Source organism: Eufriesea mexicana, unplaced genomic scaffold (genome assembly GCF_001483705.2).
Source record: "Eufriesea mexicana isolate 0111107269 unplaced genomic scaffold, ASM148370v2 scaffold221, whole genome shotgun sequence".
Taxonomy (NCBI): Eukaryota; Metazoa; Arthropoda; class Insecta; order Hymenoptera; family Apidae; genus Eufriesea; species Eufriesea mexicana.
This window is the reverse complement of record NW_016908377.1, coordinates 439-70,693: the sequence shown is the minus strand read 5'-3', so window position 1 is coordinate 70,693 and position 70,255 is coordinate 439. Positions and strand designations below refer to the sequence as shown.

General features: G+C 29.7%; 9 protein-coding genes across 9 annotated transcripts in view; 5 read left to right on the top strand and 4 right to left on the bottom strand.

Moving 5' to 3' along the window:
* The window catches only part of RpII140 (RNA polymerase II subunit RpII140), a 4,367-nt gene extending 3,017 nt beyond the window's left edge, over positions 1-1,350 (top strand). Inside the window, exons 3-6 of the mRNA XM_017911464.1 lie at positions 1-137; positions 213-555; positions 642-900; positions 972-1,350. The exon at positions 1-137 is cut by the window's left edge and continues 7 nt beyond it. Coding sequence (XP_017766953.1) covers positions 1-137; positions 213-555; positions 642-900; positions 972-1,257 — 1,025 coding nt within the window. The 3' untranslated portion in view covers positions 1,258-1,350. The remainder of the gene's footprint in view (positions 138-212; positions 556-641; positions 901-971) is intronic.
* Positions 1,351-1,710: 360 nt separating this feature from the next.
* LOC108555676 (E3 ubiquitin-protein ligase TM129) lies at positions 1,711-3,277 on the bottom strand. Its single transcript, XM_017911455.1, has 6 exons — positions 3,076-3,277; positions 2,745-3,003; positions 2,476-2,665; positions 2,129-2,323; positions 1,903-2,051; positions 1,711-1,828 (listed from the first exon to the last, which is right to left on the bottom strand). The coding sequence occupies exons 1-6, from the start codon at positions 3,275-3,277 to the stop codon at positions 1,711-1,713; spliced, it is 1,113 nt and encodes a 370-aa protein (XP_017766944.1).
* A 395-nt stretch (positions 3,278-3,672) lies between these two features.
* Positions 3,673-9,720, top strand: Remo (Remoulade). The gene is made up of 13 exons (XM_017911453.1): positions 3,673-3,682; positions 4,090-4,297; positions 4,388-4,531; positions 4,615-4,686; positions 4,772-4,843; positions 4,979-5,050; positions 5,118-5,201; positions 5,276-5,605; positions 5,678-5,814; positions 5,878-6,714; positions 6,784-7,030; positions 7,094-7,387; positions 7,473-9,720. Exons 1-13 carry the CDS (start codon positions 3,673-3,675, stop codon positions 9,718-9,720), a joined length of 4,755 nt encoding a protein of 1,584 aa, XP_017766942.1.
* Positions 9,721-10,728: 1,008 nt separating this feature from the next.
* On the bottom strand, positions 10,729-11,901 carry Coprox (oxygen-dependent coproporphyrinogen-III oxidase). Its single transcript, XM_017911454.1, has one exon. It carries the CDS (start codon positions 11,899-11,901, stop codon positions 10,744-10,746), a length of 1,158 nt encoding a protein of 385 aa, XP_017766943.1. The 3' UTR covers positions 10,729-10,743.
* A 653-nt stretch (positions 11,902-12,554) lies between these two features.
* On the top strand, positions 12,555-14,144 carry SerRS-m (Seryl-tRNA synthetase, mitochondrial). Its single transcript, XM_017911421.1, has 4 exons — positions 12,555-12,619; positions 12,722-13,449; positions 13,580-13,747; positions 13,826-14,144. Exons 1-4 carry the CDS (start codon positions 12,557-12,559, stop codon positions 14,142-14,144), a joined length of 1,278 nt encoding a protein of 425 aa, XP_017766910.1. The 5' UTR covers positions 12,555-12,556.
* Positions 14,145-15,111: 967 nt separating this feature from the next.
* On the bottom strand, positions 15,112-17,493 carry kra (basic leucine zipper and W2 domain-containing protein kra). Its single transcript, XM_017911456.1, has 7 exons — positions 17,358-17,493; positions 16,759-16,830; positions 16,409-16,689; positions 16,013-16,317; positions 15,669-15,912; positions 15,361-15,580; positions 15,112-15,273 (listed from the first exon to the last, which is right to left on the bottom strand). The coding sequence occupies exons 2-7, from the start codon at positions 16,817-16,819 to the stop codon at positions 15,122-15,124; spliced, it is 1,263 nt and encodes a 420-aa protein (XP_017766945.1). The 5' UTR covers positions 16,820-16,830; positions 17,358-17,493; the 3' UTR covers positions 15,112-15,121.
* A 2,624-nt stretch (positions 17,494-20,117) lies between these two features.
* On the bottom strand, positions 20,118-25,315 carry Ide (Insulin degrading metalloproteinase). Its single transcript, XM_017911452.1, has 14 exons — positions 25,177-25,315; positions 24,834-25,033; positions 24,242-24,742; positions 23,898-24,100; positions 23,570-23,818; positions 22,855-23,247; positions 22,671-22,780; positions 22,293-22,437; positions 22,108-22,218; positions 21,916-22,036; positions 21,516-21,722; positions 20,723-21,015; positions 20,439-20,648; positions 20,118-20,360 (listed from the first exon to the last, which is right to left on the bottom strand). Exons 1-14 carry the CDS (start codon positions 25,230-25,232, stop codon positions 20,118-20,120), a joined length of 3,042 nt encoding a protein of 1,013 aa, XP_017766941.1. The 5' UTR covers positions 25,233-25,315.
* A 991-nt stretch (positions 25,316-26,306) lies between these two features.
* Positions 26,307-28,517, top strand: Smu1 (Smu1 spliceosomal factor). The gene is made up of 8 exons (XM_017911459.1): positions 26,307-26,382; positions 26,461-26,527; positions 26,644-26,787; positions 26,863-26,977; positions 27,106-27,748; positions 27,813-27,914; positions 28,002-28,338; positions 28,419-28,517. Exons 1-8 carry the CDS (start codon positions 26,357-26,359, stop codon positions 28,515-28,517), a joined length of 1,533 nt encoding a protein of 510 aa, XP_017766948.1. The 5' UTR covers positions 26,307-26,356.
* A 26,027-nt stretch (positions 28,518-54,544) lies between these two features.
* On the top strand, positions 54,545-55,381 carry ato (atonal). The gene has a single exon (XM_017911460.1). It carries the CDS (start codon positions 54,545-54,547, stop codon positions 55,379-55,381), a length of 837 nt encoding a protein of 278 aa, XP_017766949.1.
* The last annotated feature ends 14,874 nt before the right edge of the window (positions 55,382-70,255 follow it).

Here is a 70,255-nt window from a genome sequence, read left to right as displayed (position 1 = left end):
GACAAACGTGTCAAGGGATGCGTAATGCTATTTATGATAAGTTAGATGATGATGGTATTATTGCACCTGGAATTCGTGTATCTGGAGATGATGTAGTTATAGGTAAAACCATCACTCTTCCAGAAGCAGACGATGAGGTATGTAATCATATAATAATTATATTAAAGAAATTTATTTATATTATCTTTCTCTTATTTTATTAATATTTACAGTTGGATAGTACAACAAAACGTTTTACAAAACGAGATGCATCAACCTTTTTGCGTAATAGTGAAACTGGCATAGTAGATCAAGTAATGTTAACTTTGAACAGTGAGGGATATAAATTTTGTAAAATAAGGGTACGCAGTGTTCGTATTCCACAAATTGGTGATAAATTTGCTTCACGTCACGGTCAGAAAGGTACTTGTGGAATTCAATATAGGCAAGAAGATATGCCATTTTCATGTGAAGGTCTTACACCAGACATTATAATTAATCCTCATGCTATTCCATCACGTATGACTATTGGTCACTTGATTGAGTGTATACAGGGGAAAGTATCTGCTAATAAAGGTATTGATATGTTTTTATTTTTAATAAAATAAGTACTTGAAATGTAAAAAGTATATTTAAGTTGTTTATAACATATTATTTCACAGGTGAAATTGGTGACGCTACACCATTCAACGACGCTGTAAATGTACAAAAAATTTCTACACTCTTACAAGAATATGGTTATCAACTAAGAGGAAATGAAGTCATGTATAATGGTCATACCGGACGCAAGATAAATGCTCAAGTCTTTTTAGGACCAACTTATTACCAACGTTTAAAACATATGGTAGATGATAAAATTCATAGTAGAGCTCGAGGACCTGTACAAATTTTAGTTAGACAACCTATGGAAGGAAGAGCAAGGTAAATTATTTAACTTTTATACTTTGTTATTATAATTTGCATATTCTTATATCAATATATATAATGTTTAGAGATGGAGGTTTACGGTTTGGTGAAATGGAACGTGATTGTCAAATTTCCCATGGAGCTGCACAATTTTTAAGAGAACGTTTATTTGAAGTCTCAGATCCATATCGGATACATATATGTAACTTTTGTGGTTTAATTGCAATAGCAAATTTAAGGAATAATACATTTGAATGTAAAGGATGTAAAAACAAAACACAAATTTCTCAAATCAGACTACCATACGCGGCGAAATTACTTTTCCAAGAACTTATGGCTATGAATATTGCACCTCGATTAATGGTAGCATAAATATCAATATGTAATGTTTTCATAGTACTAAATATACGTTTTAATATAATGTATCATAATAAGTATACAGTGAAAAATGTGATTTAGCTATTATATTACTCCATTACTTATATTTCTATTTAGTTTAGTATTTTCTTTTTTATTGTACTTTAAATATTGTTACAATGTTCACTCTCCTAACAAACTGAAAAAAATATATAAATAAAAATATTAAATTAATATTAAATTTTCATATTTTTACTTTTCTATTTGAAAGGTCATATTTTGTTATAAAAATTAAGTGATATATTATTTAACAATGTTATAAGTTTATTTCCATACAATTAAAAAAGAAGATGTAATAAGTAATGTACAAAAATTATATATTATAACTATCAAGGGAAATATGTTTATATTTCATAAATATAACAAAGATAATTTAAAAAATGTAATCACATAAAATAATTTTTATATTCAAACAGTTTGTATAAGACATACATCCAAAATACAAAATCTTGCTCTGCATACTGGACAAGTACATTTAGAAGATAACCATGTTTCAGGTGCATTTTCATCTTGTCTTGATGCAAACCTATAATGTAATATTTATTAATATATTTGTATTAAACAAAAATAATATATATGTATTATATGTCAAATGCCAACCATTTTGCCATACAATCTATGCACCACATCGGACGGCAATAACACATCATACAAGCATCAGGGTTTTCACTTCCTATGCCATTACTACATTGTTTATGTAATTTTACATTTGAAGATGCTTGCATACATCCTATACATTGACTTAATTCCTTTACATATATTTATATATAACAATTAGTAAGCACAATAAAAAAAAAGAAATATTAAGTTTATAAAAATAAAATACCTCTGCATATTCATAATATGGATTTTCTTGTATCTGTTCTTTAAAATTATCAATAAATTTATCAAGTAAAGTTTTATGAAATTTAACATTTTGTAATATGGTAATAGGACGAGAGATTTTATCTTGTAGATTCTTAAAATTAAATACATTCAATCTTATGTCGAAAGGCTGTGATCCGGCTCTAGTAGGCTTTACCTACATAGCAATGAAATATGAATTAATTAGTAAAACAATTTTACTTATGGAAAATTCTGTGCAACTTCTTTATAGGAAAGTATTTCACGAAAAACACTAATTTAATATAATAGAATATACATCATAATAAATCTAATGAATGCAAGATATACCTGAATATTAATGAATTGAACTTCTCCTCTTGTCACAGGTGACATTTCATGAGTATCACTTCTATTAACTATTAAAGCTGTATCACTCTGATGAGCAACCATTATTTTATAAGGTAAAACTTTAATTATCCAATTATCAGTGGCTACTATAGATGTTATACTATTTGTAGCAATTATTATTTTATCTATTCTAAAATGTAGTTTTAATAGTTTAGATACCTTTTGAAACAATATATTACACGAATAAGGTTCTAAATTTAATATATAACCTTTGATATTCTACATTAATATCAGAAGCTACTGTAGTCCATGGTATACTATTATTGTTGTTATTGCTATTACAATAAATTGCAAGATTTTGTGGTATAGGATGTGTGCTCCAATTATTCATTGACCATACTAAAATTTTATATAAAGTATATAGAGGCATCAATAAGGTACAAGTAACAAATATTGTCCATAAATTGGCATGATCTAATAATATATTGGTATCTACGTGTCCAAACACGACTAAACCAAAAACATAACCTAATTAAAAGAAAAATTTATTTCAACATAATACAGCAACATTTAGAGCAAGAGAAAAATAAATATAATTACCAAACGGAAGTATAGAATGTATAAATAATGTAATGACACTTCTTCTCATATGATATTGTATAAAAATTTCATTTTCACTACCTAACCAATTTGAAAATATATCTTTTATGGTTACACCGGCTGATACAAATTCTGTAGGTGGATATATAATACAACCTGACATTAAAATGTAAAACAATGTATAGAAGAGAATGGCTGACATCTTTTACAAATATATATTTCCAACTGTATATTTTCACGTTTCTACTCAACCTTAGAAAAATTTTTTTTATATAATTATGTTTAACAATTAATGATTAAACACTTTGGCCCATCAGCATTTAAAATAATATAATAGGTTAGATACAACTATTATGACGAATCCTTATGAAAATTGTTATCTTTTAAAGCAATTTTAATTTTTATAAATATTTTTTAATATGTGAATATATTAAAATGTTTCATGCTTTTTCTTTTTATAATCTGTGTTTTGGAAATAATTTTTATCAAATAATTTTCTATCAAATAAAATAAAAATAATACTTTTATAATATAATACGTGAAAATCAGCCTATAATTAGTTCTATACTTTAGATACAGATATATAGTCGATAGTTTATGACAATTCGTAAGTTGTTCTTTTAGTATCATTATAAACGTATGATTACTAATAAATTTTGCAATTATCAATTGATAAAAATATATGGACTTTAAGGTTGAAACAATATGATAAATATAATTTTTGCCACAGTTGTAAGTATTAAACTCTTTATTTGAAAGTTCATTGTTTATATTTTTATAAAATCATTTTATTCTGTTTTTGTTTTTATACTAAAATGTTTTGAATTATGAATGAAAATTATATATTTAATCGTAACAAAATCTTTTCCGTAATTTTGTTCAAAAGTGTAATGATTGTTATAATATTTTATTTTCAATATTTATATTTAAAATATTTATTTTTTAAGTAATTTATGTAATTATTGTTTGATTAATTTCAATGTTTGTCTATTAATTGAAATTTGTATTCTTTAGGTAAAAATCAGTCTTTATTAAAAATGAGAGCTATTTTATTATTTCTAATTTTAATTCAAACAAGAGGAAAAACAATACAAACATGTCCAAAGTATTGCACATGTAAACTTGGTGCACAAGCAGAATGGCTACGTATTAAATGTAGTAATGAATTACAAAATATTAGGGATATCAATATCGATAGTGTCAGTGTGGAATTAGTACAATTGTAAGATTATTATGTTATTATACATTGTTTTACAATACAATAATATCTACTTCTAATTGTATTTTTTTCGTTATGTTTAATATATTTCAGAGATTTGAGCAAAAATAATATTTATGCTATTGAAGCTAATATATTTAGAAATTTAACAAATTTGAAACGTTTAAACTTATCACATAATGATATAACTTTTATTGGTGAAGATTGCTTTAATGGTCTTGGAAATTTAGAGAGACTGTAAGAATATAAATATTTGCTATTATACAGTATATTTATTATTTAATATAATAATTTTACATATACATTCAATTGTTATTTAGGGATTTAAGTAAAAATCAAATCTCAACTATAGATGCTTATACATTTAGAAAGTTGTCAAATTTGAAAAGGCTGTAAGTTTATAAACTATATAAAATACATTGATGTACATTTTTATATGTGTTCTTTTATCTTATATATTATTTATTTGATTATTAGCGATTTGTCAGGCAACAACATAAATGTGATGAAACCATCATTATTTCATGATTTACTGGCTTTAGAACGCTTGTAAGTGAGTTTCTGGTTTCAATTTTAATTTACTTTTTTTTTTCTATTTATGTTATTGATTTTATATATCTGTACAACTATAATTATATGTATGGGTATTTAAAATGAAGACATTGATTTATAAAAATATTATAGGAAATTAAATGAAAATAGACTAACAACTTTAATGGAAGGTACTTTTTATGGCCTAAAATCTTTAAAACAGTTGTAAGTAAGTTAAATAATATAATACACATGTAAAATAAAATTATTTAAATCTCCATTTATATTTCAGAGATCTATCAAATAACCCATGGAGATGTGATTGTGAATTATATTGGTTCAGTAATTGGATTCATAATAGTTCTATTAAATTAAAGTAATACATTTAATAAATACAAAAATAAAAATTCGATATTATAGTTTATAATAGATGTTTTTTTAATATTTCAGTCCTCCTCCAAAATGTGCATCACCTGTAAATATTAAAGGTGAATTTGTAAAAAAATTGAAGTATTCAGAAAATATTCAGTGTCAATGGTTACCTCCTACAATTGAACTTCGACCAATTCATAATCAAGTGGTATTTTCTGGAGATTCTATAACTTTAAAATGTAGAGCACCTAGTATAACAGAAGATAGAAATGCAAAATTAAGTTGGTTATGGTATCCTAACACTACTTCTGAAACTGTAGATTTAAATGCATTTATAGATCCACAAAAAAATTTACCTAATATTAAAATTGATAATAGATATCTTGCAGATAGTGGCATTGTGGACAGGTATTTTAGCATTTAATACGATAAAAATTAGTGTATTTATGTACATGTATAATGATATTATGATTTTTGTAGTTCACTTACTATTGTTCCAGTCAAAGAAGAACATAATGGTCAGTGGAACTGTTTATTAGTTTCAATAAATGGCAATAGATCAAAAGCAATTAGTGTAATTGTTATTTCTGAAGAAACACGTTATTGTCCTTTAGCAGGTAAGACAAATTGTATATTTCAAATTTATATGTAATAATTAAGTAAATAATTATGTATTTCAGTAACTAAAAATAATAAAGGTATTTATACATGGCCCAAAACTGTAGTAGGATGGAGGGCAGAATTACCATGTGAAGGCAATCATTTATCAGGTTTAATGCAAATGCCATTAAAAGCTTTCTATCAATGTAATATTACAGGATATTGGGAAAATCTAAATACAGAATTGTGTCCTTACATATCACATACAACAAAAAGTTTAGAACAGTTTTCTAAAGTTAATCTTTCACTTACGAAGATTAGTTTGTTAGAAACCGCGAAGAAATTTAAAAATTATACGGGAAATGCCATAAAAATAACTGATCCTGTTGAAATAAATTTCATAACTCGAACTATAGAAAATTATTTAAATTTTTTAGCTGAAGAAAAAGAACTTGGTTCCATGTTAATTGACGTTATTAGTACTCTGATTAATGTACCAAAGATTATTTTGAGAAAAGCTGAAATTTCATTTAAATCATGTACACGATTAATAAAAGCTGTAGAAAAAATTATAGAATTTACGCCATCTATACAATTTTATAAGAAAAATATGGCACTGGAAGAATTTAGAGTGAAACGTGATAGTTTCACAGGATTGATATGTACATGGTACTCCAATAATAATCCAGAAATCCGATTTCTGCAATGTACAACAAATAACAGAACATCTCCTATTAATATAAAAGATAGAATAATCGAAGCATCTATACACTTACCTGCATCTTTATTACAGTATTCACAAGAAGTTGTTGCTCATCAATTAATGATTTCTGTATATAGCAATAATAGATTATTCCCTCAAGTAATTGATAACAATAATATGGATATTGCATCTTGTGTTATTGGAAGCAAACTATGTATGTAATTAAAAATAGATATAAGGAATTAAAAACCAGAATAATATTTAAGTTGAAATTTATTTTCAGATGGTGTATCAGTACATAATTTAACTGAACCAGTATACATTATGTTAAAAGCACCTTTGTACTATTATGCTGGAAAAAAATTATTACCAGTAGTGTGGGATGAGACATTAAATAAATCAGGTGGTTGGACAAGTGATGGTTGCCACTTAAGGAATGTATTAAACAACTTAATAGTATTTCATTGCAATAGATTAGGATATTATGGTCTTCTACAAGATACATCTTCATTTGATTATGATGGTAATAGGTATGTATTTATAAAATTTTGTATATAAATTTATGGATTAATTTTTAATACTTTTGTTTCTAGTATAAGTGGAGCAAAATTCAGATATTCAAATCCAGCAATATATATTGGGAGTATTGCAACAATAACATGTTTAATTATTATGTCTGTTACATACATTATTTGTTACACATCGATTACTATGCCTAAAAAGGCTAAACATTGTGTTATTAATACTTGGTTTGCTATGGCATTATTATCATTCTTTTATAGTATTGGCATTTACCAAACAGAAAATATACCAATTTGTCAAGGTGTTGGTCTTACTCTTCATTATTTGTCTTTATGTTCTCTGTTATGGATGACAGTATTTGCAAGGTAAACAATTTCTTTCATATTTCATAAAAACAATTTCATATGCTTTATACAATGAACAAATATAAAAAAATTAATTTATTTACAGCAATATGTATAAAAAATTATCTAAATCAGATCTTGAAGATATTCCAGATAATGAACTTCAAGATCAACCAATACCAAAACCATTATTGGGACTTTATTTAGTTGGCTGGGGTATAGCTATGATCATTTGTGGAATATCTGGTGCAATAAATCTACGAGAATATGCTGGATATTCATATTGTTTCCTCACATCTGGTCCTGCTCTTGTTGCTCTATTTGTTCCAGCTGGAGTTCTAATTGCATATTTAATAATTTTTCATTTACTCATTAAATGTTCAATTCAAAATGTTGATATGAATGCCCAATTGTCTGAAGGAACACAAGCGACAGAAAATATGGATTTAGAATTATTGGAACCAAATACAAATCTTTCTGTAGGCAGAAATAGTGCACATAGTGCACAAACTGTTTCATCTGATATTGAAGATTCAGAACATTCTCAAATAACTCAATTGAAAGGTCAAATAATAACATTAGTTTTATATTTAATATCATGGATTACTGCAGCAGCAGCTACAACAAAACCATTAAGCGCATATATTTCCTTTGATGAAACTATATTTGCTACTTTATATTCATTTTTTTCCAGTTCGCTTGGTATTTTTGTACTTTTTTTTTATGGTATTGCACGAAATGATGTTAGATCACAATGGTTAAAAATGGGCTGTTGGTTTCAAAAGCGAAAAAATCGATGTTGTCGGACAAGAAGTATTTCTGACGCAAATCCTGTAATAGCAACACAATCTTTGGTGCAAAATTTGGTACCTCCAATGTCTAATTCTCAGGCTACCCAAGTTACATCTGATTCAAATTCCATTAGCTCATCTAGATATACCAATAGATCGCAAACATATAATGCATTTAAAGTTACAGATATCATAACCAGTCAAGAAGTTTCACCTGCTGGTAGAAAAATGACAAATGTAAATTTAGTTGTATTACATAGACAACAGTACAGGTCTGATAATTCTGTAACAACATATATTGAACCAACTTGTGTTGAAATGTTTTATAATCCTCATCAAAGTGGAGTTGCTCGAAAATTCTTCAGAAAACAACGTCGTCATACAAAAAATAATAATCTTGGTCCTCGGAAACAAGGTGATGGCGGTGCTATGAGTGATGCTGGTAGTTGTATCTCTATTCCACGATCTACTACAAAATTAGAAAGTAATATAGACCAAACTATTTTAAGTAGTAGCGCTAAAGTAAATAATACAAATATTCATGTTGAATTAAATCCAATAAATGATATTAAAAACGTTAATATACTCTCAGATAGCGGTGGTAGTGTTTCAGAGGAAAGAAGTGTTCCAGTGCGATTTATTATTGGTCAAGAAGGTCTTTTCCGAAATGTACGCAAAGTTAATAATAATTGTAGACTACATGATTCTGTAAACACAATATCAAACTCTGCAAGAAACAATTGCCAAAAAATAGAACTATTAAGTACAATGTTACATGACTCAGATGTAGACACTAAAACTGATGAAGAAAAAAACCTACAAAGTGTTTCACAGCAATGTAGTTTAGAATATAGCTCCGAGGTAGAATCTACTACTCAACTAACTAGTGAAAAAAGTGATCATAATTTGCCAGAAGTTTATGAAACTGTAGAAACTATCATGGAAGCAAAATTTTTAAAAAATGATTGTCAAAGTATGAATGAATTTCATGAAGTAGAAGAATCACAATCTAATACAACTTTAAAATGGTTAACTCATTCCAATAGTATGCACTGCCTTCCAGTAGACACTGTGAAACCATTAAGAAATAATTATTGTAATTCATTAAATGACATTACATCTCTTACCAGTTTAAAAAAATGTGAATATTTAAAATCATTCACAGATTTAAGTATTACAAGCTCAAATTTATGTGACAAAAGTTCTCTATCTCAAAAATCATTTAATAAAATAGAATTACGTTTTCCTAAAGTAAATAGTGCAACAAATGATAAGTTACATAATTTAGTACAGACAACATACGTTACTCCTACAATAAATACTGAATGTGCCTCTAATACGTGCACTGATGAGTACAGATCTAAACAAAAACTTGTCAATTCTATGATTGATATGACATCACTTATGCATAGGTCTTGTAATATTGTAAAAAGTTTAGATACAAAAAATGAAGTAGAAAATTTAAACAAACAACAAAATATACAACATATTGAAGTCAGTAAAACATATTTAAATAATCCAAATACTTACTTACAAATAGTAAAAAAAGAAACAAGTGTTTAATCTAGTTTTGCTTGTATGAAATATATTTAGAGTGGTAGAGATCCCACTTAATTTTTATAATATTCAAAAAAACACTTAATCTATTCTATTTTATTAATTTATCTACAAAACATAGTTCCTATATATGAAAAAATCATTTTTCTTTTAAAAAATATTTTACCTTTCTTTAATAATCTTACAGTTTTTTATATGTCAAATATTTAAAATTTTTTATTCGTATAAATATCTAAAACATTTATTAATCTGTTTGTTACATATGTATTTATTCAAAGAAAATTGTACATAGTTAATACAAACAAATTCCATATTTTTATGAATTCTACAAACTTTTTTTTTTTTGCTTTGTATATAAATAGTACTATAAAAAAAAGTGCTCAAAAATTACATACTGATAACTGAAATTATCATACCTGTTAACATCTGCTTCCTTCGTATATTTCTTAGATTTAAATATTTTATATTCATTTTAATTTAATTTCTACCAATGATTTTTTGTATAATAAATTTTCATCATTATTTTTATAATTATATATGTAATTTATAAAATATGCTCTAAGACTGAATATTTTACTGAATAAAGTAAGATTATATCAAATTTATTATCATCATCTGTTATACAAATAAAATAACTTTAAACAGTATTTGTAAAGATCAACAATTGTTATATTTAGTTATGTAATATTTATAATAATATTAAAAGGTAATGCACACATGAGCACCTACACTGCTAACAGTTGTATTGTATAAGAATATTACTTTTATATAAGATGTATCAATAACAGGTAAAATTTTTATACATAATTTGTAATTTATACAATATTTAATTCCTTAAATATAAAGTTTATATATGTAACTCCTTCCTTATACTTAAAAAATATATTTAAATGTTTTAAAAGTATGGCTTCATTCTATATCTTAATTTTTTTTAATTAATATTCTGCTTGAACATAAATGAAAAGAAAAAAGAAATAAATTACATTATCTTAAGACAAATGATAATTTCATAAATAAATGTTATCTACATTAGTTTAACCAATCTTTAGGATTTCTTAACACATCAACAAGTACTGCTTCTTTTGTACCAGGTTCTGGTTCATGCATATATTGCCAATTTGCAGCTAAAGGCAAAGACATTAATATACTTTCATATCGTGCACCAGGCGTATATAAACCAAACTTTGTTCCACGGTCATATATTAAGTTAAATTCAACATATCTTCCTCTACGCAATAATTGCCATTGTCTTTCTGTATATCCATATCCATCATTTTTATGTTTTTCAACTAATGGAATGTATGAAGGAATAACAGCTTCTGCACAAGATTTTATGAATTCAAATGCTTTTTCTTGACTAGGCGTATCAATGTCGTCAAAAAAGATACCACCTACTCCTCTACGTTCTCCTCTATGTGTAATAAGAAAATAATCATCACACCATTTTTTATATTTTGGATAATAAGAAGGATCATGTTTATCACATGCAATTTTTAAAGTACTATGAAAATGTTTTACATCATCTTCATTTAAATAATAAGGTGTGAGATCAGTACCACCTCCAAACCACCACTGAATTGAGCCATCTGAATTTTCTACTTCAAAGTAACGATAGTTGAAATGTATTGTTGGTACCATAGGATTACGAGGATGAATTACAGCACTTACACCAGCTGCAAAGAATGGTACAGATCCCTCCTGCATTTCTTTCCCACGTGCTCTCATTTGTTGTACTGCACCTGGTGGTAAAGTACCAGTAACAACAGATACATTTACACCAGCCTTTTCGAAAACAACTCCATCTTGTAAAACACAAGTAATTCCTCCACCACCTTCCTTTCTAGTCCATCTATCAACTTTAAAATGAAAGTCTGAATCTTCTAAAGTTTCCAAAGCTTTACAAAAATCTGCTTGAGTTTTCATTACTAATAATTCCATTTTTTTCCTCATATCACTTTTTCTCTCTAATTCCTTAATATCAGTAATAGGTTGTGCCATAAATTGATTAATATCAAACTCATTGTGAGATGCTAATATTGTAACACCTGTTGTATTATAAATCACAACACTTGCAAATATACCAATACCAATATATTTCAAATTTTTTAATTTATTTTGAACAGTATAATGTTTATGTAAAAAATGATTGAAAAAGGTCCAATTTTTTAGGAATGTTCGTGGAACCATAGTTACCTGCAATTAATATTTTACTTTTTTTATAAATGTAATTTATTATATTACTTATATACAACATGAAATGGAATTACTTTTAATTTTATGTTAATAAATTAATAATTATGAAGGTTAATTTTTTTATTAAATTTAAAAGTATATTATTATAAAAATATTAAAATAAATTATAAATTTATAATACAATAAATGAATTTATTGATATTTTATTTTAATCAAATTTAAAATTATTATAAAGTTACAATTTATAATTTTTGAAAGTATGATACTACATTATACACAAGATATATAATAGTATATTATAATATAAGTAAATTAAAATTTTAACTTACAGATTATCATAAAATATTATTACAAAGTATTGCAATAATATGATATAATTAAAGTCTTAAATTTGAAGAACGACGAATCTCACCAATTTGTAAAATTGTACTGTATATAAAAAAAGAAATTAATTATATTTTTAGAAAGTATAATTATTCGACAATAATTAATTATCTACACAATGTAAATTATTTAAAGTAATTTTAAAACAAAATGAAAATTTATAGGTAGCATATACACTAAGAGTCATATAAATCATAGGTTAATTAATACCAGTGTAATAATACTTAATTCGTGTATTTGCTAGGAATATTATATTGCTTTTAAAATGTGGTTTAAGAGACAATTCAATCACTTTCTTAAATATCATCAACTTTATACAAAAACTTTGGTATGTTATTTTTTATATATTTATATATAATATAAGAAGTATTTATTTTATCTTTTTCCAGTTGTAATCAATTAATTACATATCTATATGTACATTTTACAGTTTAGACAACAATGTGCACAATATAATTTAAACACAATACCACATATTCCAGAACCTGAGTATAATATTGATTTTCTATGTAATCCATCTAATCGAGATATTATTTTTAATAATATATTAATAAGAAAAAGTATTGGAGATATTGATAAAGTTCTTGAACTTTCAAAAAAACCAGAACAAAACGAATCTTTTTTACACGAGTTAAATAAAATACCAAATCAAACAGATCCTACAATATTATCTTATAAAGAGCCAAAGATTTTGAAAGAATGTGGGACTAAGCCACAATTTAATTTTGAGTTACAAAAATTTGTATCATTAGTTACAAAACTAAATGCATTAAAAATGCAATCTTTGGGGCCCTTAATAGGACAACGGGGATACTTACTTCTTGGAGATTTAGCAGAATTAGAAGAAGCATTGGTTCATTATACAGTCAAAAAGTTAATGAAACATGGTTTTAAATTTGTTTCTGTACCTGATATTATTCCTACTGAAGTTATAGAAAGATGTGGATTGTTAAAAGATAGTGAAAGAACTCTTGTATATAATTTAAGTTCTTCTTATGGAGAAAATTACAGTTTATCTGGAACAGCAGAAATGTCCTTAGCTTATAAAGTAATGAATACGATATATGATTCTGAAGATTTACCATTAAAAATTGCTGCTGTGAGTAGGTGTTTTAGAGCAGAAGTATCTAATCTTGAGGAAGAAAGAGGTTTATATAGGTAATGTCATATTATATATGTTTTTGAATATATTTTATTAATATAATGATATATTTAGCAACTATTCCAATATTAATGGTTTAAGAATTATGTAAATATCTGATAAATAATTTTATTTACATATATTAAGGGTTCATCAGTTTACAAAAGTTGAAATGTTTGTATGTTCAAAACAAGAAGAGTCTACAAATCAATTTCAAGAACTTCAAGAAATTCAAGAAGATTTATTTTCTTCTTTAAATTTACATTTTCGAATAATTGATATGCCACCGCATGATTTAGGGTCTCCAGCATACAGGTCTGTAATTTAATATGACATATTGAACTATACAAAGTTTAAGTTTTATAACATTATATTACAAATTTATATATTTAGAAAAGTAGATATAGAAAGTTGGATGCCTGGAAGAAAATTATATGGAGAAATATCTAGCTGTAGCAATTGTACAGATTATCAGTCACGCCGACTTGGTATAAAGTATAAAACGAAAAATGGAGAACTATTACATGTTCATACCTTAAATGGAACTGCATGTGCTATACCTCGCATGTTAATTGCACTTTGTGAATCATATCAAACAAGTCATTCACGTATTAAAATTCCGGAAATTTTAATACCTTACATGAGAGGAAAGACACTTATTTCTAAACAACAAATTGCAAATATGAAACTCCATAAATATAAACAGATTTAATATATAAATCATTAATTAACATTAAGTTATTAAGTAACATTTAAAGATAGAAATAAAAATAATTATTATCTTTGTTGAGTATTTCAATTTCACAACTACATGGAAGAATATTTGTCAACAATTATATTATTAAATACAAAATAAAATATTAGAAATAAACCAAATTATTAAATGCTTCATTATATATTTCATACATTAATTATTGTAGTATTCAATAGTTCTATAATTATCTGTTAAATTTTTTTAACCATAATATGAGAAAGTAAAATTGAAAAAATAAAAAATTAAATTAATATATATATATATATATATATAATGTAAAATTATTTATTTCAATTAGGTAATTGTTAAAAACATTTTATAGTTTTAATTTACTTTTATTATTACAGATTTAGAATATTAATAATAACATTATTATAAATTAATATTATAGGAAATTAAATAGGAGTCATAAAAAATTCGAATATTAAACACCACCTGACAATATATTTTCTAAAAACTAGTACAATATTATCATACAAAGAATGTGGGTTTGAAAATTATACGTACACAGAGATAAAGATCTTTTCTTCATTAACTTGTTATTCTGTATATATTTTATAGCGGTGTTATAAAAATGTAACACAAAATATTTTTTCTTAAAGTAATACAATTTAAAGACACTGTAAATTTACAATTTATCTCCTTCGCTAATCAGATGGTAATATAATGTTTTTTTTATTCTTTAATGATTAAAAAATTGTATGTACTTGTCTCGATATAGTGTGTCTCAGAATGATACAAACTTTATTTTTTTCAAAATTTCCGTTTATCAATACAATCCAATTCAGTTCATATTTTGATCCATTTAAAAAATTTTGGATAAAGTCCAAATATATAATTTTTTGATAATGAAGCTTATATTATTCTGAAATATAAAAATAATATAAAGTTAAAAACAAAGCTGTAAAACCTTGATAAAACATACTTTTGTGTTTTTAATCGTCTTCTTCTCCTGATTCAGATTCTTCTTCTGCATTCTGTAACCATTCAATGAATTTTTTCATTTGATCCAAGAAGAGCATTTTTCCTTTAACAGAATGGCCTTCTTTATACCATTTTAAAATCACTTCCTCCGATATTACATCAACTAAAATGAAATATACCGATTAAAAAGATGGACATGATTAAGAATTATTAGTCTGCATTATGTATGTTGTTAGTATTATAAACGTACTTTTATAAAATAGTAAAACAATTCTCTGGAAGACTTTCATGAAATTCATATTCTCATAACAAAATTCCTGGACCTTGAGAATAAGCGCAAGTTCAGATCTGGCAGTGGTTGTAAAAGCATCAAACAATGGATTGTATACTTTTAAGTGTTTCAGTGCTTGATCAGCTACCAATTCTTCTTTTTTATTCCATTCAGCTTGACCCATCACTACAACCCAAATCTATAAAAAATTATTAATATTTTTATTCAACTTTAGTTTTATAGTGTAATATAATAATAACAATAATTATAAAATTATATAACATTACCAAACCAATAACTTCATGTTCAGGAATACCACTCTTCTGTGCCATTTCTTTGAGATCAAGTATAATGTCTTTCATAGGACGATTATCGGCCAAATCATCCAACAATAGTTGTTGCAAGTCTCGTTTTGCTTCTTGACTTGCTTGAGCTTTATGTAATTTTACAATGTCTGCAAGACCAACAGCTTCAAATACAGATCGAAAATACTCTTCAGTTCGTTTATTAGGCGGTACAAATTCCATTAACCTGTTGATTATTAAAAAAAAAAAAAAGATAACAAGAATAAAACAAAAAATCTGATATAAATATAAAATAGAATTTTATGAAGTACAAAATTTTCCCATACCTTCCTTCAATATTGCCTTTTTTCAATGCAGTCATTAAACTTGGTAAACCTTTTTCTTGTCTCCAAGTGACAAAAACTTCTAATAGAAAGTCTAATGCTAAATTATCTTTAACCAGATGTTCATTAATTAAGACTGATAAAACAGTAGGTGGTACTGAACCATTAGATATCCATAAAGCTGTCATTCTAGCTAATTTTATTCTTTCCTTAGGAGTAAAACCTTTCATAAAAACCAATACTTTTTTCATTTCTTCCTCAAACATTTTTTCCAAGTATTTATAACGTCTCATAAGTTTGATGAAAACCTATAAAATCATTTCCAAGGTCATTGTTAAAGATCATATAATGAAAGCTGAATACATCTTTTTCAAACATATGTAGAATAGAATATATTACTTGTTCAAAATTTCGCATGGATTCCATATCTTCTGGTTGTTCAAAAACACAAGCAGTGGTTTTAACTGGTTTATCACCATCTTGAGCAATAGAACCGCCTGGAACCAAAAGTCCACCAGCTATTAAGATGTCAAATAGGTCCTCTCCATATCGGCGGTAATCTAATTTAGAGCCAGCTGTATCCAAGTACTTTGAAATTGCATCTAAGTCGTTACCAGCCTTTTCCAAACCAAGTAAAATCGCATCTCGAAATCCCATTGGATCATATTTTTCTTTTTCATCTAAAAGACATCTTTGTTATAATTTTCCTTAAATATTATCTAAAACATTTTATATCTTTTAAAACATACCTCTTTTTCTGGTCTTTATGCGTTGACCTGATAATATTGGTTTTTCTATTTTTTGACTCATACAATACCTTTCTGAAAAGGTAAAAATTTCAATACATTTCAAAATTTTTCATTTTTATATAAGTTAAAGAGGTCAATTTATAATATTTATATATGTTTGCTTTTTATTATGTATTATTTTAACATTTTGAAAATTACTTTTATTTTACATTAAATTATTTTAATATTTATTAAAAATATTTGTATTACGAAACTAAAATTTAATAAGGTTAAAAAAGAAACTACAATGTGACCATAATGAGCTGGCATTTGACTTTAAATCTGTTGGCACTTCTTTGACAAATGGCGACTTTCATTAAATATATTCTATTACGTCAAAATTCCTACTTATAAATTATTGTACAATAGAGATTATAAGTAAACAAATTTATGTAAAAAATGCACATTTCGAGTAGTTTATTATTTCTAAGGTTAAGGTCATGCAATGAGACCACGATGGCTGAAATTTATAAAAAAGTTGAGCCTTTTACAACAATCAGGTTATCTTAGAAGCGCTAGAAAATTATTTGAAATTTAATAACGTTTACTTTTTAACTTACTTAGATGCACGTACAACTGTAGAACTACCCCTTTTCAGGTGTATAAGGGCAATACGAAATATCTCAAAGAGGATTTTGAGCAATTGAGATCAGCGAAACCAAAGAGAATCAACTTGAAGAGAAGCCACAATTTATAGGGAATAGATAGGATACTCGAATTTGCATTTCGTAACGCGTTTTTAACGCCATCTAAACAGTTCAAAATACAATACTAAAAGAAAAATTTATAGCGACATCTATTAAATAGTAGAATATAATGATAGTTGTTTCAAGAAACAATATTGTAATATTTATTAGAAAAAGCGGTGTATATATATATATATATATATATATATATCAATAATACCCACTATAAGCTATAATACTTAAAGAGTTTTCCCAGTTCATGTGTAGTCGGATTGAGTACGCTATGAAACAAGCTTCTTACATATTATTTTCTGTTTTAAGAGTAGAGTAGAAAAAAGAAAAGGTCATTTTATATTTATTGATCTTTCTTTAAACTTTATTTTTTATAGTAATAACATATAAAATACAGAAATTTTGAAATTTTTGAAATATCCGAATTGCAAATTTGTTGATAATCTGCATAAACGGAATTTGCTTAGTATATCTCAATTTAATGAAATCTATGACTATATCAATTTATAAACTAGACGATATTAAAGAATTTTTTTTTATTTTAATCATTACTATGTTCGAATCTTGAGTACTACATAAACATATGTCATCCATGTTATTTTTACTTGACCGTTAGTTTTATCTATAGAAAGTGAATCTATGAATAGTTGCATAGTCACCTAATTAATAAAGTCGATATAAAATAACAATCTTTATTGTGAAAGTAACTGTTCAAATTATTATTTGTATTACCCGATGAAATTATATAAAATCAAATGTTTCTATTGTGGATAAAAAAAGAGTTATTTTCCATGACCTTACAAAAATTACTGTTAAAAATTTCTTACAATTTTTCTTAAAATGGGTAACATTGATACTGCTTAATACTAGAACTACCAAACTGATCAAATTGGTTTTACATTTAATAAAAATATACGATTGCTTTTTATAAAATTAATATTGACTACTATTCAAATAAAAGCATAATTACAGTGGGTTCAAGCGATACAGCGTGCTCGTAAAATTAATTGAGTTTAGAAGTTCAAATATTTCGACTTTCGAAACAGAAATATGATACATTTAAAGAGAACAGGTTTCTCGAGAGTGACGTACGATAAAAATTTTAAATAAGTTCTTCTATTGCTGTATATTGCTGATAAAGGTTTATGAAAGGCTAAATTTGTTTTAAATATTTTAAATATTAAATATAATTATTAAATATATTAATTAAATATAATTTACTAATCAGAAAGTGACAGTTAACGAACTAAATTAAAATTTTAAATTAGTCGAATTTTTGTCCAGTTTATTTTTTAATGTTAAATGTCTATAGCTAGAAATTACAGATGCTCTTAAATCGTTCAGCAATTTTAACAATATTCTTGTATTAATCGAAGTCATAGCTTAATGCAATAATTTGTGAATGTGCTATATCGTTTGTGCCTATTAAATATATCCGATCATTTTCATTACATAACTTTAATTAGTGTTATTTATGGATACTATATTTAAATACATATTTAAATCGGCAGTTTTACATTGAAATTGTGCTTCAAGTCAATAGTAAACCACTGATATTTTCAAATGCGATTACAGCCATTCCATTATAGATCCACTTTTGTTTATTAATTTTTTGTTCTTTAGTGTCTTTCGTGCCTCTTAACTTTCTTGATCTGATAGGTAAAGTTAAAATTTAATAATATCTACATGTTATAATTTGTATTAATGACTTCCTTCTATTGCATTCTAAATCTTTGAGTAATAGTTGCTCTATTTAGAGTGCTTCTTATTATTATAACATAATGCTTAGTTTCTAGTTTTTAGGTAGAATATATGAACTAGTATTTGTATCTATTAAATTATAGATTTACTTGAAATTCAAACTTTATAATTGAAGGAATATTATTTTACATATTTGTCATATCATTTTCCTTTCCTTTGTTCGTCAAATTCTTTCTTTTTGATAATGAGCTATATAACAAATTCTAATTTTTTAAAACTTATTAATACAATTTTGTACATTATTGTACTGTCACAAAGATTTTAATAATGTAAAAGATTTAAATCTTTAATCGTTTCACATAATTTTTGATATATTGTTTCATATATTGATGTTAAATAATAATATTAGTTATTTTTGTTTTACAAATTAAAAATACTAAATATGTTAATATACTTCTTATAATTCATTCAAAATAAATATATATTTATTTTTATAAAATTTTAAGTATATCAAATTTTGTATGTTTAATAAAACAAATAAAAATTATATATTTTACCGTTAAGTCCTCTTTTTATTTCTTTTTATTTCTTAATACTTAATCTATTCATGTGTAAATACTTATACATTTTTAATAAAATATATATGTTTAAAAATTTAGAGAAATAAAAATATATATTACGTGGATTTGTTACATACTGATGTAATTTTGTTTCAGATGTATAACATTTTCACTTTATATAGCTAATATATTTTTATTTTTCTATTTACTAACATTTATAAAGTTAATACTTCTAAATGACTGTTTAATATGTTAAACATTTTTCTCTATGTAACAGTATGTTAGAATAATTTATTTATTTGATATTCATTGTAATCTACAAATGCATGATTAAAACACATATTCACAATTATTAAGCACATCATAATTTTGACGAATGCACTCCTTTCCTTGGTATATCTGTAAATGGCTTCATTAATGGATACAAACACTGACTAATTTTAAATATCATAATATCATCAATATTTTTATATTCAATAGTATCTATTTCATCTGCAATATTTTCTTCAGATTTTATTATCTTTTCATCTTCTGAATTTGTATCTTTTAATGTAGAAACAACATGTACTGATAATTTGCGTTGAATATCACTTCGAAGTATATCCTAGAAAAGATAGAAATATAAGTTGTATATTTTCATAATAATCTGTTTATCTAAGTAATTCAATTGTTACATGCATACTTCATAAAACTGTAGTATTTGTTCCTGTGTTATAGTTCTCAAATATGCAACCTCTATATTTGCGCGGTCGAAATTATATTGTTGCGCTGTAATTTCACTCCAAAATATAGTAGATAAAATAGTCATTTGTTTAGGCTTTTCAAGTCGGCGTACGGCTAATGATTCTTTATGTGCATTAAATTCTTCTTCTGTCATAGATGATATATATTGCTGAAATAAATAAAATTTAAATGCAAATTTTTTAAATAAATTTATTTAGTAACGTTTATAATTTAATTACTAACCAACATTGAATTTAAAAATACATTAATTTTTTGTTCAACGTATTTAGGATGTCTATCACTTTGAACTATAATTCTTAAACCTTGTGCTCCATTTGCTCTTCGAACTCCACTAAATACTATGTATCCCAATTGTTCTTTAGTTCTTAACATGGTAAAACATGGTTCTGATAAAATCTGTGCTAAAAGTTCTAGGAGCATATTCGATTCTGTTGATTGTAAGCCAGTTTGATAATAAACTTGTGTACATGAACTAGTATGAAATTTAGTTTTTACTTCAAGTAAAAAATGACAACCTAAAAAATATATGGGAGAAAAATATTGATTTTTCTTAAAACAGAAAGTCTGTTGTAAATAGTCTTTTATTTTTAATCAACTACCGTATATGCTTATGCATATAATTAATATGACTTATTTAATTTTTAAATTTTATGTATTAGAGAAGAAAATTCGTAATAAATAAACAAGCATCTCCAAATATAATTATTCTTGATGTATCAAAAATCAGAAGTTCTAATTACTCGCTTATTTGCATTGAAAAAATATCAATATTAATAATAGTCTTATAAATTTTATTATACAATATTTTTTATTTGAAATGAAATATTTGAAAATAAGTGAAATGTTTTTTCTAATCTTTCTAATTTTTTAATCAAAATATTTAGAATTTTAAAAGTTATAAAACCTCAATCAATGTTACTATTGATTACTAATGTTAATAAGGAGTCAATTCGTCCATAAGTAACATACATTCTTCTATAGCAACCATCTAATATACAGAAGTAACTACACTTACCATCATCTAATTTGATTTCGCGATGTAAAACTAGCTGCTTAGATAGAAGTGGTACTATATGAGGATTTGTATTTGATAATTTTGATTCTATTAATTTTGCTGTTTCAATAGCTTCTGACATTGTTACATTACCATGTATTAAACATTCCATATGTAATTTACTTAGAAATTGTGGAATAAAATTTTGAACTCTTTCAACTGTTAAGTCTAAATACATGAAATAAAAGACAACTTTAATAAGTATACATATATGTATAAAATCATATATTAAAAAATATTACCTAATACTCTGTAGTACCAATAATGATGCTACATGTAATTAATAAATTCTAAAATTTATAACAAGTATTTATTATCTACTTATTTACTGACTAAATTGGTAAATGTTTCATAAACTTACAAGATGTGGCATTCAGTAATTCTTCCTTCATCCACATTAGTTCTGATAATAAAACAGTAAGATAATAAACTGCATGCTGATATGGTTGTTCAGCTTTATAGTTTTTTAGATTTCTAATATACTAAAATTCAAAGAATTAAAATAAACATTGATAAGAATAATAATGCTAAAGAAAATTTAAATAACACATACATTTTCTTTCCAAATCTCAAATCTTTTTGGATCAACTTTAAAATTGATCATTTTATCTATAATTTTATCTAGTAATACATGTTGTTTATCATCATAGCCAACAATTCTCAACTAAAAAATTATACACATTATATAATACATATTATGTAGATGATAAAATAATTTTTTTATAAGCTATTACTTACTATCATTCCATATCTACTATTAGTAAGCTCCCATCTAAGACCAACTATTTCAGCAGCATATGCATATTCATTTAGAGCATCACGAAACAATAATACAAATATATATGTTAAATTACAATTAAGGGGATCCATGTATGCTAGTGGACTGTCAACAAAACATAATAAATCATACTTCAGTAAGCTGACAATACAGAAAATATAAATACGAATTATATTATATTATGTGTGATATAAACATAGACAAAACTAGCTATAACTCTTATGAAAACTTGGGACATTTCTTCTAAGAGAATACCCACAAGATTTAATTTTTTATATATATTACACACTGCCATTCATTATAAATTATATAGAATTCTATTTTTTTATGCATAATACCTGACAAAATCAATAAATAAATTAGCCCTGGGTATAACAAATTCATCATCTTGTTTAAACCATAATCTTATTAGTGGAGTATCTTCAATGATTACTGGAAATTTGGATATCTAGATACAATAAAAATAAAATTATTTCAATATTATATATATATATATAGAAAAAGTAATAAAGTTTTACTCACGTTGTTTTCTGTTGGTTTTATATCAAATTTTTCTGGTATGAATTCATTTTTTGGTGGCAATTTCAAATTTAGATTCAAACCAGCATTAATCCATTCATTTATTACATTTTGTGATATTTTTTCTTTTTTAAATTTGACACCATACCACTTTTCAGTTTCATCAGCTATATTTTCATATGATTTTCCAATTACATGAATTCTAACATTTTCTGGTTTCAAATATCCCATCACCCACTTAATTAAATCTGGCTTCCATAATGGAAAAAGGTATTCTACTGTTAAAATGTCTTCCATTGGATAGTCATATAATCTCTGTGCTATACTACTGACATAGTCACAAGGATAACTTTTTTCTTTGAATTTGAAATTTATATTTGCAATATCTCTACATTCCTTCAAAAGCAGACAATTATTTTATTAGATACATTTTATAGTCATATTTAACATTTCACTAGCAGAATGTATAGTTTTTCCTTTATTAACAGATATTTAGTGTGCTTCGAACCTATTGTATTTATTTATATTTGTTATTTTCATCTATCAATACAAATTTATAGTAATTTTTTTTTTTTAATTATAAATGCGTAGCTTAAAATATAATAATCATGACAATTTGTTAAAAACGTTTAGATAGGACTGAATTTCTTTACTATAAACTAAAATACTAGTTTCTGATAGTGAAGTATTAATTAAATCTATGTTAAAGAATAATTACATTGTAAATCCATTCAACTGGTCCATGTTTCTTTAGCATGTTAATATATTGGAAGGTTAATAGAACAATATCATCAACATGTTGAGTACCTTCCTCTGTTAAATCAACAAAAACGACAAAGAAGCTAAAGCCTCTGGCACTTAATCGCTTACCCGATCCAAGCGAGTTACACCATCCTTTTGCTTTCAATAAAGATAAAAGTGATCCTTCTCCTTCATGTCCTAATAAATGTGAGATATAATATGCTGGCTAAAAAAATGCAGTATTTTTATTATATAATTAAGAACAATATTATTATACTAAGAGATGATATAAATATACTTATTACCGAAGATTTGTAATGTTCAGTCAAATCAGGTATAGGAAATATAATATATAAATTTCTAATATCTTTTATTGGAACAATATACCACTTGTGTTGAAAATGTTGCTCATTAAAAGGATGTTGTGGCCAAGTAGGTATTGCAATTTCTTTATTTTTCACTTGAGAAAATAATTCTATTACCATTTTTTCAAGTTCATCTAAACTCTCTAAATATAAAATATCACTTATAAGAATAGTTCTATATAGCTAGTTATAATATCACTTATAACTTTAAGTTATAGTATTACACAAATTTAATTATTAAATGACATTAATTAATAAATAAGTAAATAAAATATTTTATTTACCTTTGCCAAGTACACATAATGCCATTACATTAGAAGAATAAAATTTCTTATGAAATTCAAGTAATTTTTCTCTTACATTTATTCCTTTTTGTTTTGGAAGTATATCTAAAGTTTCTTTATTGCCTGCATCAAATTTTGAAAAAGGATGATTTGGATCAGCAGATGATTTTTCTAATTGATCAAGACGCCATGTGTCATTTGCTAAATTTTTCTCGCATTCCAAGTGAATAGCATTTAATTCTAATTCAGTTAAAGATTCTGTAAAGAGTGGTGCAATAAAAAATTGTGCAAAACGATCTAATGCACCTCTCAATTTTTCTGCGTGTACATCAAAATAATAAAGAGTGTGATCCATGTGAGTTGATGCATTATATGTGCCACCATTTTGTGATAAATATTTATTGTAATCATTTTTTTCGGGATATTTCTCTGTTCCTAAGAATAACATATGCTCACAAAAATGTGCTAAACCTGGTAAATCATCGGGTTCGCTTAAATATCCTATAAAAATAAATATAGTTTATATTATAAAAATAGTAACTCATTTCCTTATATTTAAAAACTAAAAATACAATTATATATTTGATTTTACCAATATTCACATTCAAAGCTGCAGCACTTTTATCTGTTGTAGGATCACTAATCAATAAAACTTTCATTTTATTAGAAAGTAATAGACCTCTATATTCTCTTTTATCATTTGGTGATTTAATTATGTTCTCATATCGTTTTTCTATATGATTATGAGGTGCCATGTTAGATGTGGTTATTTTCATATTAGACGATTTACACCTGAAAATTAAAAACGATAGATATAATGGAATATAATTTCCAACATAACTTGATAAATATTAATAATTAAAGAAAAATAATATTCCCACATATTAATAAAAATATTACACCTAAATAATATCATTATGTGAATAAATTCTTACTTGGCAGTAGTAATATCTGTGCGTAAGATTTTATCATTTTGAAGTAATGATGCCATTATAAACACTAAAAAAATGTCAAAGCTTTGTCATAAAAGAGCATATGTTGATATAACTTACTATTGATATAAAAATGTTTAATGATTTTATTTATGCTTTATTCTTGTGTATCCTGTAATGTATGAAGTTTTACAATTTTGTTTTACCGCACTAATTAAAAAATAATATCTTCTAATAATGAAATTATTGTATATATTATGTAAATATTTAATATTAATAAAAATATTATAAAAAATTTTATTACAGAAGGTAAAATATATTGTTAGGTTAGAATAAATGTAAAATAACAAGAATGCACAGTCATACACTTCACAAGATTAATTTTTTTTTGTTTCAAAAATAATAAATCTAGTATTTAAAATGCGTTACATGTTACTATTTAAGATAACTATTGTATAAACAGTGAATTTATTGAATGATAACTAATAAATATATTCTTTCCGTTGTTTTATAAATTAGTAGAGATTTCATTCACATAGATTATGATCGAATTATACTATATAATGTTTCATTAAAAATGTATGCATACCTGTAAACAAAGAAAGAATAGGTTGGTACATAGAAGACACGAAATTTGAACATATGTGCTAAGACCATTCTTGTCAAATTTCTTTTTAAATTACTTCTAAAAGTAAAAATTTATTTAATCTTATTATCATAATTACTATATAATGTTTTGAAGTGAGTTGCAGTGGATATCTATAGTTAATTTTTATTTTATAATAGTATAATACAAACTATAGTTATTTATAAATAAATATAATTAATATTGAACAATGAATATTTACAATGATAATTATATTTTTAATTAATAATTTAAATAATTTAGGTTTTCAATTATACATTATTAAATATCTTTTTAAAAGTATAATAAACATTTAATTTTAAATATATCAATTTAAATTATAGTAAATATTTTTTTTATAACATAAATGTTTCTAAATTAACGAAAAACTGATGTAGTTGTTTTTTGTTTGTGTAAATTTAGTGATGAAAATAGTGAAAAGCAATTGAATTGTGGTAGCATTGTTTGTTTGTCGATATAACATAACCTGAAACTGTCATTTTTCATTAAATAAGGGTATTTATTTTCGTGTGAATTATATTTAAAGTGTTATAAAAAATGTCGATTGAAATTGAATCTGCAGAGTAATTATTTTATATGTAATAATAATAATAAAATTTTGTACTTGTTCTTAATATTTATATCTTATTATTTGATTTTAGCGTAATTCGTTTGATACAACAGTATCTTAAAGAATCAAATCTTGTCAAAACATTACAAACATTACAGGTAGCTATTTGTTTTTATAATATATATATATATACGTTTTTAAAGAAACAGGTATTACAGACACAATATTGTTAGCAATTAGAAAGAATGAAAGTAAAATTATATAATATTTATAGGAAGAAACAGGTGTATCATTGAATACAGTAGATAGTGTAGATGGTTTTGTAGCAGATATAAATAATGGTCATTGGGATACAGTATTAAAAGCAATACAATCATTAAAATTACCTGATAAAAAACTTATTGATTTATATGAACAGGTTTGTCATTGAGATAAAAGAATGTATTGTGTTACTTTTAATAAATATCAATATTATGTTTGTAATAATTCATAGGTTGTCTTAGAATTAATTGAATTACGAGAATTAGGAGCAGCTCGATCATTATTGCGACAAACAGATCCTATGATTATGATGAAACAACAAGAACCTGAAAGATATATACATTTAGGTATATTAAAAAAAAAATAATAATTTTATATTTGTAGTATTATATAATTAAAAATTTGACTTTATTATGTAAAAATAATGTATTTGATGCATATATTTTTAACACCATATCTTTTTTCCTTAATATAGAAAATTTACTTGCACGTTCGTACTTTGACCCACGTGAAGCATATCCTGATGGAAGTACAAAAGAAAAACGAAGAGCTTACATAGCTACTGCTTTAGCTGGTGAAGTATCAGTAGTACCATCAAGTAGATTACTTGCATTATTAGGACAGGCATTAAAATGGCAACAACATCAAGGTTTACTTCCACCTGGTACTACTATAGACTTGTTTAGGGGAAAAGCTGCAGTTCGAGATCAAGAAGATGAAAAATATCCTACTCAACTTTCAAAGCAAATTAAATTTGGTCAGAAGTCTCATGTAGAATGTGCACGTTTTTCACCAGATGGTCAATATTTAGTTACTGGTTCTGTTGATGGATTCATTGAAGTATGGAATTTTACAACTGGTAAAATCAGAAAAGACTTAAAATATCAAGCTCAAGACAATTTTATGATGATGGAGCAAGCAGTATTATCAATGTCTTTTAGTCGCGATAGTGAAATGTTAGCTGGTGGTGGACAAGATGGAAAAATAAAAGTATGGAGAGTTCAAAGTGGACAATGTTTAAGAAGATTTGAAAAAGCACATTCAAAAGGTGTTACATGTCTTCAGTTTAGTAGAGATAATAGCCAAATTTTATCTGCATCATTTGATACTACTATAAGGTATGCAGGAATAATAATTAAGATACATGTTTATTTTTAACATAATCATTTATTATACTTGTAGGATACATGGACTCAAATCTGGAAAGACCTTAAAAGAGTTTCGAGGACATGCTTCTTTTGTAAATGAAGTAGTCTTTGTACCAGATGGACATAATATAATAAGGTATAATTTTTGCTTTTTTAGGTTTTGATTAAATCTATTCTGAAAGTGGTTATTAAATTTTTTACTTATGTTGATTATGTTAATCAGTGCATCATCTGATGGAACTGTAAAAGTTTGGAGTTTAAAGACAACAGAATGTATAGGTACATATAAATCTTTGGGAGCTTCAGATTTAACTGTTAACAGCATACATCTTCTTCCTCGAAATCCAGAACATTTTGTTGTGTGTAATCGTTCAAATACAGTAGTAATTATGAATATGCAAGGACAAATTGTAAGATCATTCTCTAGTGGAAAACGAGAGGGAGGTGACTTTGTATGTACTGTTGTAAGTCCACGTGGTGAATTTATTTATTGTGTTGGTGAAGATCTTGTGCTTTATTGTTTTTCTACATCATCAGGAAAACTTGAAAGAACTCTAAATGTAAGTATTTGTATTTTTATATGTTAAAAATTTATTTTTATACTATATAATATTATTTTTACATTATTTCTACACTTCAGATACACGAAAAAGATGTTATAGGTTTAACGCATCATCCTCATCAGAATCTTTTATGTTCTTATAGCGAAGATGGCCTTTTAAAATTATGGAAACCATAAAATCAAATGTATACAAATGCAAATATTTCTTTATAGTTCTATCAGTACCTTATTTCATTATACAGTTCTTGTACATCTTTCATTCTCAATTTTATGAAATACACATTGAAGTTCACTTTTTTAGAACTATCTTTATTACATATATTTTATACTGTGGTACAATAAAAATACATTACATACATACATTTTTTTATTTTATTGTCCTCTAAGTCTAAACATTCATATATTACTAGTTTTTAAAATATTTGTTATTTTTATTTGTATAAATGAATTTCATTATCTACTTATTTTATTCAATTTCTTTTTTTTCACTAAAAAGATGATTAGGAATACAAATTTTTAATATAAGCATAAAAGAAACAAATTTTAATGCATTTAAAACTCAAGAAAATTTGAAAAATAAATATTAAACATTTTTTTTTCTCAACTTTTTCTATAATTATTTTATAAATCCTTTATGCAATGTATTACATAGAATCATATTATGATAACTTTTTATAAATCTTACTTTTGTAAAGACATTTGAACTATAAATAACAAAATTTGTAGGAGTTTCATCCAATTAACAAATTTTATCAAAGAAAGTAATACAAAGTAAAGATATAAGAAATGCTTATGTTTAAAAATATTATTTTCTGATTTGTAAATTGAATTTATCTCATAAAGTATAATATGTATATATATAATACATTATTATATTACGTGTATATACATAATGTATTTTTATAAAATTAAAGATTAATACGAATTATTTAAATTCATTACACGAAAATAGGAGAAATTTTTAATAAATAGAATTAAATATATTATGTATTTATTACCGGCACTTTTAGTCATCCAAATAGTATGATCTAGACATGTAAAGTACGAAATAAAAGTACGCAAAAGTCAATGGTTGATTCTATGGTCGAGCACTATACCTGATAAAAAGTCTATAGATATTTTGTTCGTCACGTAGTACGAAGAATTCATGGATGTATGTGGATGCTGTGGTAATTGGGCTCGAGCAAATAAGCAATTACTATGTTTTGGCTTGGCAAATATTATAATAACGGGCTAGAGGGGTTAACCAGGTTATCTGGAATATGATCATCGGTTCAGGCGTTTTAGAGAGCGCCAAAACCGGCACCAGCCTGCTGCTTATTTTTCTTTTCTTTTTTAATATAGCTGCTTACTCAAAGGAACTTCGTTAATATCTCCATAAAAATTATATAAAAATCTACTCTCCATTAATTTGATTTTAATAAGTTGTATATTTTATCGGTAAGATTACTGTAAGGGTTACAATTTTTATTCCTTTTTTTAAAAATAAAGAATAAAAAAATATTAAAAAATGTTAAAAATTAAAAAATATATTAATAATGGTATATCTATACAATTTAGTGTTTCAAATCGTCGAATAATTTTTTTCGAAATATTTACTTATTTTACATATATGTTTGAAAACATTATTATATACTTTAAATTTTGTAAAATATTTATAAAATATTTCTATACACAGATCATTATTTGTTTCTTGATAAAGAGTTTTTTAAAATGAGTGTGCATAAATATTTTATAATTTGATATTTAATATTTAATAAGTTGTACAAATTATTAAAAGTTGTAGTCTACTAGTATTGGTTAGGTTCAAAATATAACTGAAACTAATCATGAATTTTTTGTAATTTATTTTATTTATTAATCATTTTATAACCATAAGAATATTTTATATCTTTTTCATAAATTATAATATAATTAATAATATTCAGTAATCATATTTATCTTGAATAGATATGCGTATATATTATTTATTTTCAAATAAAGCAGGATTTCCAAATAAACCGGAAGCCATCATTGGTGTGATTAATGCGACTTTAATGCCATTCCGGGTTTTCCGCTTTTAGTTTCAGTTTCCTGTCGGCATTTTCGTTTTTTGGAGGTTCAATTAGTGGTTCGTTTGCCGATTTCCTTCTTTATATTTAAGCCATGTATCACTCTGTATTTTCGGCATTCTTCAATGTTACTAGTACCAGTATTATGTTCCATAAAATTCTATAACATTAAGCAACAAGTATATACTTCACTTCCTTTAGAAGTCACTTACAATTAATAGATTTTTATGATATCAATAATGATTATAAATAATACACATTATTATATTAATTAATTTTTCATTTTTTTGTAAAGATAGTATTAATAACCAGAAATATATGTATTAAATAGTTATTACTTTTTATTGTAAGAATGTTTTTAATAATTTTTCAAGCGAATGGTCTGACGTTGAGTACTGCGGGATCAGTTACTATACTGTGAAAAACCAGATGCCATACTTTAATATAATTGAGAATCGTTCGAAATAATTATCTGGGCGGTGAAATAATTATCTTCGAATTTCTAAGGTAGTTATAGGTAATCTCGTACATTGAGAAATATTTTTTCCTTATTTTCTTTACTTAAAAATGCACAGTAAATGCCAAAACTGAAAATGAAGAAAGGAGTTACATTGAATCGATAATAATTTTTCCTTTTTCTTCCACTTTCTACAACATATTTTTTTAATAACACATTTATTTATGAAATATTATATCAGAAAAAAGAATATTATTAACATAATAGCTTCGAAACCTGTGGAGGAAGGAACTTCGAACGGTTGCTCTTCCACTGAAACTGAAAGGACATTCGCTCGAATAATTTTACTTCCTTTGTCACGAAATCGTACGATTTCTTTCAAGCCTTATTATATACAAAAGTAGAAAAACAAAGTGTTCGATTATATAATAATATAATATTTTTAACTTTTGTGATTAGCTTGACTCTTACGAGAATTTAAGGACCAAACTAGATAAGTAAATACAATTGCAATATACATAATCATAATACTTTTATATTAATTTTAAATATGAAAGTAACGTTTATGAATTCCACATATAAATTGTTTCAAAAGAATTTTCCTAATGATAATGAAAATGAGCTGTACACCTTACTTTGTCAATACTACATACCAAATTAAAATATTTTTGCATACAGATTTTCATAATATATATATTTTATTATACATAAAATTTGTTTACTTTATTATAATTTATATAATAGCATTTTTTATTTTATTATACGTATATAAGTTTAGTTCTATAGATTTTTGCACATAACATTTATTGTACAATCGCACAATGTTCGAGGTCATTTATCAATATTTTGTGATTATACAGATTAATATAAGTTTCCTTAGTATTTAGTAAAAGTTTATTTCTTTAACGAAACTAGCTATTTGTACAATACAGAGAAGCCCAGTATCGTATAAACTAAGATGTCTTTGTTTATAACAAAGAAATGTATCGCAGGAGTAATAATTTTGTTTCTATATTTCCAAAACATTTTCCAATTTCGCAATCGTAATTTGTTAATAATTGGATATTGTTTGTACTTAGGGTGAAAAAGATTTCTCTCGCTAGCCAACTGGCCCCAGGTGTGTACACTGGGAGCGTGGCAGACGCGTGCTTCTCCCCTCTTTAACCTCTGCTTGCAGCCGAACGCAGTTGGTCTTAACTTGCTTTTTCATTCTTTCTACTAATAAACGTACTATATCAGAAATAAACGTGTGTGCATATAACACGTATCTTATAAGAAAATTTTGAAAAAGAATAAGACAATATTTTAAAAAAATTGGGAATTTTAATGTTAGACAAAAATCTCTAAAATATTTGAATATATTTACCTGTCTATATACACATATATCAAGTTGCTACTTGAGATATTTTAACTTCCTTTACTTTATTTTTACTTTATTTAAATATAACTATACATTTTCTGTATGAAAAATGAATATAGTACATGGTACAGTAGAAAAGAATAGTACAAACTTATTAAAAATAGATGAAGAGTTTTTAAGACTTTTTGATATCGAATAAAGGTATATTAATTATTTGAATGATAAAAGAAATTCAAACCGCATACTATTTGAAATTAGCATCTAATAGTTCCTCTAAGTATTGTTATCGAGGAAAGTAATAAGCCCAGTTTAGGCAATTAAGATAAGAAAAATGTAGAAACTCTTCTCGTAGGATTTGCATTTCAGAAAGGTGGTAATTATTTGCAACGGAATAATGCAATTATCAAATTGACCCTCGCACCCTCACATAATTACTCGCGACTTCAGGATTTAAGTGGATAATCATTGGGAATTGGGGAACTGTTCGTTGAACGTTGAAATTTGGCAAGCGTCAGAATGTGGGGCGCCAGGTCGTCAATGCGTACCATGTAATTTATGTTGCATGTATGTATACATCTCACGTACCGGTGGTAAGCTTTAACGGTGGATTTTGAATTATTTCCCGCCGGTTTTGCGATAACGTGTTTTTCAATAAACATTACAAAATTATTTCTTTCCAAATATCATGTACGTTCTACATCGATTACTCGTCGACTAGATGAGTTAATAATTATATTTTTAATTCTAAATAATTATACCTAAAAATTGTTTTTACAGTTTATACACAATTCTATATTACGTATGTCTATCTTATGCAGAACTTTAATTATACATAATTTTAGCATAGTGTACTTTCATTGTATATTTTTGTAGATTTATTTAATATTAATTAATTGTTAGTAGAATAGAAGAATAGAGACTATGATTACTAATGAGTGAAAATTGTCAGCACTTATAGCGGCAGCAACCTAACAGTAGGTGGAAAATGAAATTTTACTCTTAATCGGAGAGCCACTCGATCACACAGGAGGGTGCCATATTGTTATGTTGTAACCATTCTCTCTTCTTCCTTGCTTCTTTCTTCTTCGGTAATCTTTTTCTCTGGTTTGGATGAACTGTTGTTTTACGAGGACTCTTTAGTTGGGCAGAAGGTCCATTGTATCGCTTATTTCAATGCACGGATTGTTTTCAAAAAGAAAGCACGATTGTTTCGTTTTTCATTTTTTTTCAGCTTCCTCTTCTTTGATGTTCTGTAATTTACCGACAGAGTGTGTGGTTATTAAGAGAATATACAATCGTTAGTGAAAACCTTGAAAAGATAATATATGAAATTATAAATTTTAATTAAAAATTTTGTGATACATCCATATTTTGTAATACGTGCACATGCATCGTAATATATATTGAGAACGCACCTTAAAATATTCAAAATATTTTCAGTATTTTAAATTTTGAAATATATCTGTTAGTTAGCTACGAAGCACTGTAAAAATCATAATTATAAGATAATATATTTCGCAATAAATCTTATTATGATACAAGATTTTTACTGATATTCATAAAAAAGTAGTACTAAGATAATTTTAAAGAGAATTTCATTTTTCTTTTCACAAAAGACATGATATCTTAATTTTAGAAAGAAATACAAAACTAGATTTTGCTCTTATTAATTTCAGTGAATATCATAAGTTTCTGAAGTGTTGGATTTTCTGCTTTAACACTCAGTATAACAGTTACCAATTTCTGTTCTCGACTCACATGGCGATTTCCTCTTTGTTTACACTTTGAAAGATCCTCGAACGAAATGATTGTAAATTGTTTTTCCGGACCATAATACAAATCACTGGAATGGTTCGGGGCCACCATGATTTCAAAGTTATTTTCTACGTCGGTCGTTTGAGACTTCTGGAAATCAATTTTTCCCCTCTGGCGCCAATTAACCAGAGTTTTCTCGACTTCGACGTAGGTCCGCCGGTGCATAGTAGTTTCAGACTTTGGGAAAGTTAATCGTTCCTTCCGTTTTTCTTTTCTCCTACGTCCAAGCAAAATAAATTTTAAACTTCTTCTACATATTAACACGTATTGAACTTTTCAATACAATAACGTATTAATTATTTCTCCTTCAAAATTCCAATCAAATAAATGTTTTAACTTTCACCTCCATCGCTCTGAAAATAATACATAATGCATCATCAAAATTTCATGACAAATCTTTATCAACATAATATCCAGTAACTTCAGAAAATAAATATAGTAATCAAAATAATTGTCATCAGTGCTAAGTATTATATTCACCTTCACTTATATTATTGTTTATTTCCAAATTTATCTGATTCAATAGATATTACAGATAATATCATAAATCTTAATGAGCCAAAGTTATTAATGGGCATATTCGTGGAAGCTTCGTGAATTTATCTGAAATTTCTAATTTAGCCTTCCATTCAATACGATACGAGAAGAGTATAATCGGCTTATATGCATTTAGTTGACTGAATCGAAGAAAATGGCGGCTACGTTGCCTTCCTTTTCTCTTTCTATTTGTTCCCTTTCGAACAAATTGATGCACAGTCGTGGCGATGCGAGGAAGGACACACAAGAGCTTAAATCACGATAGACGGTGGATACCGGCTAGTTAGGAGAGTTTTGATGAATCCTAATCTTGTAAAATATATGCTTGAATAATGAGCCGCGACGGGCACGGTGCGTTTGAATTAAAACGTATTATGCTTGTCGTCCTACAAACTAATGTCTAGTAAATGGCACTAATACTGATCCTATTCATTAGTACCCTATGCTTCAATGTGACGTTTACTTCTATATGCTAGTATGTCATAATTTGCCGGTATCCGTGCAGTAGTTCTCCAATATATTTAGCTAGTTAACGTTTAAAAGATTAAAGGCTTGCTGTTAACCTTTAATAAAATAAAATTCATTCCTCCTTAATTATTTAATAAATTTTTACAATTTTGTTAATCTTATCGAAATGTGGATAATTATTTTGTTAACACTGTATATTAGAAATCTGACACAACTATCATGGCTTTCAATTTTAATTAAATATTAAAAGTGATAGTAAACTTTTGTACTGATACATTTATCGCCGATTTTTAATTATTAACTTGTTTTTAATTTATGTAACGAGTTGTTAGTACATGTATAAATGTATCGAAATATTGTTTGTATTTAAATAAATAACATTTTTGGACGACTTTTAAAAATATAACTTTGAAGGTACGAGTATGAAAATTAACTTCGTTTATGTTCCTATAGTTGTTAATAAAAATAAATGGGGATGAATTAAAAATACAAGTCGCACTATGCTCATAATAAATTTTGAAAATATTGTTGATAACTGTGATCGTAGTACATAATACAGTAAAAGAAGAAAGCCAAGAGCGTTGGTAGTTCAGTTTAAGTCGAAAGTCGTGGGAACCGTTTTGATAGAATAGGAGAATGGACGTAGGAAGGTAGAGAAGGAAACGAAGAATCTTGGTGGAAGGTACGAAAGGGAAAAGAAAAGAAAAGGAAGGAAGGTAAAGCCGAGCAAAGTTTGAACGATGGGATGAGATCGTTGGTCCTGATTCGAAGCAAAAATTCGAGATTCGATACGAGCGTTTGCATTTTCTTTGCATGAGAAAGACTAATGCATTGCTCGAATTCTATTGATATCATCACAAAAAAGATTATCAATGAATATTAAGAGAAACGAAAGAATCTTAAGCAATTAAATCATTATTAGAAGAAATAGAAAAGATCATTTTTTCGTGTAATGATATAATAGACTCTTAATATTTTGCTTTGAAACAATTGCAAGAAAATACATGTACATGTTTTCATATATCCTCAGAATGTTATATAATTAAATAAATCATAAAAGAGGAGACACTATCAGAATCGTATTGAAATTAACAATTAACACTTTTAACATTGTTAGATACCTTCATTTACTGTCTTCCTTCATCAGAGACATAGAAAACCACTCATATAAGGATTACAATGTTAGAGAAAGAACGGATATCACATAAGTCTTTAGATCCGTTGTGTTCTCGTCATCAGCAAGACCTTCCGATGCGCGATAATTGGAGTCCCAAGAGAAAAAGTATTCTTTCTCACTCCTTGTCGGCTGTAGTTGTTCGTAGTAATTTAGCAGGTAGCGAGACCGCACGTTTCTACGTGGTAGTGTTCACCCTCTGTCCTCAGCTCTCTCTTGGCCGCCCTCCAACACCCTTTCTACCCATTCCGCGTGTATTTAAAAGCGTTTAAGGGTGCCCTCCAATCTCAAGTGCTCTTCGCCGGATACACAATGGTTCTTGCGTATTATTTGTTGGTGAAATAACATGCTGTCAGTTATGGGGGATATGCTAAATATATAGGGTACGGCTAGAAATTCGAAGGAGAATCGATCGAACTCGTCTTGGTGCTCGAGTGTTGTGCTTCGAGTCATGTTGAACCGAGGCACGTTCACGTTTCAGAAGATTTTTATACCGGGCCTTTGAACGGAATCCGCATCAACATGCTACGGTTGCATTTGGGATACAGATATTCATGGATCACAGATCGGGGCTTCGTTCCTTTCATCTTCATTCTCAGGTCGTCAATTTATATTGTCAAGAAGATGTGGGAGATCAATCTATTTCTTTATTTTCTCTGCTGGTATCTGAAAGTTTTGTTGTATATAATAATATTAAATTAAACTAGTATGCGATTAAAATAAAAGTCTATTTTTGCTATATATGACAGTATGACAGTTAATATTATTACACTAAAGATATATATTTAAATATTACTGAAAAAGATCTTTTTATACCGTAACAAATAATTTGCGGTGCTGTCTGATAGTTTCAATGAACATTTTAATCATCGTATTATTTTTGTATTTTTTCTATACTTGTTAAGTTGGATATACAGATTTCTAAACGGCTGATCAGACGCCGATCGAGTCTCGAAGTTATAAATTTTCTATCTTCAAGGTGAATCAGTGTTTCAAAAACAAACAGTTCCGCCTCTTCGTTAATTCGTGCATGCTCTCTAAACGATAATCAAATAACGCCGAATCGATCAAACACAGGATACACGTAATTAAATAGTATGTAATTATGGACTTTATCGAAGATGAACCGTATTAAGTTATTATTAGTTATTAATTGCTTTATTAGATTAAGCGACCGAAGATGCGTCAGGAGGCGGAGAATTGGTGGTATAAATTCGCTGTAATCGTTTCCGTCCACCAGTTTTAAATCGATCAATAGTTTCAATAGAAACAATAAATCACTTTATAGTAGGTGAATTCCTGCAAATTAAAATGATAAATAATAAAAATAAATATAATATTAATTTATTATATTATAAATATATAGTATAAATTGAGTAAATTGAAATTTCACGAGTGTTTCTTATCATCATTGCAATTTTTGTTAAAATAAGTATTTAAATTTTTTTCACCTTTTTAATTCGGTCATAATAGATTAAATTACCCATAAATAAGACAAATTTGCTGACAGAAAAATTAGTATATGGATAATTTGCAATTAATATTATGTCGTTTGAAGGTATCGTTATATGCACTGATAGTGGCTCCCTCTTGAGTACATCATTGTTTTAACTGACAGCTAAAGTATACTCAGTTAGTTACTATTACCAACCTTTTTCTTATTTCACACAATATCCCTATGCAATAAGAGGAGACCGTATCTTGTTAAAGTCCTATCCAGTTAACGTTATGGTCTGGTCTGCTATCATCAGATTACTATGTAACGATACTAAAGGTGGTAAAACGCTGACAGGGTCACGAAACGCGTATTGTGAATTTCTTTAGAGTCATAACGAGTTGCAAGCGTGGGCGGACGTAAGTGTGAGACACGTTTCACCTTCTACTCTGACGGGATAATTTTCTCTTCTGGCTTATCCCTTCTTCATCATCCATATCATTCGTTCATCCTTCCAGAGGCATCGTATAAAAGTAGGTAGTCTGATTGCCTAAACCAACGTTTTATCCTCTCTCTATAACCTCTTACTCCTATCTACTGACGATAAATAGTAGTAATGGAATAATGATTAGGTTATAAATTATTCCTTCCTTTTCAATATCCAACAGCATTCTGTGGCAGGATGGAATTTCACCTATTCAATTATCTTTTTAAAAAAATTAATTCCTTTTTTCCAATTTTAACGAAATGTGCATTTTACAAATTGTAAATGTACATTCTCGAACACGTGAATTCGTTTTCGGTGTCGGTAATGTCGGAAGTATTCGAATGACACTTCGTACTGAATTACTTTTTGATCGAATTCATTTTTTTTTTTTTTTTAATTTTATCGAAGTGTACATTTTACAAACTGTGAACATATTATAAGACCCCCGAACACACATGATTTACAAAAAATGTTTTGTCTCTGTTCTTACTAACACCAAAATGTTATTTGATTTGTGGCTGAGAAAGAGTCGTTCGTCTGTAATAAGCGTACCGCCTCTTCCTCAATATATTTGTCTTGATGGCTCAATGCGCACGTGACCGCTCGAGAAGCGGCATGACTTTACAATACGACCCTCGAAACGGTTATAGCTGCACCAGCGATGAGAACGTACAGGCTGTAAAAACATTCTGGTAAGCGGTGGAATAATTCGAAAACCAGAATGAACGGAGATCGCGTAAAATTAAGAGTGCCGTTTTACTTTGTTGCACACATGCGTGTACGACATAATGTTTTCAACATGCATAGTATATCAGTTCGATCACGGATAGTTGAAGTAGTAGAGGGTAAACTGAAGAATAATGGGAAATATACATGTGACTTTCTATCATGCATCAAATTTGTAACCATATAATAAATTACATCATAATATATACCCTCTATTGGAATAGAGGTTCTCAACTGATATATTACAGTAATACTGTAAGTTTGAGAAAATATTCAATGATACGTGTGATATGGATAAATTATTTTTATAGCGTATGCAATTATAAAGGCATTTTTTGATGTGAAGTTGAATTTTATAAATTGTGGGTCAATAAATCATTTTTGTAATATTTCTCTGTTTCTTTTTATATAAAGTCATTAAATTTCTGATTCTCCTTTTATTTATATTTATATGTATTTTATTTTTTTTAGGTTATACTTATCCTTTCCAAGAATACAAGAAATAACCATTGTTTGTATACTTTATTATATTACTATTCATCCTTCACAACTATTTTATGATTCTTTTTTCGTTCCCTTCGACAAAAAGCGCATATTTCACATAACTGATCCCAGACACTCGCGGGACGCTTGCGAGGCGTGTAATTCTTTCATGTTACACGCAGACGATTTCATCCCAGTCATCTGCTTCTCATCCATGTACCGCTTTAGTAAGTAGCAGTAAGCTCGTCGTTGAAGCTGATCCGAGATCGTCTAAAGATAGGATCAAAAGAGGTGAGAGGACCACCCGGTCTATTTAGAACACGAAGAACCGTGACATTGGTGTCGGATGTCTCATCGAGAATGTTGACACCTGTAAAGACTGTTTGAACATTGGATTCAGTGACAGGTTGTACTGACAATCTCAACGTCCAAAGGTTTGAATATTGACTTGAACATGATTGTTCTTAAAATACGACAAACAAACTACTGTTTTCATGATCATTTATTACGCCATATGATCTTTATCAAGAATTTGTAATTTTTATTTGTAATTTAAGAACATGTTATACGTCAATTTACATATTTATGATTGATATGCATAAGTACTAATTTTGTTACTTCCTCTTCTAGTATTTTCAAGCATTTAAAGATATATTTATATATTTACACGTTTATGTATTTCATATATATATAAAATTAAAGGATTTCATATAATAGATATAGAGAAAGAATGTTTAAAATGGCGCCAAAATTAAATTCGCGTTTTCTAAGCCACATTTAGCCGTTCTAGTTCTGAAACGATAACCATCGTTAGGAAACGACACGTTTTGAAACTATGGTTTCCATGAATCGGTCAGAAACTTACTAATGAAGAAGGCGTAAAAGTACAACTAAGGCGAAACATGGTAAATCTTATCGCCAACCCTCATCCCCTCATTGACTATGCATTCCCAGAGGAAGGTCGTGTATTTCGGTGTGCTTTAGCTAACTGGAATATCTCACTAGAAGAGGTGATGCCAGTAAATTTCCTTAAACTTTCCTTTCTCCTTTTTCAGAGATTTGGATCTGATGCTGTTGACAATCTGATCGTGCCTATTCCCACGAGAAAAAGAGGGAAAAGGGTGGCAAGAGGGAGAGAAAAGTGCGCGTAGTGCGGTAGAAAAGAAAGGATGAAAGTTGGAACCTTATAATCGTTTGCCGATCTTCGCAGCGTTGTCTCAGAAATGCTCTTCGCACCTATTTTAACGCGCATGCATTATCGAAAGATTGGATCAAACGGTATTTATTTTTCGTACAAAAACTACCAGTGACGGGTTCACGGGTCTTCCTGTAGCCCTTTCTCAACGATTCGCATCTCAGGTTATTTGTCGCGCAAAAATATTTGAAACAAAAATTTGTAATGGATAAATTAGCCTTAACTAGAGATATGCTGATAAGCTCGATAAGTTTTGGACAATAGATCATTGCTGTATTCGAATTAACGTATTATAAAATGTGCCTAAATTTAATTATCATAAATAAGTGCGATTACAGTTATTTTAACTAGTTTGATTAATCTGATCTTAATTCGTTAGAGATTATTATCGAATATTAATTTATAAATTGGGATAATAAATATATTCATTTAGATAATTTTGATTTAAATTTATCAGATTTTAATATTTCGAATTCTTATAAAACAAGAGGACTTCCGGCCAAGTTGAAGTTTCCATGCGAAGAGGCTGCTCGAAATTTTACAATCGTTCATTTCCCACTAAATTATAACCATAACTCGATTTAAGCCAACAAAGGAAATTTAAGCAGTTCTCTCACGGATTAACGAGTAATTCACGATAACGTCTGACGAGACTATCCAAAAACAGCGCCGCCCACATCCGGAGGAGGTACTGCTAGCGATGGTGGTGCGATCACCTCGATCAGTGATCGGTGTAACGCGTCCGTTTTACTTATATACTTAGCTCACCTTTATCCAGAGTGATCTGAACCTTTATCGTAAATTGGGTCGCTTTTATTTATCCTACGGACCTGTCTGACTTCATAATTTCGGATAAGCATACCTGTCGAACAGCGTGTGAAGTAGGCAATGCATAATACGAACAATTCTCATTTTCTAACCCTCTACAGTACCTGAGCAAACGATAGCAAGCATCTTCAATCTTGTCTGAAGCAATGTTATAAATTTGTTTTTACCAAAGAGTTTACAATCTTTGCAATATTTTCGTAAAACTAGTAAAAATCATTCTTCTTATAACAAATCACTTTGATCTCTTTGGTAGTTCTAAATATTTAACAAAATTACATCAAACATACTTTATTCGCTTTTTCTAACTTCTTAACACATCTAACACCTTCATCAAAAATTGAACACGTCCAGTATTTGTATATTCATTTACATCTAATCAATTTTAGCTTCTTCATACTCCTGAAGAACCTGGTACCACCAGAAGGATCCACATCGAATCGATCCGCTTTTGATCCTTTAATTCCCTTGGTGGACGAATGACAGCGTGATTTGACACAATCTTATACATCGGTAGTGAAAATATGGTTGCACCTATTACGAGGATTTGTAGGTAAAGGGTAGTGAGAAGGTGGGCCAACAGGGGAGGGTGAATAAGGCGCTCGAGCCTACGCGGGTCGCTTTTTCGAGGGAGGACGAGCCATATGGGGAGCATACGGTAAGCAGGCTGCTGCACCCGCTGCCTCGAGGGTTTAATCTACCTACCGTCCGCCAAATTACCATCCGAGGAAATCATGTATCCTCGAAAGATCGCTGTGACGACGTTTCCGTTATTACTGACTTTACTGCATAAGAATAGGTATCCTGGGTCCATTAGTTTAGCGAAGGAACATTTACCTGTATTCCTACTTACCAATGTACTGTGTCTGTTCGACTCTTGGGTCTCTTCCGAAGTGAAACAAGGTATGATTTCTTTCTATCGGGTACAATAAAAGTTAAACAATTTGTACGTATATACGTGTTCTTATTGTCGCTTCTACCTGTTACATTGTTGCTGATGTTCATGGTTTGCCTTTTTTAGTGACTCGATTCCCTCAGTTTTCGTCGAAGAAAAGCAGACACTGTCTAGTAGACATTCCCGGGTTTTGTCTCTCGCTTGCCAACTGTCCCAGGTGTACGTGTCTGAGGATGAAGGCAAAAGGCCCAAGAAGACTCGAGGCGTGTGGCTGGCGCGTGCTGCTAGTCCCCGATTCCGTTTCCCCGCCCTTAAGTTGCTTCCGATCGTTGTCTGCCATAATCAGCATCACCACTGCCGCCGCCACCACTTCAACAGCTACGGTCACGCTTTTTAAATACGCGAAGCGAGCTTTCATACCTTTATACCCACGGAAATCGTATCGTATTTCCGTTCCCTTTTTCTTATTACCATTTTTGTTCAGTCTTCCGTTAAACGTTATTCCGATTCCTCGTTTGTCTTCGCGATGAAGTTTATTTTCGAATTTTCTTTGTTTCACCGTGGAATTATTTTCGATTAGTTTTTAGATGTTTGTTTATTTTTTTATTTTTTTTGAGAGAGAGGGAGAGAGATGAGGATGTTTTTGGGATTTGGTATTGGTTTTGGTAGGTTTCATTGAAGAGTTTAATTAGGTGATTCGATGGTAATGGAAGTGGAATTGTTGTGGATGGTTTGACGAAATGTTTATGTATAACAGTAGTGGAAATTTGTGTTATTTATGCTGGAATTATGGAGATTCAAAATATAAGTCGTTTGTTCCTTTCGGCGGTAATTTGCATAAACACAGTGATTTTTGGGCCAACCGAAAGATGATGTAACGATAATTCACAACTTTTAACTATTCACTTTTCACCGTCACGAATATTTTTCTTACCTTCTTCTACCAATATTTTTCTACTACTTCTTTAAATACCTTATGATTTATATAAGTAACTTTTAATAATAATTTACATTTTAAGAAAAACAGCGAGGGTTAATTAAAATAGTTTTGTAGTTATTAATACACAGGTATCTTAAATTAATTAATTGAATAAATATATCCATTTGCAATAATAAATATTAAAATTCGCGTAATATTTGTAGAAATAGTTATTAAGTATAACTAGTAAATTACGGATTTTAAAATTTAATTTTTATTGGAATAATTTGCAGTTAACATAACATTTGAAAATAATTAATACATTAATAAATTTCGCATACATTATTTATAAAACACTTATACAATTATAAAATCTATAAAGTGAAATTATAAGATATAGAACAAAATTTGCTGTGCACATATGTATATTACAAATATGTATAATTTATTATATAAAATATTTATAAAATTATAGACTGATCTAGTAGTCGAAATAATGTTGATATCTTGATATTAATCTTATATATCTTGATAATCTTGATATTAATTTTCACTAAAAGATCAGCCATTTGTAAAATGTGAAAGTTATTCGATCAGCAGTAGTTTTCTCAAAATATCGTGGAAAAAGATGAAGGTAGAGGAAATAGAAGCTGCGATTCTGAAAGTTCGTAAAAATGAATCGCTTGGCACGCGAGGCTATACGCCAACGTTTTTTTTCCACCCGACACGGTAGATTATTGGCAAAAGCGGTCTCTTTGTAATTCCTAAAGCGTGTTAGCATTTCTATGGCGTTGAATTACCCCGGCCCGTTTTACTGAAGCGCCAAAAATCGCTCGTATCGCGTCACCATTGTGTTACGTTTGTTGAACAGGTTAGGCTGTTTAACCATTTATCTCGTCATTGACGTTAATCAGAACGATTTCGGCCTCAGCAGAGATCTTTTGCGAGGATCCATATAATTTTGTTTGTCACGCTTAGAGCATCTTTGATACACAGTATATAAGTATATACTTAAGCTATGTTTCCATAGTACTCTAATTTTTTCTTGCTATTTCAATTTCAATTTTATTAACTTGTAGATATATATTTTATATAAATTGCGTTTAATCTGTTGAAAAATTATAATCAGCCTATGCTGTCTATGGGGTGGCTTGGCTAGTATAACAGGTGTTAGAAAAGCCATTAATATATCTCGCTTGTTGTCAAATTATGTCGACCTTAATTATGCAGTCAGATAGCTAAATATATGTCTAATAAGATGTAGTAATCGTTAGAATAATATTTCGTTTATAAAATTTATTAAAAATTGGATACTGAAAAATTGGCCTCCTACGTTCGGCCTCACTTACAGTAATATAATTTATATCTATATTGATTAAACAAAAATTTATAACGTTGTTTAACCAAATAAGCACGCATAGAAAGTATTATTATTGTTATTAAATTTTTTAATCATTTATTTAATAGTAAAAGAAGATATAACGTGGAAATTGTTAATATTAAATATTTTGATGATTAATTTATCGATATAAAATGTATGAGGAGGAAATTATTATTAGATATTTCAATAACAATAGTATAAGAATTTTATTATAAATAAAATATTGAATTTAAAGAAGCAAAATATGCTTTACTTGTATGTTCTCATAATTGTTTATAATTATTGTTTGTTAACAGATTTTATATATAAATTTGGTATTGGCTCCTCCTCGATTCTTAATCTTTTATACTAATAACCGTGACTACCTTTTGGTATAATTATTAAAAGTTCTCCAAGACCCGAAAACCAGGTTACCCATTGTAACGATTTTAATCTAAAAACGAGGGTTTTATGGGGTTAGATGGAGCTAAGCATAGATATATGCTACGGAAATAGGTGCCATGAAATCCTATTGGATCCAAATACCGAGCCCGTTGCGTTTTACCTACATTCAGGGTTAAAAAGTCCATTTTTAGGGTGAAGAAGATCTACGAACAGTCGAGGGGGCGGTGACACAAAAATATACTTTTCCCAAAGTTTCCTTTCTTTCATATGATTCTATTTGGTTCATTTTTACAATAATATTAGCTATATAATAATAACTACATTATTTACAATTGTAATAACTATAATGTACATAATTACAATAGTTATAGCTATAATATTCATAACAATAATAATAATAGTTATAATATTTATAACTATAATAACTATAGTAATTACAATGCCTATAACAACTATATTCAATTGTTATAATTAAATAATTTCAGAAATGTCATCTTATCAACAATGACATTTTTAAACTTCCTCCTGTGTATCCTACAATCTCCAAATATTTAAAAATTTTATTTTTTATTTAATTATTAAATATTACTAGAAAAAAGTAAAATTGTTATTAAACTTTATTAAATTTTATTAAAATTACATTCAAAAATTTAGGTAATTAATTTCGATAGCATACATCGATACTATTATGCAAGCCTGATACATAAACGATATAAATGCACAAATAAAAGGTAATCTTGTCTAATAAACAGTCCATTCCATACGACTCGTATCGAACCTTTGAAACCTACAGTAATGCAATGCTTTTATATTCAGGACCACACAGGTAGCCCATGCACATTAACTTCTGCATGCAGATTCTACCAACAATCAATGGTAACGCTATATTCAATTTTTCTACTGAATATTAAGCAGCATCCTATCATGTTACCGGTAACCGCTTCAATCCTTGCTCGAATTTTATATTCTCACGACCAGAACCACCAAGGATAATTACCGTCTTATAAATCATAATTGACATTTATTAATTTGAAATTACATTGTTGCAGGTCGCTTCTTCGCTACGTCGACTTGGTCTCAAGAAAGAGCCGATTTCACGTAAAAATTTCGTTTTTCCTTCATATGACAGTACAGATTGTTCGGAGTTCCCCGTATCCCTTTTTCGTTGGAGGATCAACGTGTCCTGAGGATCCAGGTATCCGGCGCGTAGAAAAATTTTAACGCGTTTACGACTGACCGTCACGGCGGAAAATCCTTTGAAACATCGACTGTCGTAATTACGAGCGACTTATAACAGTGTGGTAACCCCTTCATTTGTGAACTATGATAAACTGTTCCTCATCTACGGGTCCGGAGATTTGCCTCCATGATTTATGCTAATACAATGGACCTACCTCAAAGTATCCTCTACTAAACGCTCTATTAGGCTTAAGTTAATTACGAGACTACCTTCTCGTGGGGTGGATCGACGCGATCGTTACCATATTACAGTACATATATTACGCCCGTAACGATGCCGAGCCGCTTTTGCATTAAATTTGAGCGAGCGACGATTGCGGATGGCATATATGATTTTTGGGCACAACGTTCATGTGTTTGCATCATTTGGAAGATTCCAAGTTGATCTTAACATTCAAAATTAAAATTAAATTGAAGAATTTTAATTTTGAATGTTTAATTCCTAAATATTTCTATTATATTTTTAACCTTTGATATATAGTTTTAATAATTTTATTACGTTTCCAATTTTAATTCTTTAATTTTATTTTAATTTATAATTTTTTGATGTTTTTAATATTTATTCAGAGTAAAATTTAGCATTGTTTAAGTTAATAAGCTGAAAACACTTAAATGTATTTTGGATCTTCAAATGGAATAATATGCTGTAAATATTTAAGTCATTATCCTACTGTTAAAGAAATTAGAAAATAAGTATAGTATTGTATGTTTTCTAATTTCAAGAAAAGCAATATAATTGTGGTCCAAATACCAATTAGTATCATCTTTATCGTTCATTTATTATTCTATTATTCTATTTCTATTCTATTCGTCCATTCGAATATCGAAAAACCCTAATAACAAATTTAAAACAAAACATTAGAAAATTTTGTTATGAAATTGGCTAAAAAAGTTCCACAGAAAAGTGAGAGATGAACAGTGAATATATCATCATGTAAAACTATTCTAATGACTGATTATTAATAATTAACATGATTATAGAATCTCCATGTATAAATATCGCAAATACTTTTCTATCGAAGCAGAGTTTATACTACTTGCAAGATGGCGTAATACCTAGATCCTTATAGCCATTAGAAGCTTCTAAAATTGAGATTTTGAAAAGCTACGGGTGTTGTTAAACGGTTTATACGTAGAACAGCTTGACCACCAACGAATTTATCGTCGTGTTTCGGATACCGCCACGATTACGGACAATAACTTTATTTTCCTCTGGTTCCAGTTTCTCTTACTCGTTGGCGCGTTTGAACGTACCGCCAAGCCGCCTAGTTATTTGAGCACCCTCCGATATACCATTTCGAGAGCGTAATCGCTAATCACTCGTCCGATTTCAAAGAAAGGGACAAAGTCACAAATAAAGACTAGTTTCAAGGTTACTTTGGTTTTTGGGGTGCGCCGCTTTGACCACCGAAGCTCTATATAACTACGCTTGTTGGCTAATTTTACGGTTTCCACGAAACCACCTTCTCTCTCCAAGGAAATCGCGAAATTTCAGAGCTATAACGAATCTTATGTAATTCTTACTCGATCATGTGTCTAATACATTTAATTATATATGAAAGATTGCAGGCGCTAGTATTTCCAAGACCTTCCCTCATTTATTTGTAACATAAATTAGGTGATAATGAACGAAGTACCATTGTGCAGGAGAATAGCTAGTTTGGAGAATTCAGAATCTATTCGAGCATTTTGCGACTCTGAGTGTATTACAATTTCATGAACATTACGAATTTTCGTTATTTTAGTAAATGATTAAATGATTATGGACTCGAAGCTTCCGGGAAATATTTGAATAATTGCATTTCAATATAATAATGTCCTTTTCTCATTTTTCTGTTTAGGAAATATTCTATAATTATATTATAGGGAATAGTATAGGGAATAATATAGGGAATATTCTATATATTCTATAGGGAATATATATAATATGCAGGATTTTTAACTACATCGATTTTCCTAATAAACAAAAGAAGTGACCAAATTAAGCTTATTTTGTTGCTTTCAACGTCTACTATTCGAAACGAATTACAATTTAATTTTCGTTCTACTCTTTACTTTGTTATTAGGGCCAAATTACTGTTAATTCCTTCGCGATTTATCTTTCAAGAATCGCAATCGAAATTCGAAACAAAATTCCCGAAATAAAATAAAATTAACAAATTAACGAAACTTTTTCAACTCTTCGCAGAATCTATTTCAAGTCCACTCGCAATGGCTTCCTGTCCAAGCCCACAGTGTTCAAAATTTAACTCGCAATTAAATACACAACATTGCTCGTAAGTATACCTAGATGATCACCGAAAGAGGGAAAAATTGAATAAAAGTCCGATAAAAGTATCATTAAAAATTTCCAAACTTTCGGGACTTAGAAGTTGGCAAAAAAAAAGAAAAAAGAAATTCAAGAAAACGCAAGATTCCCGAAAATGACCGTTTCTTAGGTAGAACAGGAGGATGCGGTTTTCATCTCGCCTTCCGTTTCAAGGAGTAAGCCGGGCGGTTCATAATAGTCGATGATGCTTAAACACGAATGGCGGCGGAACGACCGCCAGGCTGGAAGGACAAAATGAGGAATTCGAAAGCGGAACCGGATAATGTGGTAATTGTATTCTGGGAATCAGTTCGGCACGCACTCCTTAACAAGCTTCGACGAGTCTGCCCTGTCTGGGTTCTAGACACGGCAAGCTGAACAACATAGACGAACAGTCAGTTCGTTGTGGAATACAACACTGGGATCTATCTTTTTGATAGCGCGAGATCTCTTTTCGGAAGCACAGGTGTCAGAGTCACGGCTGTCACGTTCGAGCTGATCAATTATCAGGAACTACACTCGCGAACACGTCTACTTTGTCTTCTGTCGTGATCCTTGGGAAACGACGTGTCGTGATCGAAGGATAGAGGAAATACAGGGTGTTCTACAGGTTTCTTGATGGTCTTCGTGTTGTACTACTGGACTTTATGGTTGAGAATAGCATGGAAGTGTCTTGGTGGTTTTGTTGGGGGTTTGTGATGAAGATAAGGAATGAGAATGGTGAGGGAAATAATTATATAATATTTTGATTGTTTATATGTATATACACTTAGTTTCTGTTGATTTTCATCGAAGCTATAATAATTAGCATAGTAGTAGTAGTAATAATAGAAGTAGTATTTATAATAATATACTATAGTAGTATAATAATTATAATTATTATAATATTGTATACTAATATTTATATGTATATTTATAATTATAATTAATAATAGTAGTATATTTATAATAATATATTACTATAGTAGCAGTAGTATTTATACACAGTAGATTTGATATACAGATACAATATAGTAGACATAGTAGATTTGATGTGCAGATAAGCAAGTAGAAATAAATGAAAATTTGTATTATTATAATTAATATTACTACTTTTAATTAATAGAATTATCATTTTGAATTTCGTTTTTAGTTAGATATTAGGATAGTACAGAATGCTGGTAGGAAGATATAAGAGGTACTTCTGTTATACTTTAATACGAGATAAGTTTGTCGAATTATTTAATGCTTCATTTGTCGAATAAATTTATTTTTTAGGCTTAATAATGCAATAATCGACTCAAACTGGAATATTGTTCATCTGTGTGAAAAAAAATCTAATATGGATACTTAATACAATATTTTTATAATTAATCGTAATTAATTAACAAAAATTTATGAGATCAATATATCAGTAAGAAATCAAAATTTCCACTTTCAGACAGAAATATATTCTAACTACCTGCATACTTAAAATTTGTTTACCTGTGAGAAATTACATCTGATATAGGTATTTAATATAATTTTCCTGCAGTTAATCATAATTAATAATTAATCATAATTTACTAATCATAATTAACAATTTATTTTTTTTTAAAACCAGGCAGTAATACTATAATGTGATAGTGCAATGATAAAGCACTTACTATAATAATAAGTAAAAGAAATAAGCCATAGAAGGTACAAATAGATGTTTACATTCTACGTCTTCTTTTTCATCTTACAGAAACAATTCTGTATCTGAAAGGAAAATCTCCAGAATCCAAATTCATCATCAGTCAAGAGCTCGGTAAATCGTTGCAGCCGATTTCGAATGGAAGTATTCCTCGCTCGATGAATTATTAATAAGACGGAAAATGTTAAGAAACGAAAAGGAAAATGGGAGGAGAAGAATGTCGAACTAGGTGGAATAAATGATAATTAGTCGATCTCGAAGCCTATATTCTGGCCGTTTGGTCTGTCTGCGAAAGCTTACGACTCTATTCCCAAATACATATTCATTGAACCGATCCATGTGTATATTCTACATAGATATACCATGGAGTCAGCTTCGTGGAGGGTCGGACGAATAGCGTCATACGGCGCTCTCATAAATTACCACTAGTTGTCGGATAACATGTTATTTGCCACCGAGCTCACAAATGAGTGCACTTTGTATTTAATTACTCGACTCACGCCCAGGGCGCATCCTCATGGCGGACCTACCTCAGATCATTTTTACCGCAGGAATATCCCTTCTGTTGCTCCATTTTTCCTTTCTCACACTTTCTTTTTTTTCCACCCCTTCACGTGCTACCTCGTCCAAGCTTCATCTTGTTTTTCTATTTTTCTTCTCCTCCTTTTACCCCTTCTGAACGTGTGATTGATCTTATCGATTAATAATAAAGTTCTTCGCTCGTCACAGCTGTTCAGACCAGACTTATTTAATAATTGCATCAATTGCTTATTATTTACTTCGGAATTTGTTTTATTTATTAAAAATACCTTCCGATCTTCTCAATTAATTCATTGTATCTGAAAATTTGTTTGCTATTCGAGAATAAGAACTTGAAGATATTTTATTAGAAAGTGAATGAGATTCTTTTTATAGCAATATAAAATGAAATGAAAAATTTGTGAAAAATGATTTTATCGTTTCGAGTTGTATTCGTTTATATTAAAATCAAATCCAGTCGTTTTTAGCAAGATAGCAGGAGAATGTATCTTTTTGTCGCAATTATTTCTTTAATTTATTATATGTTTCAAGGACAAGATTTTTAATATATCAAAGTGAGACAGGTAGACTATTTTTGATGTATCATTGCATTACTTCAAGAATATTCGGTGTTAATCATTATAATTTTGCTATGTGGCGACTGAAAGTTGCCAAAAGGGTTAATTTGTCCTTTTCCTTTGTTCTTAGCAGAGTAAGGGTTAGTTAGATGTTATTTATTTAGGAGATCTCTTTATCCGTTTTTGGCTTGAGCGAGGCTAATTAATACGAAAATCGAAAATTCTTTAGCAAGGTTTTGACAAGCAAAGACAGGATGAGTGGGTTGAACTGGTGCACCGACGGGGTGAGCAGGTAAGCAAAAAAGGTGAAAACAAAAGGCAGAAGGTAGAGGTAATGCTGTTGGTGAATAGAGAAAGGATAGACACAGACAAGCGTACATTTCGTAGCCCTAATTATTGGTTCCGTCCCAGTTCCGCTCTGGAACAAGAAGATAATAGATGGAAGCAATCAATTTTTAAATTACATCCCAATCCAACGGGGGAATATTCTCGCGTGAAAATGGCGAAAGTATTTAGATGTGCAAAAATGTATCCTGTACGAGTATTAATTATGCTCACTCAATTTTAATTCTACGTATTCGCCTTAATAATCCGTTACAGTCATGTTGAAACACCTAATGGACGTCAGAAGCTTATAAAATTACCAAATAATTATACGGATAAATTATTCCCATCTTTTCTTCCTACCTTGACCTCTTCTTCTTATATAATGAAGTCATATTATAATTATTATTGTTAAAAACTAAGATTATCGATAGCATGGATTACGATAATTTATTCGTACAAAAATTGATATTAAATTTTGCAAAATCTACTGCACATTTTTAATAATTAGAAAAATAATATATTTAGAACCAGTCATTTTGGATAATTTGATAGTTCTAAATAGTAGTGGAGATTCAATACTCGCATGATCAATGTGCGAGGTCGTGATTTCTTTAAAATTCTCTATTTAATGAATATTGTTAGACAGTCTTTTTCTATTTTTTATAATATTATATAATTTAATTATGATGGAAAGAGATGACCTCGGGCTTAACCAATGGTGTGAATTTAGATTTTGAAGAAACAATGTTTTGCCAATAATATTTTTATAATAATATAATTTTTTAAAACAGTATAATATAATTTTTAAACAATTTTTTAAGAAAGTATAAATTCACTCCATTAGTTAAGCCTGAGGTCATCTTCTTCCGTCAAATCTTTCATATCAAAAAATTCTCTTTTATGTATCAATTGGATTGCAAAGTATACAATTTACGTACTTACAAAAAGATATGAAACAGGCGCAAATTTGAAGTCTCCAGGAAAACTGATACAAAACGTTAATAAGAAGAACCGATGCTCTTAGCAAATTATTATATACGATGTTAGTTTTATTCAACAACCCTTAATATAACTTTCTGCAAGTGTCCATTTACTTTTTCTTTAATATATCCTTACGTACGTGTGGTTACATATTAATTGGCGTTCTCAAGGAAGAAACGTTACGGAAGTAATGGAAGACAATGTTTCCCGTTACGAAAAGTCGAGGACTCGGCTATCACGCGGTTGTTCCTGGTTAAAAGTACTAAAGGTACGAAAAGTACTAAAGGTTTTCGAGCAGAGGATTATCGTGTCGCTACTTAGGAAGAATTTTAAGGCAATGGCGGGACGATCCCGAAATCCAAGACGGCTGTGTCCGAAGGGAATGACAGAGATCGGGTTGCTTCGGACCACCTTCGTGCTCGCCGCAAACTTTATCCTACCTGTTTTCGCTAATTGAGCGAGTAAAAATGTAACTGGACCTTACGCCCCTGAGGTATTTGCACCCTTTTGAAGATACGATCCGTTCTTTTCCCAAGGTTTTGCGCTGGACCGCGTTCCTCATTCCACAATCGCTTCGCCCGATCGGTTTACTCGTTGAGATTGCTTAAGCGTGTACTTCGAATTACAATTATTTATTTAAATAACCTAATATCTCTCCGATTTATCTTCATTTACACTTACATAAGTATCTCTCATTTGATTTCATTTCATACCTTCCCATTTATCTCTATGTTTCATGAAAATGTGCTTGTTATCAAAAGTTGCAGATGAGTCTCGAAACTGTATTCAAATTGTACGTAGACGAAACACGTGACTTAATAATTAGATGTAACATAGATAACAAGTAAAGTTGAATTTCTAATTAACCGAAGAACTTGTTACATTTTGCTCAAGTTTCTGATTCGAAGTGATATTGTATAAATAATAGAATTATCAAATATTTCTTGCTTATGATGTATTATATATTTTATTCATACAATTCAATATAATATAATTATTTATTAATTATTGCAGAAATTTATTGGTATATAATTTTATATATTGCAAGAAATATTATTTATTATTATATAATAAATCTGCTAATTTCTAACTAGCTAAGGAACATTAGGTACATCTTACTCCATTTTGATGTTACAATACAAATAATAGAATTATTATAGTACATCTTCTCTATAAAATTGGATATAATAATACAATGTAACAAGAAAAATTTAAATCATTATAAAATTCCACTATGTAATTATACAAATAATAAGATATACTTTGCATCTTCGATACCACACTCAATGCTTCAATAAATTATCAGCGAAAGTATCTCGATAACAGGTAGCCCCGGTGCATCGAGATCAAAGCAACTTTCGTGTTTACCGTAGATCGTAAGTAGACGGTATAAGCATACGCGATATGCATTCAATAGAATCCCGTATATATTTGCGTCCATATGTATTAATACATACATATGTCACCGAGGGGCCAGGTAATGGTTGTGCGATTTTATACATGATCGTATAGGATGGAGGCGCCGATGCCACCTGTTGTGCTAGCCGTTCGCATACTCGGGGCTGGTCGGCTTTGGCTCACCGCAGAAGTGGTGGGAGTCAGCGCGAGGTTTTCATTGGTCGGGCGGCACGTGCTGCACGAGGGTGCCTCGCTCCAAAAACGCATAAATCCCCCGACGGTGTACCAACCGACTTTAGAATCACCCCGACAGCGAGTCGGCGTGCGTGTATAGGACCTCGAGGAGACCTCATCCTTCTGCGTTCTCCATCCGAACCCAAGGAACCTGGACACGTAACGAATTAAACGGAACGAGCAACAACCGACATAATATCATCGTGGTCTACACACCAAGGTCCGACAAGTTGTTCGCCAACTGTGGTTCCGTGAAAGTACAGTGGAAATTCAGTGAAGAGACGACCGTAGACGAAGAACCCACCACTTCTACCTGGGTTACCGAGTGAAGCTTCCACTCACGTATCCCGTGTCTCGATCATCCGGGAACGGACATGGAATTGCAGGAGATGTTTCGTTACGGATACATGTTCCCACCCAGAGAAGACGAAGTCGTGTCCTGCACGTACCTGGATTTACCCAGCTACCCCTATTCGAAGAGCAAATCCGACCTGCCACCAGTAAGCACTATCACCATACCCCAGTGCATCGTGTACGACGGGAACCGCAGCGATGGCTGGCACACGCCTAGCCCAACAGCTAGCTTGCGATCTGTCAGCCCAGCCACAACTTTATCTATATCATCCGAGCCTGACACGATCAGCACTCCAGTTACCTATCGTTTGTTAGGCTCGATGGACGAACTGAACAAGAGGTACACCGGTAAAAGGAGCCTGACAACGATCAACAGCGAGGCAACCCAACACGCTATGAACATGATAGACCTGACAGAGGAAGTGAACAGTATGGACGCAGATACCGATGGAACGATCGACGCAGAGGTTGAGACTGAGCACGAGAAGGCGCAGTCGTCCAGAGGTAGTGTCATCAGCAATGCCAGCAGCTTCTCGGACAGGATCGTGGACGGTGACAGCGAGGATGACGCCGAGATGAGCGACAGTCCCGATCACATTGGGTCAGGGATCGATGGGTCGGGAAGCAATCGTAACGTCGTCAGACGGAGAGGTAAATACGTTAGCTCGACGATCGTGAGGAAAAGAAGACTGGCGGCCAACGCGAGGGAACGACGAAGAATGCAGAACCTGAACAAGGCGTTCGATAGATTGAGGGCCTATCTTCCGTCTTTGGGTAACGACAGGCAGCTCTCCAAGTACGAGACCCTTCAAATGGCGCAGTCTTACATCACGGCTTTGTACGATCTGTTGCAATAATGATATCCTGTGTCTTTTCTCGTCTTCTCAACGAACTAGTATATCAGTCGTCGCAAATGGGAGTGTTAGTGGAATTCTTGAGGCTGGGGTAGTTGAATTTTCATCTTCTGTGCATAGAGACGTACCTAGACGAGGTGCAGGGATCGTGTTTGAAACGAACGATTCGCTTTGTACTTTATTGTTGATGTTGAAAATTGTAATTACCATTGTAATTAGAATCTCGTCTCGGTAAGGTTACTCTTAGGCTATGTACCATTCCACTTGCCTATCTTTTGTAAAACGATATCGGGCATCTTATGGTTATCCATTATTATTATCATTTCTATTACTATTTATCGCGACTGCAAGGAGAGGATCTAGACAAGCATCTCGAAAATCATTGTACATACTAGGGACATTGTAAATTTTGTAAAGTAACGATATTTTAATGCATAGATCTTTAACACGGCGTTGTATCATAAATGGCGGACCAAGTCAGGTACTTATAATTTATTGTATTATAAATATTAATGCGCTCTTTGAGACTGAAATGTCATGTGTTGGACAAATATAATTATTTTATAAACTCTCGAGCTTTCCAAAAATATCCCACCCTGTGTTTCACCAGGGAGAAGTCTTACGACTCGAAGTCTTATAAGAGGACGTCGGATGTTTAGCCTAAACTTTAAGAAGACTCCAGTCCCCCGTCTAACACGTAGTGGGGAACTTGTTGCGCTTTCACGGACGTCCTGTTCCTCTTTTTCCTTTTCTTCTTTCTCCTTTTCTCCGTTTTAGGCTGTCTTCCGTCTTAGATTTCGCGGAGTCGCGTGTCGAAGTGAAAAAATTAGCTCGTAATTGTTCGCTAACGGGTTTACAGTTTGCACTAGATACAAGGTTGTATCATAAGGGATGAAGAGTATATTCGGGGCGAAAGAAAAACAGCATCGTCATCGGTGGTCTGGTCGTCATACGAAACCCACGCGACGCGTCGGTGCCCGGTTTCATTGCAATTTGAGAACCTGCAGCCTCCTTTCTTTGACGATGACTCCTCTTTCTTTCTCCTTCTTTTCACTCTTTTCACCTTCGATTCGGAGCTATCGCCAGTGGAACCACTTACTCCATTTCCTTTAGATCATTGTCTTATATCGGGCAAATTTGGGTATTATGAGGTTTAGCGATATGTTGGCTTCAGGAACGAGAGATCTTTGGTGTACCCTTAATAGGAGGAAGTCGAAAAAATTGTCTTTGAAGAGATTAAAAATAATTTTCGGGGAAAAATTGTATTTATCGCCGGAAGTATCGAAATAACCAAGACGGCGACTTTGGATCTTCTATATCTGCATTTATTGGAAATGTAGAGTCTCTTGGAAAAATCAATTTTAATTTCCGTTTCGGTAGAAAGATAATTATAAATATATTTATTGAGTTTCATTATTTTTGTTTAATTATTATTTATGTATACTACATATGTTTAGATAATTAAAAGTCGTTGATATAGGTATGAGGAAAAATTATTCGCCATCTTGTGGATGAAGAGGTTAAGTATATTTTTTAATTAATAACTATAATTATTTGTTAGATCTTCCAAAAATTTTACTTAAGGATTAAAATGATATTACTATACTTATTAGGGCTATTATGAATTCCGTTAAGAGTTAGGTATTTAGATTTTTATTGAAATGATTTAATTAATTCGTATGAATTAGTATAATATTAGAACAACGATTACTTGCAATTATTTAGTCTTTAAATAAATTTTTGAACATCTAAATATATAAAATATTGCAATATATTTAAGTATATATTTAGGAAAATATCAGTATCGATACAAATTTTGTCTTTTGTCTGTCCTCGGCATCAAACAAGCTATCATTAGCATGATTAACGAAAAAGAAGAAGAAAACATAACACCATCCTGGTGATTAGCACTATTTGGGATAGAATAAACGTTCGACATGCAATTTTTCACGCGAACCCTTATTGCACGGAAAGTGCAAAATTTGTCGATGATGAGTATACAAACAACCCCGTATCTTTTTACATAAAAAGTAGAAAGATACACGGAACAGTAGAAAAATACACTGCGCTTGGAAGAACCCTAATATAACGCTTCTATTGTCTAATAGCCTTTTTTCGTTAACATCTTCTATTCTTCACGCCATATTAGAATTAAAGAACATAAACGTAGATATTTACGTTCCATATTACAAAATTACTGGATGCTATTAAAATTAGTTAAAAAATCGCTGTATTTTCTGTAATTCACACAGACATTTTATGGATAGAGTACCACTGCAGGTTAATCGATTTATTATTTTTTTAAATTAAATAATATATAAATTCTTATTTCTGGATCCATATTTCTATGGAAATGATAAAAAAAATATCGCAAGTAGTGGATGTCAAAAATAGTTGCATAAATATTCCTCAAATATTTCAGGAAACGATTTTTCTAGCCTAGTCTTATTATGTTTCATTGCTACAATACTGTCAAATAAAATGATATTTAACATACTTAAATTTACTGAAAATTGATGTCTAATATATCTAGATTTAGTCAAAAATTAAGTTTAATGTATTTAAATTAGTCTCTCGACTAGTATCTTAAACATACTAAAAATTTAAGTCCTATATATTTAAATTTAATAAATAAGCTACAATTTAATATATTAGAATACAACGAGTAACCTAAAATTTAACCTACTAGTACCTACTAGTATCTACTCGATCAACGATTAACTACCAAAATAGTTACAGTGACGTACAAAAATCCCCTTGGTACCCGCTCCAGGCATTCAACGTAATACACTCGCAGAAACGAACGACATCATTAAGCCCGTTCAAGAGACTCCGATTGCAAAACGATTGAATTATTGAACGATAGCTCGACACAAGTATTCCTCGTCCATAAGAATCCCAATGGCAGTCGCGTGGCTATGTTGACTTCCCTCGTGAGCCTCTTCTCCTACACGTTCCCATACCTGGGACCAAGAAGACTCATACTCCCTGAGAAGGGCCAGGGGAATCTTCGCGAACTTGATAAAAATCGCGCGACATCTTCCTCGACCGGTCCGGAGTTGGGGTATCTCAACCAGGCCTTTATAAAAAAAGGAACTAAAAAAAAAAAAAAAAAAAAAAAAAAAAAAAAAAATGAAAAATGAAAAAGGAAGAAAAATGAAGTTCAGGAATAAAAGAAAGGAAGGAATCTCTTAGACGAGAGAACGTAAATATTGTTCAAAGCAATTAATTCTCCGGCAGACTACCACCTTCGCTTTGTCAGAAGGGTTCGCCTTGACAAAGAAGAGGAAGCTGGGTCCCGCCAGCAGTGACCAGTGGCCACTGTCATCAAAATACTCGAAGGGGTTGGGTGGCTGTGGCTGAAAGCGGGAAAGGGAAAGGGTAAAACGGAGGATAAAAGACAAACGCCGCCGCGTTGTCGTTGTCTGATCGTGGAGATTGCTTTATTTGAGTACATTTAGCGTAGAGATCTCGAGAAACCCTGCCGAATATTTTGTCGTGCCTGCTACCGCATGCAGCCTCTCATCCTTGCCTGGCTACCCGGCCAGAGGCGTAACGCATTAAGCATCAAAATAATGTAATCTGCCGGCTGAAATCAGGCGATAAATATAATCGAACGGCTGAAATTTGTCGGTGACGAGCATACTTGGCTACATCCGACGCACCTGTGTATGTCTTCGTACGAAGATTGATCATGGGCAGTTGAATGAATATATATGTACAGTGGGTAGGGTAGAAGGTGGGAATATGGATCAGGGTTGTAACGTTGATTTCCCCTTTTTACGGATTCGAACATTGCAATCATTAGTGGCCTCTGATTATTCTGATAACCGAACAAAAATTATACTATTCGCGTTTATTTTCTAGCTACAAAGTGCAAATTGCTTTTAGCTATCTGGAAACCTTTGCGAGATAAGCTTCGTTAATTTTGTTCTCGTATTAAGAAAAATTGACAAGGGTGTTTCCTTATTTATAGAGGTATAATCGTGTGTTTAATTGATTTTAACGTAAATAAAATATTTTGTGCTCCGAATTAGGGCTCGAGTCGATTGTCTTGCACGTTTGTTAAAATTGGAGTTTGTTTATATTTAATAAGGTTGTTATTTAAGCGTTGGACTGCAAGGATGAGTCAGGTTCGGAGATATAGACTCGTGGCTGTTTATGGCATTCGCTGTACCGAAATTATTTCGTGTATAAACTGTATAAACTGGTGCACGTAAATCAATCGGGTTCCCATCAACTGGTTCGTGTGACAAACTCGTGCAATTCAGTCCATACGTTCAATGTAGAAGTTGCAGATGCATGATTTATTCAGGAGATCGGCCTGCTTCGCCAGGCTAAATCAAAATATTCATTGGCTTGAAATGAGAGATGAAGCTGAATACATGAATTTGTGAAGCAAATGGAAAGGAAGAGACAAGCAGCGGGCAGGACGAACAATCAAATTTGTTGAAGACGATAGAAAAAAATTTCCTAAGTTTGCAAATATACTCGGTTATTAATTACGATTAATCATCGTTTTTAACACTACTTTATACATCTCTTTGTATCTTTTATAAAAAGAACTATCTCAAATTAATTTGCAATGTTTTTTAATCAATCCTTCGATTAGATCAAAAATGGCGTACATCGATCAAAGAATCCCAATTTTCCACTCGTTTCATTGTTCCTCCAAAACAATAGTTTGATCTAAAAGCAATATGTTTTACAAATGACATAAATTAAATGAAATAAATTCAACGTTAAAGAAATTACCGAACATTTTTGCCGTTCTTCCAGTTTCAGGCGGAAATTTGTCAACAATGAGCTGGTTTGTTCGATAAAAGGGATCACGGTGAAGCTTCTTTCGTGTATTCTTCGAAGGTGTCGATACAGAGTATCTTTTTAATGTTTCGAATCTTGGTGCGTGCTCTCGCGAATGCTTCCGGATTATAAACGCAGGTAGAAGGTGTGGTCGATCCTGCTGGATGCAACGAAAAACACGACCGCCCATTGTGAGGGATTCGATGATCCTGCGAGCTTGACGTCAAGCTCGTAAATCGGTAAAAGATCCCCTACCTGTGATCAGGATGTCGGAATAAGAGCAGGCTATCCGCTAGATTATGTTCGTGACTTTCCCAAGTTATTTTCCGCAACTCACACGTCTTATATACACACTTCCGTATACATCATTAGCAAGCTATATGTACTTTTAACTATTTCTATTCGACAAAATGTATCGTAAATTGAACAAAGGGGAAGAAAATATCATTTCAGAATTATATATAAATCTATGAAATTTATCGAGATATAATAATAATAATACTATTACTATTACTTGTTATTGTTACTACTATTACTATCACTATTACTATTACTTACTATTATTACTACTATTACTATTACTATTTACTACTATACTCCTATTACTATTATATATATACTAATACTATTATAATACTGTTGTAATAATACCATTGCATCGAAGAAAATCTAATTGTAAGTGCGGCCAGAAACCTGTAAAATCAAAAAATAAATATTCATCGAATCACTAATCCATTTTAATTAATAAATTTCATCGATTAGTTACCTTTAATATAAAAAGAATATTAACAATTTATACTGTTTTTATATTGTAATTAGAATATACAAATTTTAAAGGTTCAATTTTTACTTTTCATTAGGGTTAGTTTCCATTGGACTTCATAGAGAATTCGAAATATATCGTACCTATTTCAATATTTTAATATCTCGATGTTACATATTTTCATTCCAATGAAATAATTACAATTAAGAATAATTCCAACATAAATATTCCATTTGCCATTACTCCACATACATGACTCTTTTGCACAACTGATGTACTTTAACCACGAGTGAAAATCAGTTCAATTCAATAACACAACTAAACACTTTACGTTAGCAGTCGCTTCGCAGTGAGCAAAGGAAACAGGAAAGGCGAAAACGTATATATAGGTGTATAGGAAGAGAACAGATATCCTATGATCTGGGTCGGCTTAAACTCGTTATAAATCAAAAAACTCTTCCCAAAGGTAGACCTATTCTCAGGCGGCGCGATAGCACAATGGCGTGTGGGACGCACAATCGTCCACCAAAAACGCGCCCGCTCAACCGATTTGTTTGTTCGACCGCCTCGTGATCGAATGAAATCCGCTTAATGCGATCGAAGAGTTTTCGCGTTCGAGAGAAGTATCACGGGTCCGTGAACGTCATCGAGGGGGTTGTTCGGGGCTCCTCGAATGGGGTACGAGGGTCGTATATGCAGAGAACGTGATGAGAAAGGTGGAGGGGGTGGGAAAGAGAAAGGAAAGGGCGGCATTCGCATGCACGCGACACGAGCTTGCTCTTAGTTTCTGCTTACCACTCGAAACCAACCCCTAGGGGTATTAATTTCATTTCATCGAACGTTGGTAATGCCTCGGACCGACCCTTCGTTTTGTTTACTCTTATTCTTCAACCAGGCGATACGTTTACATTTAAGTTTTTAAGGTGGTGAGAGTTCCCATAGAAAAGGTATTTTATTTGCTTAGGGCTCCTGCAAGTTAAATTAGCGACGATGGTGATTAATCGACATTTTCTGTTTTTTATTTTGTTTCTTGAAATTAATTTGTATATTGGTTTAATTTGTTTGGGCATGAAGTGAGTATAAAATTTAAGTATAGTATATTAAACGCGGAGACCTTAGAAAAATATCTAAATTATATTTTGTTCGTGTTTTTTATCCTTTATTGGTGAAATAATGTTGAAAGAGAAAATTAATAGATAGAATCATCATGTCTCTTCTGTTTGGTTTTCATATGGAATCTGGAGTTATATGCTTCACATCAACCAGGTAAAAAAATTAAGGAAAAAAAACAAGATGGTAACAATTTTGTAAATACTGTAGTCTTAATAAATTAAGATGCATACAAATGAGTGTTACAAGCACTAAATTTAACAAGTACTATTTACCAAAATTAATTGTTTTCGAATAATATATAATTATACGTTAATATAAGTATATAAATATAATTAAATATCTTTTTTAGACTCGTTATAGATGCTACTGTGACATACCGACTGTGACATATATTACTGACATATTATCTTCACCCTCATTCATAAGTATTGAGACACCTGTTGGTCTCACACAAAATGTGATAATTAAGCAAGATTAACAAGAATGCTATTAATTAATCAATCTTTCAATGCATAATGATAAGAAATAATAATATAAAATACATAGCAAACATTAATACAACCTATATTCAAGATTTAAAAACAAAGATTTAGTAGTTACATACAAGTTCTCTCAATCCCCAGACTTTAAGTTTAGTAGAAAAAAATTGCAAATAAATTAAATACCAGAAGTGAACTTAAAATCTGAATGCTCTTATAAAATTTTATTAAATACAATAGAAATGAAACAATTATTTGAGTACAAAGGTAACTGGTCACACTGTCCAACAAAAGGAGCTCTAGCTTTCCTAAATCGTGTAATAGAAAAATGCATAGTATTAGAAGTCTATTTTATAGTTCACCTTACAATATATCTAACAAGGAGAGTGCAAGTCCCTCGGGTCACCGATTTAGTTGAAACTTTGCAGGTTTGTAGATATCGTCATGCAATTTAAAAAAATATATTATTATAGTCGCAAATACTCAATAATTTTTGAAATATTTACGATTGAAGTTTTATTAGCACCATGATTATAAATTTATTTCCAACATATTTTGAGTTAAATTGTAGCGTAACAACAACCATCGAGAATTTCTATAGTGGAGGATCGGGGTTCGATTCCCGTTCACAGTTTTTTTAATATATTTTTTATTTTGTATTCATTTTCCGCCTATGAAAACATAGTAAATAAACAATTGTAAATAAAATTTCTTAATAAAAAAATTTATTTCTTACGCTTTCTTATGCAAGTATATATTTATTATAAAATAATAAGAATATTATGCAAGAAAGACGCTTTTCTATAGCAATCTTATTTACTACAGGAAATACGAAACCTATCGCTCATGTAAGTATTAATTATTAAATTAAACATCCTATAAGAATGTTGCCTATAATTCCAACTTTGCTGTGCAGCTATAAATTTTCATGAATTAATTACAAAAACTTGGCAATTTATTAATTTTCTACTGTCGAATTGATTTCTAGTATCCAGTTCGAATACAAATTTTACCGCCTGCGATCAGCGCCACCTATGACTTTGGAATAGTTTCGCAAATAGTTTACTAACTCTGGTTACGTGCACCTAATATATTTTAATTTATTTTAATAAATAAAATCATAAAGTTTTCTACATTCTTTAATAAATTCAGCCGAAACAGCGGTTTTAATTAGACAAACAGCATTCATTTCTTTACCTGGCAGACGACAAATATGCAAAGGTACGCCTTTACAACGCAATAATAAAATTTCATAAATTAACCACAGAAATTGAGCGATTTATTAATTTTTCTCCAAATGAACAGGAGAGTGCATGGAAAATGAGAAAATATTGCAAACAAACGTCGGAAGCATTGTTGTGTCCATGCAGGTGTGCCTGCATCACGAAAAGAATGTAAGTATTTGTATTAACATAACCTTAACATAACATAACATAACTCAGTTGTAAACACATGGTGTAAGATATAAAGCATTGCTTTTCCATCTTTCATTAGTGATAGCAGAGCCCGGTTGTTAGGAGACAATATTCTATTGAAGTAAACAGGCACGTGCAACAATAGAAAAATATTGGACTCATGGAATATCATCAGCGTAGATGCCAAGAATTATACTTTATAGCAAGAAAAAATTGAAGCAGCAATACAAATATGTAAAGTATATGTCTATTGGATTGTAGATTGATTAACTATATGTCATACAAGATAAAAATCTTTGAGGGTCAAATAAAGATTCAGAAAATGGAGATGGTTTAGGCAGACAAAAAGGAATACAATTAATTTAGGTGATGGCCTCTTCTAACAACAATATATGGAGAATACAGTGAGATTGAAAGGTATGTTGTATTCATGATCTAAATGAATCAGTGAGTCAAAAATTAATATCAGTAGTCAAAGTTACTGATCATAGCTAACATATTAAGTTTCAGAATGATGGAGCTAAGGTATATAAAGAAAAGGGAGAAGTTCGAATGAAGGCAGTGAGAAGAGGAAACGCATATTATGCGGTATCAAGAAACAGAAAGGAGGCAGCATATGTATCAACAGAGAAAAATGTGTGGCATCGACATGCAAATTTGAGGATCATTGAAGAGATGGAGAATGAATACTTGGTAAGAGTTATAAATGTTAAAGATAAATTGAATATAGACTGTAAATGTTGCATTAAGGCACAAATGTGTAGAAATATCTATAAGAACTTGGAAACTGTAAAAGCAGCAGGAATAATTGGGCTATGGCACATGCAATTGATTGGACCAATGAAGTCAACATTAAAAGCAGATAAAAGGTACCTGTTACCCACTGATGATTATTCGAGCAAAGAACCATTTGGTTGACTGATTTATAAATGACTAAAGATTTAATATGAAATATTATTGATGAAGGACTTTTTTTATTATAGGAGACTTACAAACATGAGTAATATTTATATGCAAGAGCCAGCCACTAAGGGTAAAGTAATAAGTATCATTTTATAATATTTCAATGGATTGTATATCTGTTTTTAAAAATTTAACCGATATACAATATTTACTTTCTAAATTTCTATATTAATGTATTAAATAATTTCTAATTTGAATTACAATAATAAATAATAAATTTTAATAAATTTGATTTTATAAGTATTTTACATTAATCAAACTAATTTATTTGTCAAACTAGGTTGTAATGAAAACAATTGTTGGTGATATTGAGTGAGAATTATGGTCAAAAGAAACTACAAAGGCATATAGAAATTTCATACAATTATGTATGGAAGGTTATTGGGATGACACTATATCTCATAGAATTATCAAAGGATTCATAACACAAGATGGTGATCCCACAGGTACAGGAGAAGGTGGTAAAATATATGGAGAATCATTTAAAGTGAGACTATATTTAAAAATAAAATGAATTCCTTTGTTATACAAAAATAGTTATTGGATATATGTGTTTTAGGACGATTTTCAAACAAGATTACGTTTTTGTTGACGAGATTTAATTGCTATGGCTAATGCTGGAAAAGATAGCAATGGTTCCCAATTCTTCTTTACTCTTAGTTTTACACCAGAATTGCAGAATAAACATATAATATTTGGTGAAGTTACTGGAGAATCTATATATAATATGCTTAAACTCAAAGAAGTACTTGTAGACGACGTAAATTTAATGTTTACAAGAATATATATCAAGAATTCATATAAATATAATATTTCCTCTTTTATGTAGAATGATAGACTACTTTATCCTCCAAGATTGTTAAAATCTATAATATTGAACAATCCATTTTCTGATATTATACCAAGAATAATAGTACAGGAAAGTGAAGAAGTAAAGGACAGTTTAAAAACTAAAGCAGCAGCAGTAAGGTAAAAATCATATATGTTTGTAGAATTTAGTCCTGATAGTATTATTCTTTACAATGAAAAATTTTGTTACAGAGATTTCAATCTTTTATCATTTGGTGAAGAAGCAGAGAAAGATGAAGAAGTATCTGTGATACTAAATAAAAAGTTTACTGGTAAAGGCAAATCAGCTCATGATCATTTAACTGATCCAAAATTAAGCTCACAACCAGCTTTTGAACTATCTGGACTTGCAAATAAATAAAGGAAGAAAGGCCGCAGTAGTGATTGGGAATGTGACGGCCAAGTAAAAACTCAAGAAGAATTAGAAGTTGTAAAGAAAGAGAAAGAGTTAGTTTATTGTTTATATTATAACTATGTTATAGAAAGTAGGAATTTTTATTGACTGTCTCTTATATTTATATTTTCAGAGCAATGGAGGAAAGGATAAAAAATACATTGAGAGATACAAAAAAGGAACCGAAGAAAGTACAAAATTATAAAATAGATGATGTTGAAGATGATAAGGGTATAAAGGAAAATGAATAGGGAATAAAAAACCTCCTTATGAGGCTTAGCACAAGAGAAAGCCGAGGAGATGCACGATAAGAGATATCAAGAATTATTAGGATAACTCATGTATTCGAATAGAATCATTTATCATATGTCTATGAATATTGTACGTATATATATGATCATTATAATGATAATTATTACGTGATATGTATTACAAAACATCTTCTCAGATTCTAATGTCTATATGTCATTATTTATTATGTCGTGAACAATTAACATGTATATGTAAAACTTTCAAAATGAATAAAAAGTACTTTAACGTATAACCATGGCAGTTTCATTTTCTTTTTACCACGAACAAAAGCACGCATCTTCATCTGTGACTGCATGTTCAACGGGCTATTAAGAGGGTAAAAAAAACAAAGAAAAATGTGTTATACTTATTTATGTCCTTTTATTGTTTTGTTTCTCCCGCCCAACGGGTCACGTGGTTTTTCATTCGGCAGTTTCGATCAGCGCCATCTATTGTTTGGCTCCAAATGCTCCAAAAGTGATAGGAATATAGGATAGGCAAGGAGGTCGACGATGTGCTGGTCACGTGGTAGACAAGGACAGAGAGGGGATAGAAAAGGATAGAATGGCTCCGGCAGTGAAGAATTATTAATTACTCAATTTCCGTAAACAATTTGTGAACTTTTATAATTTCATTGCAAAGCTGGAACTTCAGGCTACATTCCTATATAATATTCGTAAAGAATTTAACTCTAAATTGTTAGTTATTAATTTTTGTTTTATGGCGTCTATGATTTCGTAACGGCGACCATCACGACCTTCCGTGAAAATATTTATTACTAAACGAAACTAGAAGCAAAATGTGATCAAAAGTTATATGAGAAGATTCGCAAGAACATTGTCTTTCTAACGAGTGCATAAAGTTTCATAAATTAATTGCGTAGAGGATAGTAATTAATGAAAAACCAATGGCGTCTTCGACAACAATTCAAACACTGCGTAGAATAATAATTAATAATAAATTAATTAGGGACAAATCTATATCGAAAAATATATAGGAAAGTTGCTGAAGGATCTGCCTTTACGATGCAATTATAAAAGTTCATAAATTAATCGCAGGAATTGAGTAATTAATTAATTTTCTAATAAAAATTCAAAAAGGAACAGTCAGCGCCACCTATGACTCTTATCTGGAACTGTTCCGCTAGTTCCAGTACACAGCTGTAGGTGGCGCTGACTGTTCCCTTTAGAATTTTTATTAGAAAATTAATTAATTACTCAATTCCTGCGATTAATTTATGAACTTTTATAATTGCATCGTAAAGGCAGATCCTTCAGCAACTTTCCTATATATTTTTCGATATAGATTTGTCCCTAATTAATTTATTATTAATTATTATTCTACGCAGTGTTTGAATTGTTGTCGAAGACGCCATTGGTTTTTCATTAATTACTATCCTCAACGCAATTAATTTATGAAACTTTATGCACTCGTTAGAAAGACAATGTCCTTGCGAATCTTCTCATATAACTTTTGATCACATTTTGCTTCTAGTTTCGTTTAGTAATAAATATTTTCACGGAAGGTCGTGATGGTCGCCGTTACGAAATCATAGACGCCATAAAACAAAAATTAATAACTAACAATTTAGAGCTAAATTCTTTACGAAAATTATATAGGAATGTAGCCTGAAGTTCCAGCTTTGCAACGAAATTATAAAAGTTCACAAATTGTTTACGGAAATTGAGTAATTAATAATTCTTCACTGCCGGAGCCATTCTATCCTTTTCTATCCCCTCTCTGTCCTTGTCTACCACGTGACCAGCACATCGTCGACCTCCTTGCCTATCCTATATTCCTATCACTTTTGGAGCATTTGGAGCCAAATAATAGATGGCGCTGATCGAAACTGCCGAATGAAAAACCACGTGACCCGTTGGGCGGGAGAAACAAAACAATAAAAGGACATAAATAATTATAACACATTTTTCTTCCTTCTCTTTACTCTCTTAAAAGCCAGACGAACATGAAGTCACAGATGAAGATGCGTTGTTTTATTCTTGGTAAAAAGAAAACGAAACTTCAATTGTTATATGCTTAGGTACTTTTTATTCACTTTGAAAGTTTTACATATACATGTTAATTGTTAACGACATAATAAACAATGACATATAGACATTAGAATCTGAATAGATGTCCGTATCACGGACGGTTTCGAGAAAAAGATGTTTCGTAATACATATCACCTAATAATTATCATTACAATGACCATATATATATGTACAATATTTATAAACATATGATAAATGATTCTATTCAAATACATGAGTTATCCTAATAATTCTTGATATCTCTTATCGTGCATCTTCTCGGCTTTCTCCTGTGCTACACTAATAAGGAGTTTTTTATTCCCTATTCATTTTCCTTTATATTCTTATCATCTTCAGCATCACCTATTTTATAATTTTGTACTTTCCTCGGTTCCTTTTTTGTATCTCTCAATGTATTTTTTATCCTTTTCTTCATTGCTCTGAAAATATAAATATAAGAGACAGTCAATAAAAATTCCTACTTTCTATAACATAGTTATAATGTAAACAATAAACTAACTCTTTCTCTTTCTTTACAACTTCTAATTCTTCTTGAGTTTTTACTTCGGCGTCACTTTCCCAATCGCTACTGCGGCCTTCCTTCCTTTTTTTATTTGCAAGTCCAGATGGTTCAACAGCTGTTTGTGAGCTTAATTTTGGATCAGTTAAATGATCATGAGCTGATTTGCCCTTACCAGTAAACTTTTTATTTAATATCACAGATTCTTCTTCATCTTCCTTTGCTTCTCCACCAAATGATAAAAGATTCAAATCTCTGTAACACAATTTTTCGTTGTAAAGAACAATACTATCAGGACTAAATTCTGCAAACATATATGATTTTTACTTTACCGCTGCTGTTTTAGTTTTTGAACTGTCCTTTACTTCTGCACTTTTCTGTACTATTATTCTTGATATAATAACAGAAAATGGATTGTTCAATATTTTAGTTTTTATCAATCTTGGAGGATAAAGTAGTCCATCATTCTACGAAAAAGGAGGAAATATTATACTGATATCAATCCTTGTTCTATTTTCTTGTAAACGTTAAATTTACTTCATCGACAAGTGCTTCTTCACGTTTAAACATGTTATATACAGATTCTCCAGTAACTTTACCAAAGATTGTATGTTTATTCTGTAATTCTGGTGTAGAACTAAGAATAAAGAAGTATTGGGAACCATTGTCATCTTTCTAGCATTAACCATAGCAATTAAATCTCGTCGACAAAAACGTAATCGTGTATGAAATTCGTCCTAAAACATATATATCCAATAATTATTTTTCGATAAAAAAGGAATTCATTTTATTCTTAAATATAGTCTCACCTTAAATGGATCTCCATATATTTTACCACCTTCTCCTGTACCTGTGGGATCACCAACTTGTGTTATGAATCCTTTGATAATTCTATGAAATATAGTGTCATCTCAATAACTTTCCATACATAATTGTATGAAATTTCTATATGCCTGTGCAGTTTCTTTTGCCCATAATTCTAACTCAATATCACCAACAGTTGTTTTCATTATAACCTGGTTATAACAAATATATTAGTTTTATTAATGTAAAATGCCTTTAAAATCAAATTTATTAAAATTTATTATTTATTATTGTAATTCAAATTAGAAATTATTTGATATATTAATATAGAAATTTAGAAAGTAAATATTGTATATCGGTTAAATTTTTAAAAACGGATATACAATCCATTGAAATATTATAAAATGATACTTATTACTTTACCCTTAGTGGCTGGCTCTTGCATATAAGTGT

Coding starts and splice junctions, on each gene's coding strand:
- LOC108555676 (XM_017911455.1), bottom strand. CDS start 3,277: ATGTCAGCCATTCTCTTCTATACATTGTTTTACATTTTAATGTCAGGT. Junction 2,666..2,744: donor ATTAATGTAGAATATCAAAG/GTTATATATTAA, acceptor ACTACATTTTAG/AATAGATAAAATAATAATTG. Junction 1,829..1,902: donor ATAGATTGTATGGCAAAATG/GTTGGCATTTGA, acceptor ATTACATTATAG/GTTTGCATCAAGACAAGATG.
- Smu1 (XM_017911459.1), top strand. CDS start 26,357: ATGTCGATTGAAATTGAATCTGCAGA. Junction 26,528..26,643: donor AAACATTACAAACATTACAG/GTAGCTATTTGT, acceptor TAATATTTATAG/GAAGAAACAGGTGTATCATT. Junction 27,915..28,001: donor GATGGACATAATATAATAAG/GTATAATTTTTG, acceptor TATGTTAATCAG/TGCATCATCTGATGGAACTG.
- Remo (XM_017911453.1), top strand. Junction 4,298..4,387: donor AGTGTGGAATTAGTACAATT/GTAAGATTATTA, acceptor AATATATTTCAG/AGATTTGAGCAAAAATAATA. Junction 5,051..5,117: donor CTAAAATCTTTAAAACAGTT/GTAAGTAAGTTA, acceptor TTTATATTTCAG/AGATCTATCAAATAACCCAT.
- Coprox (XM_017911454.1), bottom strand. CDS start 11,901: ATGGTTCCACGAACATTCCTAAAAAATTGGACCTTTTTCAATCATTTT.
- Ide (XM_017911452.1), bottom strand. CDS start 25,232: ATGGCATCATTACTTCAAAATGATAAAATCTTACGCACAGATATTACT. Junction 24,743..24,833: donor AGCTTTGAATGTGAATATTG/GTAAAATCAAAT, acceptor TTATTTTTATAG/GATATTTAAGCGAACCCGAT. Junction 23,819..23,897: donor CTGAACATTACAAATCTTCG/GTAATAAGTATA, acceptor GCATTTTTTTAG/CCAGCATATTATATCTCACA.
- ato (XM_017911460.1), top strand. CDS start 54,545: ATGGAATTGCAGGAGATGTTTCGTTACGGATACATGTTCCCACCCAGA.
- SerRS-m (XM_017911421.1), top strand. CDS start 12,557: ATGTGGTTTAAGAGACAATTCAATCACTTTCTTAAATATCATCAACTT. Junction 12,620..12,721: donor AACTTTATACAAAAACTTTG/GTATGTTATTTT, acceptor TACATTTTACAG/TTTAGACAACAATGTGCACA. Junction 13,748..13,825: donor TTAGGGTCTCCAGCATACAG/GTCTGTAATTTA, acceptor TTATATATTTAG/AAAAGTAGATATAGAAAGTT.
- kra (XM_017911456.1), bottom strand. CDS start 16,819: ATGAGTCAAAAAATAGAAAAACCAATATTATCAGGTCAACGCATAAAG. Junction 15,581..15,668: donor AACATGAAGTTATTGGTTTG/GTAATGTTATAT, acceptor AATTTTTTATAG/ATTTGGGTTGTAGTGATGGG. Junction 15,274..15,360: donor TGTTTTACTATTTTATAAAA/GTACGTTTATAA, acceptor ATTTCATTTTAG/TTGATGTAATATCGGAGGAA.